Source organism: Ceratotherium simum, chromosome 25, assembly GCF_057802395.1.
Source record: "Ceratotherium simum simum isolate JZ-2026a chromosome 25, ASM5780239v1, whole genome shotgun sequence".
NCBI lineage: Eukaryota > Metazoa > Chordata > Mammalia > Perissodactyla > Rhinocerotidae > Ceratotherium > Ceratotherium simum.
Genome location: NC_141924.1, coordinates 44,226,216 through 44,298,304, shown reverse-complemented (window position 1 = coordinate 44,298,304; position 72,089 = coordinate 44,226,216). Strand labels below are relative to the sequence as shown.

Sequence of the window (72,089 nt, the reverse complement as noted above, 5' to 3'; positions counted from 1 at the left end):
AGTTATGGGATAACATAGCTTCCCAATACATTCTCCCTTCTTCCATAGCCTGTAGACCCTTCAAATCTTTGAAACAGGAGCCACAACTCTTTTCCAATTTTATACTTTAGTGTAGTTTTCATGTTTGCTCTGCTTGGAGTTTGTTAAGATTCTTGGGTCTGTAGGTTTATAGTTTTCCACAAACTTGGAAAATTGTCAGCTATTATTTCTTCAAATGTTTTTTTCTCTCATCCTCTCTCTCTCTTCTCTCCTTTTAATACCACAATTGCATGTATGTTAGACTGCCTGATATTATTGCATAGGTCACTGATGCTCTGTTTGTTTTTTCCATTTTTTTTTTGTGTCTCCACATAATTTTGTATAATTTCTATGGCTATGTGTTTAAGTTCATTGATCTTTTTTCTGCTGTGTCTAATTTAATGTGAATGTTATCTGTCTTAGTCTGTTCAGGCTGTTATAACAAAAATACCATAGACTGATTAACTTAGACAACAGATATATTTCTCAGTTCTGGAGGCCGGCAAGTCCAAGATTAAGACACGGGCAGATTTGATGTCTATTGAGGGCCCATTTCCTGGTTCATAGATGGCCATCTTCTCACCATGTCCTCACATAGTGGAAGGGGTGAGGGAGCTCTCAGGGGTCTCTTTTATAAAGGTACTAATTCCATTCATGAAGGCTCCACCCTCAGGACCTAATTACCTTCCAAAGACCCCACCTCCAAATACTATTATATTCGAGATCAAATTTACACATAGGAATTATCGGGGGGGGGGACACAGCCTATAGTATGATCTATTTTATTTTTCATCTCCGATATTATATTTTTAATCTCAAGAAGTTTGTCTTTTTATATTTTCCAATTCTCTCCTTTTCATGATCATGTTTTTCTCTACCTTCTTGTCAATATGCATTATAATTAAAATAGCTCTTGTAATGACTTTGTCTGCTAATTCCTTCATCTCTACAATTTCTGAGTTGGTTCTATTGATTGATTAAAATTCTCTTTACATTTAAAAAAATTCGATTCCAATATGTCCCCTAAAAATCTTTAACAAAAAATGATCAGAGCCAATTATTCATAGTAGACAAAAAGTGGAAAACAATCCAAATGGATAATCAAATTTTGGTATATTTATTCAATAAAATGCTATTTAGTAATAGAAGGGAACAAACCACTGATACATACAAAAACATGGAAGAGTTTCACAGACACCATGTTGAGTGAATGGAGTCAGACACCATTCGGAGTAGATACAGGCAGAGTAGATATAGTATGACTCTATTTATATGTATTTCTAGAACACAGAAAACTAACCAATGGTGATAGAAATCAGAACAATGGTGGTTGGCAGGAAACAGTGGAGAGGTGATCAACTGGAAGGGAGCAGAAAGGAACTTTCTCTGGTGACAGAACTGAACTGTACAATGATTGGGATATTGGTCACATGGATTTATATATTTGCCAATTCATCAAATAGTACTCTTAAGATCTGTGCATTTCACTGTAGGTAAATTTATAGCTCAATTTAAAATGTTATGGAAACTATCTGCACTAAAAAGAAATAGTTGAAAGCCAAAACACAAAGAAAATTGGAAAAAATTGCAGTCTATGATTCTTAACTAACAAAATTTTGGGAATCAATATAGAAAAGATGCTATCCTAGTAGAAAATTAAGGAAAAACAATAAAAACATGCATTTTTCCAAATAATAAAATGGCAACTGTTATGAGAGGTTCGGGGATTCGATCGGAGACGTAAAAGACACTTTCCACTCCAAACAAATGGACTGAAGGTATATTTTATTATATAGAGGATAGTAAAGGCGACAGTCTGCAAACAGATCAAATATTAAGAGGGAAAAAACATCAGCCTGACTGGAAAGGGAAAACACCCACATCGGCTGAAGAGAAATGACACAAATCAACCGGAAAGAGAAACACCAGGTTGACCGAAAAGAGAACACATCAAATCAATTACTTCATATCAAATCAATTACTTCACATCAAATCAGTTACTCACAACATCCACGCCCCACTGCCGGGAGAGCCCTGTCAATCGACGCGGCTGGGCAAGGATTACACGTCCTGGGCAAGGTGTCCCTTCCACAGGTGGAACTCTTACCGGGTCTCAGTTTCCAGCAGTTTTTATACCATCAGTAATTTTCAGAGTAAGCAATTACAGAGTTTGCAGAGCAAGCATTTAGTGTTTCCATGCACAAAATGGTTATCAGTGGCGTACGTGCACTGAGCCCCCTGGCTAACGTCCCAGCCCAGTAGTTGTGTACGTGCATTGTTCTCTTTGGTTATCGTCCCAGCCCGGCACAGATGGCCAGTCCATCCCGTGCTACGACGCTCCAAGAGCCTTGAAATGTTACAAGTTGCAACTCCCTCCGTGAGAGAAGGGCCAGTTCCCACCACGCAGAAAGCAGCTTTTATATTTCTTTTTGTGCTGGTGGCTGTAGGTCAACAGAGCGGCCAAACATGGCTGTACTCATGTCAAGACAGCAACCAAATACATAAAAAATAGTAAACTCCTTTAGTAATTAGAGAAATGCAATTTTAAGTCATGGTAATAAACATATAATTTTCACCTTCCCAGTACGTTCATTTATTATAAATGTCATATAATTTCATATTTCAACACTTTTCACATAGTAGACCCTCAAATAATCAATGAATGAATAAACTTATGCTTGTTTAATTTAAGCAGTCCACAATTTAAATTTAGAGATATTGAAATACCAAATTTTGCATTTATAATCTAAAGAAGAGGAATACATCTTAAAGATATTAACAATAAAACATATATCAAATTATATAGGAGGCAATCAAAGCTGTAACAGAAGTATAAATTTCATAGCTTTCATTACTTTAAAATACATAATAAAAATAAGTTAAAAATGTATTTCTCTCCTATTCAAAATCACTATAAATAAACCTTAACAAAGAATAATAAAAAGTAAACACAAAAATTATAAATAAGTTGATTAACTTAACATAAAATAAAGTGAAAAATAATAGAATCAATTAATATCAGGAGCTGACTTTGTGAGGCAATAACAGTAAAATAAAATGCAATAATAAACTTTATGAAAAAAAGAGAAACAAACATAAATAAAATAAGCAAGAAAATAAATAATACACTGAGGAGATTATAAATTATAAGAAATATACTGTATATATTTCATGTTAATAAATATGAAAAGGAAAAGGATTTTATTTTAATTATCAAATGTTTCTGAGGAAGAATCAGAAAATTTGAAAATACAAATAACCAACGATGATAACAAAAAACTGAAAAAAAAAAAAATGAGGAACAAAAATAAACTATGAAAGTTTACTGACAGATCTAAAAGAAAAGCTGGGAAAGGGACAGATGTATCATGAGCCTTAGAGGAACAATTAAATAAATCTATGTTTAAATGTCACCTCAATCAATGACAAAAGAAATTAACAAAAAACTAATTTTAAAGTTCATTCAAAGAGTAAACTAAAGATGCTGTGGAAAACACAGCTGTGATTTTTTTTAATAGAAGTAACGAAGAAAGACATGAATAACGGAAGTTAACATATATTGCAGAGAGCATCCATAAACAGCATGGCAAACAAAAATGAAAATATGCACTATTCAATTATTAGTATTTGAATAATTCGACTTACACACTGAAGAAAAATAGAATAGACCTGTATGTGTGTGTAAACTTCATGTTACTATTACAAAAGTTGTAGAAGAAAATATAAGTTTAGATCGGCAGGGATATTTTGTAAGTTAAACACAAAAGCCAAAGGAAAAGACTGACAGATTTTATTTTATACAAACTAAAGCCTCCCTAAAACAAAATAAATCATAAAGTTGAAATTTCAGCCAAGTTCTGGGAAAGATTTTGTGCCATATATTATGGACAAAGATTACTATCCAGAATATATATACAGTTCCTAAAGTCAATTAAAAAAAAATAGCAATAATGGGCAGGACATAAGCAGGCAAGTCACAAAGGAAAATCACAAATGTCTATATAAATATATATAAATAGATGTTCAACCTGACTAGTTATAAGAAAAATGCAAGTTAAAAGGAATTATTTATTGTAAGTTGACAAGAATTATAGTGATAATATCAAGCCTTGGCAAGTATACAAGGAATAGTACTTCTGTACACTCTTAGTGGGAGTATAAATTGGAGAAACCATTCTGGAAAACAAGTTGACAGTCTATCAATATAAAATTGTGCATCTCCATTGACTCAGCAGTTCTACTTCTAAGAAACAATTCGAAAGAAATATTCACAGATAAGCACCAAAATGTACATAGTAGAATGAATTCTTTGTTGTGGTAGTGGAAATTGGAAACCTAAATTTCCGTCAATGAATTATTTTTAATAATATTGTAGTATATTACATAGTTATTTAAATAAATGAGATAGAATTTATGTACTTGTACAAACCCTAACCCTAACGCCATAAAAATGTAAGTTACGAGATACAAAGACTAAAGGTCGAAGTATCAATTTCCATTTGATAGAAATTCCAGAAAGAGAAAAATAAATTAAAAAATGGAGAGGAAAGAACTGAAGATGTAGCAGTCAGGAATTTTTCGTAACTAAAGAAAGATATGTGCCCTTGGTTGAGAAGCCTCATAGAGTACAGAGTAGGGCAGAAAAGATAAAACAATATATATTTATACAGGGTACAGAAATATTTAAAAACATTGAACACAAAGAGAAATCCTCAGCATTTCTAGAGTGAAAATAGTAAGCTTAAATTTGAATCATTGACCTGAGGTTTCCAGATAGCAATATTTGATGTAAAAAGATAAAAGACTAGCATAGCATATAGTGGATAAAGTATGAATTCTTTTGTGAACCATGTTGAAATAATTGGTTCACTATATGGAAAACAGTGAAATTATGACCCTACGTCACAGAAATAAGCTCCATGGATTGAAGGCCTATTGTGAAAAGAAAAGAACAGAATTAGTAGCAAGTGTATTCTAATAGCTTTTATCTCTCTATAGAGAATGATTTTTAAAGAAGACCAAAAGGCATTAATGATATAAAGGCAAATCATGCATAGTGTTACATCAAAAGCAAAGATTTCCTCAAACAAGTTCTCCTCAGATGAAGTTAGCAGTAGGAAGGTATTTGCAACATCCAAAACCAACAAAAAATTAAGATCTGGAATATACAAGAAATCTTATTAATTATCAAGAAATAAGGAAACTAAAAAGAATTGGGAAAAGATACGAATAAGCAATTTATAGATGCAAACATCATAAATATATGAAGAGAAAACCAACCTCAGTAGTAATAACAGAAGTACAAGTACAAATAACAATGACATACACTGCATGGTCATCATATCGGCAAAAATTCAGGTAATATTGGTGCAGATGCAGGGAACAAAAAAACCCTGATGCACTACTGTTGGACATAATCGGTGGGATGCATTTTGGAAATAATTGGTTAGTTAAATAAGGGTGTGTACATATCCTACGACAACAACAAAATTCCAGGGAAAGCCTCGCTCAGGTGCACAAATAGACATGGATTAAAATGTTCATCGAAGTAGAATTTACAAATATTGGAAACATTCTAGATATCAGTCAATAGAAGACTAGATCACTTAGGTGGGAACTAAGAAAGGATAATTCCAATATATTTATCAAAAAAAATTCCAGTTCTATATGGGTTAAGTGAAAAAAGTAAGAGATATAATGCAACACGTAGTTACATATGAATCTGATATTTATATGACATACAATTCATATATACATATATAAGTATATATGCACTATATGAGACAATACTGTATATGTTACACTGACACATATAAGTAAAGAAATTATGGAAGGTATGGATTGGCAGGACATAAGCACAAAAGATAAGGAAAGCATAAGGGAATGGGATCATGCTGGGAGATGAAGGGCATGAAAACGTAAAATGAAAATTTGCCATACATTGACTGATAACGTACTGAGGAATGTACCTCAGTTTAGTCAGGTGCACTTGAGATCCTCCTTCTCAAACCATGGCACTGCGTGTGGGCAAGGCCATAGGGAGACACACACTCACACATGCCACACTGTTAGATGGTACTTTTCAGGACGGGAACTCCAATCCGTATTTTCTGGAATGTGTAATAAGCTAGTCAATTCCCAAGCCTACAGGAATGGATAGGAGCAGTTTTTACCACTCTTGACTAGCAAGGCCACTTTAACCACCTCAGTCTAAGCCTTTATCTAGTTTGTAAGATATGTCTCTCTTATTCACTCAACAGATGTTCACCAAACTCCAGTTACATACCGTACTCTCTTAGAACTTACCCCCATCCTTTACTGATTCCACTGCTCTGATTGCTCCATTATTTTATTCTTCAAAATTTTAATCTACCTCTAAATCTGAAAATCTCCAAAATTCAACCATTATATTTTTGCCTAAAGTACTCTTGAGATTAATCCTCTATTCTCATAGCTTCTCCATATTGTCAATCTCCAAATCCAAATCTGTTTTTTCATCTGGATATTTATGCTTTCACATCATTTTACTACCTCAAACTCAACATAAATCAGTTGATCTCATTATCGTCTTCCCAAAAACATTTCCCATTGCCAATTTCAGCTGTGGATGTATTGTTGTCTGAATTGACCACTTCAGCTAAAAAAAAAAATTGTTCATATATTTGTTTTGCTCTTCTCTTTTCTTTATCAATCACATCAATTCCCATAAATTCACATCTATATTAGTTTCCTATTGCTGTTGTTACTACAAACTTAGTGGCTTAAATAACAACATAAATTTATTATATCTTACAGTTCTGGAGGACAGAAATCTGAAATGGGTCTCACTGGGCTAAAATCAAGGTGTCAGTGAGGCTGCAGTTCTTACTGAGGGTTCTAGGGAAGACTTCATTTTTTTGCCTTTTTCATCTTCTAGAGACTGCCCACATTCCTTGGCTCATGGTTCCCTTCCATCTTCAAAGCCTGCAGTGACTGTTCGAGTCTTTTTTGTGCTGCCATTTCTCTGGTTCTCTGTTTTCTGTCTCCTTCTTCCTCGATGACCTTTGTGAGTACACTGAGCCGACCTGGATAATCCAGAATAATTTCCCAGATTAGCTGATTAGCAACCTTCATTCCATCCTCAACCTTAATTCCCTCTTTTGTTTTTATAGATTTTATTTATTTTTTTCCCCCCAAAGCCCCAGTAGATAGTTGTATGTCATAGCTGCACATCCTTCTAGTTGCTGTATGTGGGACGCGGCCCCAGCATGGCTGGAGAAGCAGTGCGTCGGTGTGCGCCTGGGATCCGAACCCGGGCTGCCAGCAGCGGAGCATGCGCACCCAACCGCTAAACCATGGGGCAGCCCTTTAATCCCCTCTTGCCAGGTAACATTCACAGGTTCTGGGGATTAGGATTTGGACATTTTTCCGCAGCTATTATTCTACCTACCACAATATCCAATCCAAATCACTTCAAGTATCACCATTTTTTTTTTTTGCTTTTTTCCTTATTTCATAATTTAGGACCAATCCTCTGCAAAATCCTTTTCCTCCCTAGCACTTCTGGGGTCCTCACCAGGTATCTTGCATGTACTCAAACCGAGTCATGTCTCTTAACATGCCTCCTGTGCCGTTACGCCTCCTCTCTTCCTCAGCCTTTTTCACTAAATACAAACATGTCCTCTGGTGAGTGTCGTAACCTCTGAGGATCGCTGTTCTCTGTCTTGCTGACCATTTCTGCTGATGCCACAGCAGTGGCTCTCAAATTCCAGAATCATCAAATCTCTGAATTAGAGGAGAATGCTTCTTTCCACTTTTTCTTTTTTCCACTAAAGGATGACAAAGCAGAGTTGTTTGTTCCCATCTTAGAGACTTTTAAGTAAAACTTAATCTTTACTTTAACATACAGGTCCATAGAGGAGACAAATCAAACTGGCAAAAATGACGTGTACTCAGCATCACTATTCCCCAAGAATGACAAATGCCTGGTTTTGGTTCTTGTATCTATGGATTGAGTCTATCGATTCCCTCTTCCCTTAGGTTGAGTTTTCATCCAGAAGTCTCCTCAGTTGGACTGGTAGACTCTGGTAGACCTAATCACCATCACATATACCAGAGCTATCTGAATCCCATGGTGGATACAGCTTGACTTAAGTGCACTTAACTGCAATCACAGCCTCTCATACCTATTCCTTCTTTACTTTTCCGTAATCACAAAACTTGCCCTGCAGGGGAGGTCACTTAATATTTGTATAATTGCAATAGCCAGCACTACCACCCCATTGTCCAACTAATCCAACATGACAGCATTAATTAAGATTCCTCAGTCAGTGCTACTCTTCTATTTGAGAATGTATAGTATTTTTCTGTGACCTTTCAGATAAAGTCCTAACAATCAATCTGTCATTCAAATATCTTCCTCATATTTATAATACGACTTCCATTGCTCTCTGTTTTTAGCTATTGCTTTTCTTCCTCCTAGTTCTTATGTCACAAATACTCTTCATTTTCAAACTCTCTAAGTCACATCATCTTGAACAATCCACCACAAATTCCTACCTCCTCTCAAAACAGTTGTGAAATTTTCTAGGACAGTTTTAGTTGTCTTTTTAAAATTTCAGTAAATCATTTGATGCTTAAATGATTGAATAAGTTCAGATTTTGTTTAATAGCAGTCAGCTGATGCTTTATTGTACCTAGATGAGAACAGTATCTGTTAAAAGTAAAATTAAGCGCTTCATCCCAGGGTTATCATTACCCCCTCAGGATAGCAAACCACCAGTAATGGCCTCAGGTATTACTCTGTCCTTTCTTGCTAGACTTAAACTCAATAATTCCAGGTTAAGCCTCATCCTGATATCCGCAAAAACCCAATTTGGCAACTCTATTATCTCCTGCCTGTACCTAGTACCTTTAGCAAGTCTCCTTTCCTAAGGCCACTGCCTCCCTTTTTAGAAACATTTCTCTTTGTCAATTGCTCCAAACTCCCAATCTTTTTCATCTGGCTTGCCTTCAGTTCCTTCTGGAAAAGACTGCAGCTCTTTCAGGCTAGATCAAAAATGTAATTCTTTAAATTGCAGAATTTTTCATGAAAACTTTGTGTTATTTCACCAGTCATAGCCATACCAGGTCAAATTACCACCATATGATCATTAATAAATCATGAAATTAGTTTATCTGAAGATAATGTGATCACTTTCACTGACAGGGAAAACAGGGACTATAATTCAATATCCAATAACATTTGAAGAAGGAAGTATTTCTTCACAAAGCTTTCTAGGTGAAAAGTGCTATATAATTTCAAAATAACAGAATCATTTTGGCAACAGAGGAAAAGAGCTTCAAGGGTTCTGAAGTAGGTCTTTGATGCATTTTTAGAAATCTCTCATGAGGAAGAAGCAGCCTGTATAGTGTGGGAAATAACCAATGTTGTGTAATTGTTGATAAAAGTAAGTGTTTCCAACAAAAAAACCCCAGAATTAAAGACACTGTGCATGGAAGACGAAAACATTTGATATTTGGGGCCTTAAAAGTTAGGTTCTCTGAGGAACTCAATGCTATTTAGCAGTTTGCATGTATTTACTGTCATAAAGAGGTTGAAGAGACAAGCATCATAGAGAAAAAATAAATAGAGGAAAAAGTAAAACCCTGTTTTGGGGTCTTCATTGGTTGTCTGCAGGAAAGAGTTACTGAACTAAAGTGAGTCATCTTGTCACCATTTGAATTAATTATAAGATACATGGAGGGTTATGATTGAGGGACTCAAATTAATGATTCCTCACAGCTTCTAACACCGTGAAAAAGCCCTAGATTTATCAGAACTCTTGATACTTGCTGAAAATCTCCTCACATATAGTCCTTACCGCCTCCCCGGGACAGGAAGAGTACAGTACTTTCTGCACAAAAATGATGTGTGCAAAATTTAGAATAGAAAATACCTGAGGGAAATCACCAGGGAACAATCTTCATTCCTGTTTTTCTTAATCACTGAAAAATTTAAACATCCCACACTTTCTCCTCTCTTCTTCTCTGGGGCCCCTACACCACTACTGCTTTCAGACTTCTTTTCCTGATCTTTCTGTTGAACACCCTAAACCCCTACCATATCCTTTGCCATGCAAGGTTCTTTTCTGTGGAAAATGAACTGCCCTGTGCTCTTAACCTTTCTTTCAAGACCTCTTCACCTCCCCTTACCTCCTAGATAATTTTAAAGTTTTTCCACACATTTGAGAGTGGAAAGACAGTCTTCCATAGGAGCCAGAGGACTAGCCCAAAGCAACCTTTCATAAGTGTAAATTTTCTTTGACATTTGCTGTTTTATCATTAACATATACATAAATTTTGCATCCTACTTCAAAATGTTAATCTAAGATGTATGAAATTGTTTACCAAGCATGGAAATTGATGATCCAGGAAGATAGGCTTTGATGAATTATGACTTTCAGCATCTGAAAAGCCTCTCTACAGAAGCTATTCTTTTCCCCATATGCACAAGAAAGTGTGGATGTTGAGAGGTAGTCGAGGTGACATTCCCCTGATCCCTAACCTGCTTCCTGAGCTTTACTCCTCCGTCTGCCTGTAAAAGTCCATCCTCATTTAAAGCTATTTATCTCATATCATCCTTGTTAAGCTCACTTTATTCAGTGTAGACTTTCAGACCTGGCTCACAGTCTCCTTCTTTTATACTTTTGCCACAATTCTAGAAGATTTCAGTGTTCATGTAGACAGATGATCACATCCTAATTTCAAATTCCCTATACGTCTTTCACCTTACCTTTTCCTCCTCTGCACTACAGCCCTCCTCCAAGAGACATACCTTTAACAGGTCACCCAGAAACCTCAAAGTTCCATATTCCATTCTTTGTAAACAAATTCTTGTTTTTTCACCTCTCTCATGCTATCCTTCCTACCAGATCTGCACGATATTGACAAACCCTCCAGTCCCTGGATTCCCCATTTTCTTTGAGTTTATCAGTTCCACCCCAGGCTACCTTCCTTCCTTACTGAGCTTGGACTCTGCAAGGTTGTTCGTCTGAAGTTCAACATCACCGGCGTTTGCAAATCCCAAACCCTTGAGGAGTAACAGTTAACATTTTTGTTTCTACGTTTTGGAAGTTGAGAATACTGGATAAAAAGCACCTAATTCTTTGATTTTGCACTACTATAAAGTCATGGTTTCCAACTTTGGCTAGGACCTCCGCATCGACCTCAGTGCTGTTCCTTGTCCTTGATTTTGTTCCCTCCAATATTCCCCTCAAAACCCATTCAGAACCCGCACCACTCTCCCCAAAACTCCTCTCCACTCAGACTCTACTCTCGTATTCTCAGCAGATTTCAAAGTCTCCTACTTCACACTTCATCAAGAAAGCAAAGTCTCTCTCCCTCAACTTCCTACATCCTTACCCACAAAATCTATTATCCATATGAACAAGTAGCTCAAGATTATTTTTATTCAAAGAGAAAAACAAAGTACCTATATTTAAATTATTTTCAATCATTTGAGAGGCCCTAACCAATTTGGTAGCTTAGAATATGAAAATAGACCAGCTCTGGTCTGAATAATTGTAGACAGCAGGTGTTCCAGTCTATGTATTCCTGCCTAGATGGGGGCTGGACAAAAACCTACCTACTCCCCATTTGTTGTTTCTAAACCATAGACCTACTTTAAATTCTGACACAGTACAATGAAATTTATAAAGTGGAAAGTACAGAGACTGTGCCACTTTCAAGTTGAAAAAGGCAGTGCATTTGTGTGTGTGCGTGTGTGTGTGTGTGAGGAAGATCAGCCCTGAGCTAACATCCATGCTAATCCTCCTCTTTTTGCTGAGGAAGACCGGCTCTGAGCTAACATCTATTGCCAATCCTCCTCCTTTCTTCCCCCAAAGCCCCAGTAGATAGTTGTATGTCATAGTTGCACATCTTTCTAGTTGCTGTATGTGGGACGCGGCCTCAGCATGGCCGGAGAAGTGGTGCATGGGTGTGCACCCAGGATCCGAACCCCAGCCGCCAGTAGTGGAGCGCGGCCACTTAACTGCTAAGCCTCGGGACCAGCCCCAAGGCAGCACATTTTTTATTACTGTGATGGAAAGAGAGCTGCTGCGACTTCATTCTCTAAAACTCACATCTTCAGAGTCCTCACTTTCATAGAGACAGCTCTCTGTGGTGTTGTTGACACTCAGGAACACCATAGTTACTGTCTTGGACGGTCTGAGCTCTGCACCTAGAAACAATCCAAACTAACTTCTTGCAACATTCAAGAGAAAATATTCAGCTATCATTCAGAAACTATGTCCCTCCAGTAAAAGAACTCAGTGTCATTAATCTTTGAATGCTTTATTACAAGCAGAAGAATTTGCAATAATTTAATGAATAATTTAATGAATGTTTCTACTTCCAGACTGAGGAGGCACAAAGCTAATACGGATGGCTTTGCTTTTGAAAAGACTAGTGGAAAATTGCAAGCTTTCAGCTGAGCTTCCAGTTTATCCAGGCTCAATATTTCTTTCCTTTTGAAATATGAAGCAGTGTAATAGTCTTACATGAGTGGAAAAAAGTTTAAGTCAAGAGTATGTTCCATTTCGTAGTTCTGAACTTTTTCCAAAATTATTTTTTTCCCTTCGTTTTCTGTGAGAAGCAGTGCATTTACATGGACTAAGCTGGATTACTTCATGAGTGGATGAAACACTGCATTCTTCTTCAACTATTCTGGCAGCCAGCAGAAACAACAGACTCCAATGCAAGACAAATTTTAGGTTTCACCTTTATAAAAGCCAAGGATCTGTCCAAAATATTGGCAGCCAGGATAAAAATTTATGTGCAAGATCCAAAAAAAGTTGGTTAAATCCTTTAGATCTTGACATTTCTCTGTCTTCAACACAAAATGTTACTGCATGTTCTCAAGGGTGGCCTTCATCAAGCTTGGCCCTTTTCTCTTGTGGTTGGAATTTCTGTTCCTATTGCAGGTAGAGTTTCAGCGGCTCAGATAGCTGGACCTATGCCCCCAGATCCTGCTCTAGGTGGGAGATGTAGCACTGACCTAGAGAGGGCTGAGCACAGAAGAACACAGTGGACTCTTTCCTGGGTCAGCAGTGCCCCCAAAAGGCCACTGCCACTGCCGTCTCCTCCTCAGCCTTACAGCCCCAGCTTCTTGCCACTGCCCAGGCCCCTCCCACTGGCAGCACCTCCTCCTGCAGACTGCTGGTCTCCCAACAGCTCCTGGGCCATGCCATGTCACGGCAGACACTGAAATGAACCTCTTTTTTTTGTGTGTGTGAGGAGGACTAGCCCTGAGCTAACATCTGATGCCAATCCTCCCCTTTTTTCCTGAGGAAGATTGGCCCTGGGCTAACATCAGTGGCCATCTTCCTCTACTTTATATGGGACGCTGCCACAGCATGGCTTAACAAGTGGTGCATTGGTGTGTGCCCGGGATCCGAACCTGCGAACCCCGGGCTGCTGCGTGCACTTAACTGCTTGCGCCACCAGGCTGGCCCCTGAAACGAACCTCTTCTTGTTCATCATATTTTTAATTTCCAGAGTTAAAAGTTGTTCTCTAATTTTTCTTTTTTCATAGGACCCTGTTTTTATTTCATAGGCAGATTATCTTTTCTTATATACTTGATATTAACCATGACTTTTCTTTTTTTCTTCTTTTCTATTGATAGTCTTGGGTTTTGTTCAATTTTTTTCCTGTTTGTTTCTGTCTCTGTCTCCTAAGTTGTCTTTCCTCAAATGTCTAATGATTGTTGGCTGTTCTTTCACATGTAATAACGAGAAGCTGACTAGAAGGAGTGCATTGGTGTGTTGGTGGGTGGAGGGTATAAACCTGCTCTAACGGGTAGGATTCTAGGCGCAAGGCAGGAGAAGCAGCCTGCTTTTCAATATGTAGATTTTTGCATAGTCCTACTATTCTTAGCTCCTACATGCACCCCTACCTTATCTTCTGCCTGTTTTCTCTGAACCCAGAGGTTCCTTGGCTCAGTTTCTCCAGATTAAGCCTGCTGCTACCTACATGGATGTCAGTGGGGTGGTTTCCTGACTACTCAGGGAAGTGCAGGGGACCAGGGAAGTTCAACCAATTGATATATAGATTTTCAACCAATTACGTCACCAATCACACCTCATCCCATGTTCTAGGCATTCTGCAAGGCAAATTAGATCAGTTCTTATAGGTACCCCACCTCCTGCAGTCATTTGGATTCCTATTCTAGTCTGCTAAGTCCCTTAAATTTCCTCCGTCGGTTTGTGTCTAAATATTTTTTGAAATCTTTCATCTACTGTTGTGTCTTATGTTCTGTTTGTCTTTGTGGTTAATAATTTTTTTTATTCTTCATTGATATTTTAACAAGGTTTTTGGAGAGAGAGCTGATGGACAAGGATGGTCAATCTGCCAAGTTTAACTGGAAGAGTGAAACTGGGGGTCAACTTGCTTTAACTATACCTAGTTAGCTGTCTGTTTGCAAAAGTAGTTAGATAATGCATTACCAAAGCCCACCCTATAGATAACATCTCTGATGCTTGGGTCACCATGGTAACAGGTGAGGTGCTTAAGTTTTTCAGGAACTGAGAGTTGACTTTTTGTCCAGTTCAGGCTGGTTAAGACCACCAGCTCATCAACTGGGCTTGCGTAGATGACCGGTAGGTGACACTTTGACATCAAGGAGCTGAAAATTCCACCCTCAGATTGTGGTAATGCCACCTTTTTGTGAACATGCATCCTATGAAGAGCCATGAAGCTTGACTACGCTTGCGCAGATCATCGATTACCTCACTTCTCCTTACCTCCAATCATCTATCCTCCCCACACTTCAGACCACCACACACCTTTATCCCATCAATATCCCTAATCCCCACTTTTCAGGGAGGCAGATTTAAGATTGGTTCTCCCATTTCCTTGCTTGACTGCCATGCAAATTAAATCCTTTCTCTGCTGCAAACTCGTTGTCTTGGTGATAGGCATGATGGTGCAGTGGGCAAAACAAACCTGGTTCAGTAACAAGAGCCCAATAGTTAGCTGACATTTAATAGTCAATATTTCTAAAACATTGGGTAACATCATAGATGAACATATGGTTTGGGGGTAATAAGTAATGCCATATATCAAATATAGCATTAGAATACCCTTTTGGCTCTACCTTCAAAGTATAATCAGAATTTGAAGCCCCTAGCAGCTATCATCCTAATCCAGCGATATCATCATAGACCAGGACACTACCATCTATCATGTGGATTGAAACAATGTAGCAAATGGCAGAAGCCAACCTGGATTTACCCTGATGCCTGAAATCTGCCCCATAGGTGATTTCAGCCCCACACTATGCTTGCTAGCATTTGGAGAAGATCTCCCATCTCATGCTTGTACTGTCCAATCAGTACATACGTAGGAGTCATTTTAAGTAATAGGCTTTCAGTTTCCCCCAGATGTAAATCTGACCTAACATTCATTTGCCACCTTAATATGTGCTCATCAGCCTCTTACCTCCCTTCCATGGCTGCCTTTTGTAGAGGGGGTCTAGACCCCTGACAACCCTTATGTGGCAAGAAGAAGGAGGTGTAGAATGAAGGAGAGGAAAGCCTCACGAACCTCCACTGGCAGGAACCATCTTGGCTCATGTTCTGTAGTTTTGTCAAAATAAGTGGAGTAAACTTTCGTCGAGTGATCAGCCTCCTCCTGCTTATTGTGTAGTGGCAGTTCCTATTTTTGCCTTCAGCAAACCCGTAAAGAAAAACGTGAACCACACGGTCCTGGAAGTAGGTCACTGATCCAGTCCTAAGATTAGAACCTCATCCCTGAACAGCTGACCACAAGCACAGTTAATGCAGCTGGTAGAATGGGTTTTGGGAGACTTTGAAATACCACTTTCATGACTCACAGAATAACTTGGGAAAGCTTCAAAGTGAGATTAATGCTTTTTGAAAAGGTCGGTGCTAACAGCCCCTGGACATAAGTGAAAATGCACCCCCCCCCCCCATTTCTCTAACCACAGATGGGAGAGGCCTGCCAACAATTAGGTTATATCCATTCTCAACCATCTCCACTCTTTCTCCAAAGAGTTCAAGTTCATCTATGTGTGTACTTGACCCCATCCTGTCCCAAACTACCTACCATTCCATCACTACCTCCATTTTTAAATTGCCTACCCTTTTACATTCGTATTCTTATTATGCTTAAGTAGTACCCTTGCTTTATCCTCATAAATGCTTTTTGCCTTACATTCGGTTTTGTCTGATATTAATTAGCTACATCAACTTTATTTTGGTCATATTTTGAATGGTGTATATTTCCTCATCCATTGCTGTATGGTTTTAATTTAGGTAATTAATTATTTAATTTGGGTGTCCCTTATATAAGTAACGTGTGGCTAAACTAGTTATTCTTTTTATCCAATATGACAAAATCTGCCTGGTGAAATTAGCCCAATTGTATTTATTATGGTTACTGATTTAATAGGATTTTACTACAGTCCTATTTTATGGTTTCTGTTTAACCGGTTTTACTTAGATTCGTTTCCTATCTTCCATTTGACGAAGATTTTTATGTTTCCTTTTTTGTAGGATGATTTCAAAACTGTAGATTGCATACTTATTCTTTTTGGTAGTTTCCACTAAAATTTTGACTTGAATACTTAACTATAATTTTTAACAAAATTTAACAATGTTTCTACCTCTACCCCCAACCAATCATACCATTCCTTCCCACACAATCCCTTCCCACACAAAGTCATTGTTGTTGTTTAGAGTTTTCATTTTATCCTTTATTTTAAACACACACACAAAATAACGTTTTATGGCCAATAGTTAATTTAATTTAATGTCTTGTCATTTGTTTGCGTTTGGGGCAAAGGATATGAACCATCTTGAGTGGAGGCCCTTTAATCTATGAACATGCTCAAGTCTCTCCCCATTGTTCTGGAGAAGTTCCAGTACTGTCAATAGATTCTCAAAGTGGAAAATTATCAAAAGATTAAGAGCCACTCACCTCCGGCATAAAATCCAAGTCCCTTTATGTGGCACACAAGGCCCTCCTGGACCCGCGCCTACCGATCCCTCTAGGAGTCTGCCACTCCTTATGCGACTAGTCAAATTCCAGCAGAAACTGAACTGTGCACAAGCATGCATGTGCATGCATTCACACACACACACAGCACATACTACATTGTGGTTCACTTCTGTGCATTCGCTTGCGCTGGGCCTGTCTAGAAGGCCTTTCTCCTCCTCTCTTCTCCCACCTCTATTCCTGATATTCACTAGCTAACTCTTCCTTGTCCTTTAAGAAGCATCTCTGGCTTCAACTTCAAGGCAGTTTTCTCTGATCAGCCACCACCATCACACTGCTGGGGCTTCCATAGTTCCTGATATTTGATAATTACCTTATATTTTTATAACATGACTGTTCCCTACATTAGACAAATAGTCACATGCATGTAGTGACTACGTGGTTCGTGTTTGCGTACTCTCAGTGCCTGGCATGATGCTTGACATCTAGTAAGTACTCAGTATATATTTGTGGAAGAAAAGAACAAACGAGAAAAATGATGGGCTTGCTTAAGGGTAAAAAGCCATTAGGGTAAATACTTTCAATTAAGATTAGTGTTTATCTAATGTAATAGCTTCAGAATTAGCCAACCATAAGGAACACCAGTGAGACTCTTAATGAAGAAACTAGAATTCAGTATTTTAATTGGAAAATTATACTGAAACAGAGACTGTACAAAATCAATGTTTCTATTGTGTGTGCATGTATATACACATACACATATTCTTTTGTTCCGTTTTTATAAAAAATAACATTACTGAGTTCTGAGGGAAAGCTGGCTCAGAAGACGCAACTGGTGGGTCCTCACTAGAGGATGGGAGAGGGCAGCTTGCAAGGTAACAGAGGAAAACAGGGAAACGCTAACCTGACTCCACTGAGAAAGAAAGGTCTTTAGTAAAGAAAACGATAGAATGACACATAAACATGCCCTTTATGAAACAGAAGATAGAGAGTCAAGAAGCAAAAATCTACTATAAGAGAATATACATATGGATATTACACCATTGAAATCTAACCTTAAAATACAAAGAAAACACCTGAATAATAGAGGAAAATTGATCAACATTATAAAAATTCTGAAATTAAAAATAATAAAGATGAGAAATGGAAAAATTAAAAAATACGTCTGGTATCAAATGAACAAGCTGAAGTCAATACTGTGATATGTCTTAATAAAAACCTTAAATTTCAAGACAAAAAATAGTGAATTCTCTAAACTTCAAAAGCATCAGGAAAGTGAACAGATCACTGTCAGGAAACCAAACTGAAGAGTGCTTCCGAGTAGCAGACAGTGGAGTGACACCTTCAGAAGTCTGAGAGAGCAAGCGTGTGGTCACAGACTGCCGGACTCATTCGTCCCTGCGGCATGGCGGCCACAGGAGCCATTGTACGCCAAGTCCAACACCTTGTCTACTCATGCGTCTTTCCTCAGAGAGCAGTAGAGTATGGTACTTAGAACACCAATAACTAAAGGATGACGGGAAACTAAATAAAATCTTCAGATATCTTGTAAACTCACTACTCACTTTAGTGAGACATAAACAATGAGGAGGCGAAGAAAAAGAATGGTCATTAAAAAGAGTAAAATACAAACAGAAGGAAAAGAAGTTGGTGTGGATTATAAATAGCTCCAATAATTTTTGGAACAAAATCATACTTTAAAAACTATCAGTTCTTCATATAGAAATCACAAAGAATGTGACAGGATAGAAGTAAAAAAGATAAAAAGCATAAAATATCTGATGTAAAATGATCCAAAAGTATTGGGCTTGTTGAGGCAGATGTAATTTTATGTATTACGTCAGTCAACAAATAATTATTGTGCATTTATGTGCTAGACACAAAGCCAGGAACTGCACTATAGAATGAGAACATAGTGATGAACAATAAAAAAATGCCCGCTGCCTCTCAAGGAAGACGATGATTGAGACAAACAAATGTGAGAGGTGGAGTGATACGGAGGACCGAGAGAATGCAATAGTGGGTAGAAGGAGCAGTCCTAGTGTTTCTGGCATTACAGATGAAACCTGAAAGTGCGTTTCAAATTGTTTACAAGAAATTTCAGAAATAGAATAATTACCTTCTCGATGATATTGAAATACAAAAGAAAAACATAAGTAGGAAATGCATCAAAATCTGCCCCTCCCTCTGCCTTCCACCCTTCATTGCCCCAGGGAACTCCATTAAAACTTACTAAAGCCTCATCTTCCCTGTCTCTTCTCTCATTTTTATGACACGTGTACAAATACACACACACACACACACACACACACACACACTCTGACCCGGAGTATGATTTCTATGTCTATTCATGTTGCCAATCACTTATCACATTTATTAGTCACTGACTTGATCTGCAGTCTCCAGAACCCATAAGGCTTCTTGACGACAGAAAGCGTGTTTTATCTACATTGTACCACCAGGGTCTAGCATAGGAAAACCCTTGCCGTCTCCTACTCAGTAGAAACTCTCAAAAGTTTCCTCTTCCACTTCAGGTGGGCCTATATCCATTATAAAGATTTTATTTATTTAATTTTTTCCCCCCAAAGCCCCAGCAGATAGTTGTATGTCACAGCTGCACATCCTTCCAGTTGCTGCACGTGGGACTCGGCCCCAGGATGGACGGAGAAGTGGTGCCTCGATGCGCACCCGGGATCCGAACCCGGGCCACCAGCATTGCAGCGCGCGCACTTAACCACCAAGCCACAGGGCCGGCCCCTTATATCCATTATAATCTACTTAAACAAACTACCTCAAACACACACACACACACACACCCCCCACCCAAAAGTAGGTGAGGGTCAGATCCTGAGTTGAGTTCTTGCCATTTCTGCTTCCAACCCTGGGACAATAAAAACAGAAGCCTGCCTGTCTTATTGGAATGGGACTATAGGGATCTCTTTTATTCTTTTCTGTATCTTATAGAAATAAGAATCAAATATAAATTATTATTTCTACAAATTATCTTGCCATATTTATTAGAGTCACTGGTGAAACTGTTAGAGGGAATGGACAAATTTTTTCAGTAAGAAAATTATACCATACTTAATTTAAGATCACAGTAAATAAACTCACTAAGTGCCAGAACTAATAAAATATAACGAGTAACTGCTGCAGTGGTAAAATATGTGTTCCACAAGGCTTTGACTTTTCATTAGATAAACCATTCAATTTGGTTTATCTATAATAAAGTATGACATTCTGGATTCTGTGTATCACACATTCCATCATATCACTTTCCTCCACACAGCTGAGATCATCGAGACTTATTGTTCCTATTTTCTTCTTTAATGTTTCAAAAGAATTTTATAAACTGTGGGCCATATTAATTAAATCCCCTGAATATTTGACAAAGTATTTCTAATATCCTTGCTTTATTCAAATTCTAATTAAGGATTTGTTCCACTTACTATTTTTGTATAAAAAAAAACCCCAAAACATAGCAGCTTAAAGCAGGTATTTTCTTTTGCTCACAAAGTTGTGGGCCAATTACATCTCAATAAATCTGAAAATTTTTTAAAATACAACATGGAATGGCTCAGCTGGGTGGTTCTCACAGGGGGTCTGTCACGTGACTATAGTGAGAGGTTGGCTGGGGCTGCAGTCAACACAGCTGCAACCACTCCCGTGGTAGACAACTGATGCTCGCTAACAGCTGGGAGCTCAGATCTGGCTGTTGACCCGGTCACCTGCATGTAGCCCCTCCAGCCCAGCAGTCCCACATAGTCTGACTTCTTCCTTCCTTCCTTCCTGTGCAACAAACAAGGAAGAAACAAGTGGCTTTTATTTGCCTTGTGTAAGAAGTAGCACAGCACACTTGGAGCCACAATGTATTGTTGCAAATAAGTAACAAGTCACCCAGATCCAAGCAGAGGGAAAATAGACTCCATCTCTTGATGTGAAGTCAAGGTCACGATGCAAGAACACTATATGAGATGAGAGATACTGCTGTAGCCATCTCTGTAAAACATAATCTCTTATAGGATTCCAGGCAATCAGCTGTATTATTGTACACACCAATGCTAATAGGAACGTTGTCTAAAGTCTCTACAGATATAAAATGAGGCTTCCACATGTATCATCTTCCAGTTAATTTCAATAACAATAAATTTTGTTACTAATCACTTTTTTAACCTGTCACTTTGCTACATGCTTTGAAGGAAAAGAGTTGATAGCCTTAATACAAGATATTGATTTTCCTTCACAGGCTCTGATGAAGGAAGAGAATTGATAATAATGAACAGTTTATTAGATGCAGGAGGAAATGGTGACATACAGATTATTTCTACTCATAAAAATATATCTCTTTAAAAGAATGGTTCTTATGATGGTCATTTGGGATTAATCAAGAAAAAAATAAGGAAAACCTCATTAATTTCTTTATTTCAAGCAAGAAAACAAAGGAAACAAATGTATACTGAGTTACATTTGTTTGCTGGACTGTGCTAAGCACTAAGTCTAGGTATATATCTACACATACATCTTGAAGTATATCCACATCTCCATTCAATCCTCCTATGAACCTTCAGAGGAAGAAGTAGAGACTCAGTGACATTAAGGAGCTTCCCAGAGTCACACAGCTAACTTGTGGCAGAACTCAAGTTTGAAGTCAGTACTCAGTGACTTCAAAGCTTCTGCTCTCCCACATCACCATGTATATTAAAATATCACTGTAAGGACATACTTCTTCTTGATGGAGTTGCCATCTGAATACTCCTCCCAAATCACTTTTCCTTGGCAACATACATTTTCAGAAAAGTTCTTCAATAAGAATCTCTTCAATTACTGGATAATTGTGCAACTTTCATAAGTGACACAAAGTGATTTCCTTGAAGTGCAGTCATTTGTTGCCTCTGAAACTCATCATCTGAAAATCCCAGGAAACTCAACACACAGTTGCAAAAGCGAGAATCTTTTCATTTATATCTAAACTCATTCAGCCATGGCGCAGAAATCAGAATTCTAACTTGATAAAAAGAATACTTAAATACAATATGGGCCTTGATTGCTTTCTCCTTGCATAAAATTTGTTACCAGAGAGGTAATTTTTTAATTAAGTCCTTCCAAATAACTTTATCTTGCTTGGATATCTAAAAACTATACAAATCAGCTTATACAGGTTATTAAAGAGAGAAATTTGAAAATGTGTATCCATGAATAATTTTCTACAATTGGTACAATTGAATCTCCAAACTCTTTGCTGTTTCAGTTTTCATACAAAACACTTTAATTGCCATCTCAATAATACCCTAATAGAGCGACTGTTTTCAGAGTGGTGAATTATTACCACTCCCCTGGGACAACACAAACCATCCTTCCGGGCTCCACTGTGCCTCGTTTATGCCCGTGTTCTATCAGTCATGGACAGGGGTGTTGAAGTTTTTAACTCGACTGCTTCGGGCTCTGTGCCCTGCCATTTTGTGGTCAGTGATGCCTACTGCAGTGTCTGACAGAAAACTGCAGCTGTGAACTGACAAATGAATCAGGAGTAATTTAGTTGTGCACAAGTAATAGGTTTTTACAGTGGTGAACTGTGACCCCAGTAAAATCTTTGCAGGAGGTAGGAATTAGCTGCTTATCCTAACCTCACTCCCCAGTTATAATAAAATAAATTTCAGACCAAATTCTGCCACATATACAGACATTTATTGAACAAGCATATCTTAGCAAGGAGGCACAAAGAGATTACACAACGTCTTCTGTCAGCTCAGTGAACTCCCAGCGGTTTGTCGTTCTGGGAGTTCCAGCACCACTGGGCACGAAAGGCTCACCAGAGGAAGCATGGGCATCATTCCAGCACAGGGATCTGGTTACCGTATTGTTATAGTTGGGCAACCAGAAGTCATTCTAATCCATAGGTGGACCCAAGACCATTTAGGACTCTAACAAGACATTGTCTTCATGAATGAAACTCATTGTGCTTAAGAGGCTAATTATCTAGGCATCAGATATTGACAGTTTCAGCTCACTGAAGGGAATATAGTAGCCCCTCAGCAGTGAGCCCCCAGTAATAAAGTGCTAACTGAACCGCCTTCAGTCTGTGCATTTTTTATTAGGGGAACTTACTGCCCCTATAATTGAAGCTCGCACTAACCTGCACATTCATACTATTTACATGGTCCATGCCAAAGTGTTTTAATGCAAAAGTGTTCAAATGTTAAGACCCAGAGCAATTGCTGCTCAATAAATCACACGTTCATCCAGTCAACAGATTTTGATTTAACACCTACCACATGTCAGACACTGCGCTAGACACCAGGGTCATAAAGTTAAATATGATTCTTATCTTCAAGGAGCTTACAATCGCGTGGGAGAAACATAAGCAAAGTAATCAATATAATATAAAGTGATAAGTGAATTAAGAGCATACTCAGGGTGCCAGTGGGATCCTGAAGAAGGGCAATTACATCAGACTCGAGAGTTTGTCTGATTTAGCTTTCTAGAAGAGATGGTTCTTAAGGTAGTATTAGAAAACCATCATGAATTAATTTAGATGCACTAAGTAGAGGAAATAATTTTAGACAAAAGTAGCAGAGCAGCTCTGAAGGCACAGAGGTTTGAAACCTCACAATCTATTTTATAAACGGTAAGTAGTTCAGAATGGCTGGAGGAACACGGAGAGTGAGTGGAAGGAGATGAGCTTAGGGAGACCAGACCATTGAGGTTTATGTGTTAAGGTAAGGAGTTTGAACTTTTCTGAGATATGGAATACCATGAAAGAATTTTAATCATGGAAGTAATGTACATTTTAGAAAGATCATTCCAACAGCTATGTGTAGGACGAGTTGAAGCAGGATTGGGGAGGAGGCAGAGTTGATAAGGGGGTAATACACATGACAATTGATAAGAGTTTGGGCAAAGGCATAAGCACAGTGAGAGCATACAGTGAGCATAGTGAGCACAAGAATAGTGAAAGGGACCGACTCGAAAGTAAGACACCAAAGGACTTGAGACAGAGTGGATAAACAGAGTGTGAGAAAAATCTAGAATGTCTCAGAGCCTTGGGCAATTGTATGGATAGTGCTACATAATAAGTATAAATGACTGACTGAATGAATGAAGTAACAATCAAATGAACAGTGGCTCCAATATGGGGCATTTATTCTTTCTTTTTTTTTTTTTAAAGATTTTATTTATTTATTTTCCCCCTCAAAGCCCCAGTAGACAGCTGTACGCCACAGCTGCACATCCTTCCAGTTGCTGTACGCGGGACGCGGCCTCAGCATGGCCTGAGAAGCAGCGCGTCAGTGCACGCCCGGGATGCGAACCCGGGCCGCCAGCAGCGGAGCGCGCGCACTCAACCGCCAAGCCACGGGGCCGGCCCATTTATTCTTTCTTATATGAAAACATTGATAGATAAGTTTTCATTAAAAGTTCCTATAACCATAAAATAAAAATGGAAGCCTATGACAGGAGCTTCTTCTCATTGTCAGATACTGACACATCCCCGTCAACCCACTGGATTCTCTTTGCTCTCCTCTTACTTGGCTTGTGTTCCATAGGCTCAGTTCCTTCCACCTCTTCAAGCACTTTCAATATACATGTTTGTCCTTGCTCATCAACCCAGGAGTGATTTCAGTTTATCACAGTACATACCTTATTTATGCAAGCACTATAAAACTATAACCTCACAAATGTATGTTAATAATCTGCAGTAAGCATAGCTTATTGTATATAATTCTCTCCTGAAGAAACTGAAAACAACTTAGACTGAATGGAAATCCAAAGTAATTAATAAAATGTGTTTTATAGCTGTATTGAATTATAAATTATTCTAAGTGACTCCTTATGTGCAGAGTCACTGGTCCATTAAGCACATATGTTCACCTACAACAACATTTAAAACAGGAACATACACTTTTGTCCATACAACACTCTAGTTGCTCCATCATACAAATGTGTATTCTTTCCTAATTAAAATATAGCTAAAAATTCCTAAATACTATCCCTTGTTTTCTAATAAAATCACAAAATCAATATATAGAATTCAATGAACAGTATAGTTATCTGGGAAAGCAATTCTATACAACAAAAGATTACCTTCCTTTCAAAGATCTGGAGAATAATGAAATACCCAACTATAAAATTCATGTAACATCATTACAACATATAATTTAATATTTTAGAGTTAATCAAGAGATATTTTAGAATCTCAAAGACCTAAGAATAGAATTTTCATTGGCAAAAAAAAAAAAACCCAAAAAAAGGGGGCCGGCCCCGTGGCTTAGTGGTTAAGTGTGCGCGCTCCGCTACTGGTGGCCCGGGTTCAGATCCCGGGCGCGCACCGACGCACCGCTTCTCCGGCCATGCTGAGGCTGCGTCCCACATACAGCAACTAGAAGGATGTGCAGCTATGACACACAACTATCTACTGGGGCTTTGGGGAGAATAAAGGGGAAAAAAAAAAAAAGGAGGAGGATTGGCAAAAAATAAATAAATAATAGAATTTTCAAAAGTCATTTATTATGTTGTGGATGTTTGAGAGTGTAACTTCTATTAAATTTAATACTAAGTAATAGATTTTACTATACCAAAGTCAAAGAAAAATACAGACAGTGAGGCAAGAGCAGAATGATTTATTGTGCCACCAATTATAATTTAACAAAATACACCAAATAACATATTGAATATGTGTTTTCTAACTCTACATGGAAATAATAGTGTAAAATGATAAGAAATTAACTACAAAAGAGTTACATCTCCTGAATAGAGAAACTTCTACAAATGACCACATATGAATATTTAGAGTAAGAGGGAGGAGGTTTTTTTAAGAGCATGCTGTTGTAGTAATATGTTAAATCCCAGAAGAACATCCCCTTTTTTACAATATGCCACCCTACACATTTTCTGATTATATTCACAGGAAAATATGACACAACAGTATTAAGAATAGGTTTGTTAAGGAGAACTAAATAAAAATTTATCAATGAAAAATAAAATAGTTCATGCATACTGAGCACCCACAGTATTAGTCACTTTAATGTGAGAACAATCTATAGGGTTTAAGATGACTATAGTTGGATAAATTTTTCCAAGAAAAAGAACGTGACTCAGAAATGGTGTTATAGACTTATTTCTGCCAAAATATTTTCCAGCATATTGTTTTAATTACAATAACCGAATTGAAAAAAAAAATCCTAAGGAATAAATTTAGCTAGTGAAGATAGCACTAAAATGTTTATACATATTTTCTTTTTAATATTTTAGTATTGAGTTTTAATACCTCCTCAGATCTTGAAAAAGTACTACTTTGAGTTCACATGCCTCACATTTCTGATAATGTTGCCAAGGGAATAGCCAAAAGTTGTATTCTACAAAGTATATATTTTCATTTTTGAACCACTTCTTATTTTGCTTGACACTATTTTTTTCTAATTTATGTTATCTTAATACATAAAATTTAAAATTACGAACTTGGAAACAACTCTATAAAGTTCTCTCTCCTCTCTGTATTTCCAAGGAGAAATGAGGAACATAGAACAATTTAGACAGAATGATTCCAACACATCTAACCATTAAATAATATCTATGTAGAAGAAAATGTTTCAGTTGTTCAGTATACCCAAAAGAGATTCAGAATAACATACATCCATTTTAGGACCAAAATATCTCTTTACATTTTGGTTAAGAATTGCTAAATTATCTCTTAGTCCATGTATGTGATAATGCACTTTTTGAGATCTTTATTTAATAATCTAAGAAAACATTCCCCCTCTCATTTTGTATTGTTTCTAGCTAAATAACAACTCTGTGCAGGTAATAAGGATTGCAGTTAAAAACTAGAAGAAAAGAACAAATAGAACTGGTCACTAGAATAATTACATTGTACTCTATTGAACAAACAGTAGTGCATAATTTAGAAGACAAGAATTCATAAGACAAGTCAGTGTTTAAATAAGCACTTTTAGGGGTAAGGCTCCATCATTCTAAATATTTGTTACAGAAAACATCTATAATCACACTGCATGGAAAATTTCTCTTGCATGTACTTTAATTCCTTTTACATTTCATATGTTTGAAACAAGGTGAACTATCTCAGTCTCATAGGCTTTGGGCCCAATTCCAATTCATCAAATTGAGAATGGTGGTAATTATATTTTGGGGAATGGGTAGCAAAAAACCCGCGGACAAGAAACGTGGTTACTATATAGATGCTGTCATACAGTTTGATACAGATGTAACTTTCCTATGAAAGCTAAAAAAAAAAAAATGACCTCTAAAATATATTCAAGATAAGTAATAAATCAAAAAGACAGAGATTTATAAACTTATAGACAGGCGAGCACTCGTACAGGTGCGTGAATGTACACACCCCAGCATCTATCTTTCTGAATATTTCTCTTTCCAGACTCAACTTTTTGAGGGAAAAAAAAAACGAATAAAGGGAGCCTTAGAAAAACATATTCCAGTGTTCGATCATACTTTACATTCAATTCATCTCTCCCTTAAAATGCTTAGTGTTGATGGTATATTCATTTTAAACAACTAAATCCCCCACGGAGTACGTAAGATAGTAACAAAATCTTCATCATTGACTATCCCTGCACTTAGACCTTCATAGTAATCTTCAAATTCACCATACGACACTTCATCAGACTTGCTGCAGGCATCTTTCAGGGTTTCTAGAAAAGATGATATGATTTCTTCCTCTGTAGAATGGCCTGTAAAATAGTACTGACTATGAAACAAGCTCCTTAAAAGTCCAGTAAAATGACTGAGGATGATCAAGAAACACTCAATCACCTTATGAAATCTTTCCAACAATCTGAAATCTTATGTCAAACTACCCTCTGATTTATTTGAATATTTTCTTGCATAAACTAGAATTTAATGGTGATGACTTTAATACACATTTGAGGCATCTTTTAAGCTTCTGATGGGGGGTATCCTATATGTATAAGCAAAAGAATAGTTACTATTGTAGATATTCTTGTCTTTCTTAATGTTGTAGAAGACTTAGTTTCATTCCCATTAGAAATGAGGAAAGAAAACAAGTAAATAGTTTCAAAAGTTTCTAGGCTGTTAACACTAATGCGATGTAAGGAAGGCATCGCTGCATTCAGGCTTAGTGATTTCACGAATCAGTTACTCATAACTGCAGCTAGAAAATATCACTGCAAACACAGGAGTCAGAGGGTCAGGAAGAGCTTTGCTAGAAGAACTTTCACTTGATTAAGTCATTCTATTTTAATCTCTGACTTTAAGTAGGCTATTTCCACTGGGTTATATTAAACATGATTAATTTTATCCTATAGAAAGATGCTATGGGGAACCACATATGTCAAAGAAAATTGTAATTCTTTAGTTTGTCACTTAACAAAAGAACATAAAATATTTGATTCATCCTTTTTTAAATTCATTTGATTTTTAATTCAGAAAGAGAACAATAAGCTATTTAAATAAGTCACTTTGCTTCTATTACGGCCAGTTGAAAGGAAGAGGTGATCTCACCCTAAATAGCATTTCCTCAGGACGCCATCGCCAGCCACCCCCAGCGCAGGCACTCTTCACAGAGCTCATCTCCCTCACTCGCTGCCCCACCCGCCCCGCCCTCCTCGCACTGATCTACTCCCGGGGTCCTAACACAGGACAGGAAGAAAGATATTCATTTTTTTAACAAGAAAAGAGGAATTAAAAGATGAAAAGAAGCTTAAAAAAATGGTCAGATAACACTCAAAGAAAAGAAACAGAGGCCCATATAGAAAGGCAGAAAAAGGGTCAGAAAAATCTGTGTGACTCTAAATCATTTTAAAGTCACGTTGCATTTTAAAATAACAAACGTGAATACCACCTTTAATTGTTCGTCTCACAGGGTGGGCAAAATTATGGTAAGAGTTGGACCTTTTTCAAAAACCAGAGGTTCTCTAATGGACTTGGATAATAAATCATTGTAAAGTGCCTTTCAAACTAAATGAATGAAATCTGCTTTGGATGGCAAGATGTTTGCTGTCTTTTAAAAACATACATGAGAAATAGAGAATAAGTGATTATTTTACTTAAAAAGAAAACAGGTTGAATGAACAAGGACTGATTAATTATGCTATGCAGAGATGGTAATATAAAACAATAAAGTGAATTTGTGATTGAAAGTCAAGGATAAAAATTAATCAAGATCTAATCTATATAAAAATATATGCCTGTTGGCAGAAGAGATTGCCCCTTTTACCATCCATACTTTTGAACAGATGACTTTTAACACTATTTTTTCTAAGAAAAATATTTTTTACCTAAATTTATGTTTCAAATACTCAAGAATTTTATGTCTCTTTTATGCCTCCTTTCCCCCACCCAGGAAATACCTACCTTCTATCATACTTAACTAACCTTCCTTTCACTCCTCTCAGAGACCAGAAAGTATTTTAATAAACAATGTTACATTTCTAATACCATTACACAGAAATACATTTGGGAAATCCCATTTCTATTAAAGCTGAAAATGCTTTTTTCTAATAAATTATTTAAGCAAAGTAAAAAGAAAATACTTTCTATAGTTAAATTACGTGTGATATAAAAGCCTTAATTTGAAATTAATTGTAAATTATAAACAATCTACATCCCAGAGATGAGCATGTGAATAGATTATAATTTCTAATGATAGACAACAATAAATGTTTTTTGTTTTTCTTTTTTTAAAAACAGTAACACGTTTTCCTTTTTGTAAGATTGTTCGACTTCTTAGCTTATCTTCCTTAATGCGAATGCAAAGACAAGGTATGGAATTTCTTCAACTAACAAAGGCTTATCCAACAACAAAAACAGAACCATCACCAACGATTCAATGACACATACTAAAACTAAAGCTACTTAAGCAACTTAATTAAGATTATTAGAGGAGAGAAAACAAAGAGAAAAAAAAATAGATGGTGTTGAAATCACCTAATTTTGAAATAAATAAAATTTCTTCTTCTTATATTTAGTATGACTAATTAAAGGAAAAAAGCAGAGAATGGCATGGGTTTAAAGGGAAAGATATATTAAATACAATTAAATAATACTAGAAATTCTCTTAAGGCAACTGTAGTTCATTTAAAGTCATTGATAAGCAAATTAAACTATATTGACCTGAAATAGATTATTAGAAATTGGGAAGCCAGTGATGATTAGCTTTAATCTTCATAACAAATTCTGTTGTTTTTTTCGCCTCACAATTAAAAGTTATAAATAAGCCATTTACAAGGGTTAATGATAATAAACCAAAGTGCATCTTCTTTTAATATTACAAAAGGAAAATTCTAGAATAATAGCATTCTATAGTATTTACCAGTATATAATCAAAATTATAAATTAGAAAGAAACTATTCATAAAATATAAATTAAAAATGGTCAATAAATATACAAAAATATGTTAAATCTCCCCAGTAACCTGAGAAATGCAAATAAAATTTTTTTTTAGCCTATCAGATTGGCAAAAATCTAAGGCAAGGTGGTGGCGGAAATGAATTCTCCAACTAATGGCAGGGCAATGTGGTGTAGCCATCTTACAATGCAAGTTGGAAGGATCAATTACAATTTGAAATGTAGATGTTCTAGGTCTTGATATTACCCTAAGAAAACAATAGAAAATGGGCCTAAGGAGTCACAAATAAGCATATTCATTGCTTCATTAATTACACATCAATAATTAGAAATTAGAGTCTACCAATAGGAGACTATCTAGGTAAATCGTAGCATATTGATTTTTTTTTTTTGTGAGGAAGATTGGCCCTGAGCTAACATCTGCCAATCCTCCTCTTTTTGCTGAGGAAGACTGGCCCTCGGCTAACATCCATGCCCATCTTCCTCCACTTTATATGGGACGCCACCACAGCATGGCTTGACAAGCGGTATGTCAGTGCGCGCCCAGGATCCGAACCGGCGAACCCTGGGCCGCTGCAGCAGAGCGTGTGCACTTAACTGCTTGTACCACCGGGCCGGCCCCTGTAGTATACTAATTTTAAAAAAGAATAATATGCAGCAGGTAAAAATAAGGTGGTTCAAATCTTCACCTCTATGGTGCAATCAGCACGTCTGGGTGTTACCTGCAAGACTGGTGGTTCAAGCCCACCTAGGGATGGCTTCTTTGTTGTGTAAAAAGCAAACGACATAGCAATATGTTTAGTGTACCTTTCATGTAAAAAAAAAAAATCTTCAAAAAAATTAGATATTTATCGTACATATACAGTTATGAAAATTCAAAGAGTAAGGACCAAAATATATATATATAAAATGACAATAACTGTTACCTCTATAGAGGGACATGCAATGAAAAGAGGAGAGTTACTGAGGCCAAATGCTTTCTTTATAGTAAGAATTCATTTATAAATCAATTATGTAAAAATAAAAGTCAGAAGAAATACAGTAGGTAATGAATCTCTAGAATTACTTTGAGATATTTTTATATTCTCAAATTTTGATAGACACATGTATGTTCCTTATATGTATAGATCCATCCCTAGAGAAAGATAGTCCCTCCTTCTGCCTTAAATCTTCACGTATAAGCAGATACAGTCAAACTAACTCAGAGAACTTGGAAATGTAATTATCTGTTCTCTCAATCTGTTCTGTTCTTTTTAACTCATATTCCTCTCTCTCTCCTCAACAAGAAATAAAAGTTCAATCTCAATTATAAACACAAAAGAAAAAAATAAATACAGATAATAGACCTAAGAATTTTAAATGAAGAAGGTCAAATAGCTCTCACATTTCTGGTTTAAAAAATAATTGTTTATTTCTTCCCTTACTGGCCTCAAGTCCACACTATAATATGATTTGAAGATATTTTTATTAACTAACATTTTAGAAATCTAATGCATTCTGATTCAGAATAATTACCTGAAACTACTTGAGGATGCTTCTTTGCACAATAACATTTTCTTATGTTTATAATAGACACACTGCCAGTTTTATTGAAATCCAGTTTCATAAAGGCCTAAATAAAAAGAGAAATGTTATTTTTTTGTATGAAATCATTAGACATGAGAACTTAATTTTCTATTCTGCAGCAGGCTATTTTTGAGCTCTAAACAAGACGGTTTAAAAGTACTAAACTGTTGTATGAAGGAAGCATCATGAATGCAAGGAGAAAGATAATGGAGCGAGACATTAGGTGACCTGCATTCAAGCGTTAGTTCTGCCACCTTCCAGCCCGACCTTGAGAAAGTGACCTAACCTCAGCCACCCTGGCTTTCCTCCTCTGCACACTGAAGAGTTGGGTAAAAGATATCTCAGATAGTTTCCAGCTCTAGGATTCACATGAAACTGATAAATGGCCAAGACAAATTGCCAGGACTATTTTGATTTGAAAAGTGAACTTTGCAAATATTCCATCACTAAAATCAATGAGAAAGTGAAATACCTTTTAAATGAGTTGATTACTCTATCTCCTGAAATTTAACACTACCTTTTGAAATCCTAGCTGTTTTATTGCTCCTCTAATTCGATGTAATTCTGAGTATCATGAAATACAGAATATTTTATTGAGAAGAGGAGTGGGTACATAGAAACACACAACCAAGCCAAAGCAACATCCCACATTCACAGAAGAATCAAAACTAGAATCAAGTTTGTTTATTCACAATAATGTGTTCACAGAAATATGGTACCTGTTACGGGCTGAACTGTATCCCCCAAAGTTCATATGTTGAAGCCCTAGCCCCAATATCTCAGAATGTGACTGTATTTGGAGTTAGAGCCTTTAAGGAGGTAATTAAGTTACAATGGAATCATTGGGGTGGGCCCTAATCCAATATGACCGGTGTCCTTATAAGAGGAGATTAGGATACCGACAACAGAGACTCAGGGATGACCACATGAACACACAGGGAGAAAGCCATCTATAAGCCAAGGAGAGAGGTCTCAGGAGAAACCAAACCTGCTGAGGCCTTGACCTTGTACTTCTAGCCCCCAGACTTGTGAGAAAATAAATTTCTGTTGTGTAACACCTAGTCTGTGGAAGTTGTTATGGTGGCCCTAGGAAACTAACACAGCACTTTCTAACTCTACTTGTGTCCTCTACTCCCAGCACCAAGATTTATGAAAGAGACAACTCCCCAGTTTCTATTGCTGATACCCAAACCTATTACTAGGACACATAAAGTTCAAATAAACGCAAATTTACAAATATTATGTGGTGAATTTGTTTCACATAAGGTTTTTATTGTCTTTTGGCCAGTAAAGACTTTGATATTTTCTATTTGTGATTTACATCTGATGTAATTGTTTATACTACTCCATAAACAATAGCTTTGTTTCAATATTAGATACATGTACATTTTACATCAGGTATATACACAAAAGAAAAGGAAAACTACCTTTCTCAAAAGTACGCTCTAAAAGCGTCTACCAGAACCCAAGTAATACGTACTTTCCTACGAAAATCAGGGCTCCTGTTTTGTTTTTTTTGTTTTTTTTTGTGAGGAAGATCAGCCCTGAGCTAACATCCTTGCTAATCCTCCTCTTTTTGCTGAGGAAGACTGGCTCTGAGCTAACATCCATTGCCAATCCTCCTCCTTTTTTTTTTTTTTTCCTCCCAAAGCCCCCCAGTAGATAGTTGTACGTCACAGTTGCACATCCTTCTAGTTGCTGTATGTGGGACGCGGCCTCAGCATGGCCGGAGAAGTGGTGCGTCGGTGTGTGCCGGGGATCCGAACCCGGGCCGCCAGTAGCGGAGCGCGCGCACTTAACCGCCAAGCCACAGGGCCGGCCCTGGGGCTCCTGTTTTTAATTCCAATTTAACATAGTCATTTTCATCTTCATTTTAACATTCAGCATGCATATTATAAAGGCCAGAGAAACACCTAGTAGTCACCATCCTAAGATAACATGTATTCAGCCTTGACACTGAGACAGCCACCAGGCTAAGAATTTTACATGTATCATCTTAGTCAATCCTTATACCACCTCTACGAGATAAGAAACTGAGGCTCAGAGATATTTAATAACAGATATAGTCATATAGCTAGTCATTTATGGGGCCAGCAATTTATAGTACTAGTAATTTGTAAACCAAAATTTGATTTCAGATTCTATTTTCCTTTTATAATATTTTCCTAAAACATATGCATAAGTTATTTTGCTTTACCCTGGGCAGAGTTGTATGTGTGTGTTTTACTAAACCCAAATACACTACAGGTAAAGGGATTCAAAACCTTTTCAATGGTAATTCATTAAAGTTTTAAAATAATAAACCTAATGATCTATTAAAAGTAACTATTTGAAAGATTACTTAACAAAGTTACCTTTCGAACAAATGATTTCCTGTATTCATTCATTTCACCAATAATGGCACGTTTGAATTCTCCGTAATCAACCTTGCCATTGCCATTGCCATTGCCATTCAGAATTAGCCATGAAGACTCAAAATCCTAGAAATAATCACAAAGAGACCACTGTTACACCTTTAAGTTATATATGGCCACAACAATCATCATCATAATAGTATTTTGTTACACCCTTTGTAGCCCTAGACAAGGTAGCAGACTTTAATAAGAAAATTCCAAAAAGTTAAATATAAATCCAAGCAAAGGCACTAAGAAAGCTATTTAAATGAACTCTATAGTGGACGGTTCTGTAAAGTCAAGAACCATTTAGGAGCGGCAGTAAGTCACAAATTTATCTTTTTAAGTTTAATTTCTTTCTATAGCCACATAAAAAATGCTTACCATTTACTTGAACCAGAACACTTAATTATTTTTAATGTTTTATATCTGTGGTAATTAAAAAGTCACTTAGGTTCTGGAATACTCCCAATAGCATTGGGACCACGGACTGTAGTTCTGCTAGTCCTCATGCTTGTAAGTACTGAAGATTTGAATGACTTAATATGATTCCATAATTTACACTAAAAGGTGTTATTCTGAGTAATTCTCTTATGCCAATTTGTTCATTTTACCATTGACACTGACTTCTCTGGCAAATGCACTATTTAATAGAATGTTTTATTCACAGAGTTCGCAACAAAGAAATTATAGCATGAGATTTTCTTAAACTCAGGTGAATATCTTTTCAATGTTTCAATCAAGTTGTTAGCTTTAACTGAGAATGTAAATAAAACATCTAGCAAGCAAGGTGACTGACAAATAATGGGTACTCAAAAATATTCTCTCCCACTTCCTCCTTATTTTTTCAATTAAGACTTTAATGAGGGCCGGCCCCGTGGCTTAGCGGTTGAGTGCGTGTGCTCCGCTGCCGGCGACCTGGGTTCGGATCCCGGGTGCGCACCGAGGCACCACTCCTCCAGCCATGCTGAGGCCGCGTCCCACATACAGCAACTAGAAGGATGTGCAGCTATGACAGACAACTATGTACTGGGGCTTTGGGGGAAAAATAAATAAATAAAATCTTTAAAAAAAAAAAAAAGACTTTAATGAGAAAAACTAAATCTTAGGGTGCCCTGCCTCCCCCCAGTTCTCAAAAACCCATACTTTTTTTGTCTATCATAATGCCCTGTACATGATATAGCCTGTAAGTGTCTGTAAAGCGAGCTTTAAGTATGAAAATGAGATTGCCCTCTAAAATCATAAGTAATATGGATAGAAGAAGATGAATTTGCTCACCTGACTCATGGAATACTAGAATGAAAAGATACTGCTTGAAGCTTATAAGAAATAGTTTTCAATAACTGAATACCAAAAGTGGCAACAAATTTATATAACTCTTCCTTTTGAAGATATGGTACAGAATAGAAAATAATAATTCAGTTAGGAAAAAAAACTGAGGTAAATTTATTGACAGTGTCTCTATATAAATTAGACTATTTAGGGAGCATATCAATTTTTTTTATTTCACATTCAGAAGAATGACGATGCCTTCCACAAACTAGCTCCACAATTCGCCCAGGGTGGGGAGTTTTACACTCTTGTGTTTGCTTATCTCTGCACGGGCAGTCTCCAGTGACATTACAGGGAAAATAACAGGGGATATTATTTTTAAAATGAGAAAAAGGGGAAGCTTACTCATATTTTCATAATATATGTTCTCCCTGTGTTAGAAGTCTTATATAATTATTTTAGTTTTTATTCCTGAATCCAATCATAAAAATTTAGCAAGTCAACAAAAAGAGAAGTATTGTGGTGATGCACAAAGTACTAGACTGGCCCAGATTATCTGAGTTCTCATTTTATCTCCATTATTAATTACCTATGTGATTGTGGATAAAGACAGCAAGGCTTTCTAATTTTCTATTGCTGCTTTTTTTTTCATTATTATTTATGAAAGGAAGAGACGAAGTGTGTGTCACTAGATGGGCCACAAGGTTAAACTCTGCAAAAAACACAGACGACAGGTATGTCACAACAATGATAGACAACATCATATTGGCACAGATTTTATACTCGATAAGGCATATTCCCACGTATTTTCCTCATTTGAGCTTCAAAGCAACTCTGACTATAGGTATTATCTCTGGATCGCCTAGGCAGAGCCTGTCAATCAGAAGAGTTAAAAGACCTATTCAGGATCACACAGTTCAAGTAGTAAGGATAGAACCTGAATCTAATCTCATAAATTCAATTTCCAGTGTTTCCTCTACAAAATACACTATATCTTGTGACGAGACCATTTGAAGTAAAAGAGAACAATGCAAGAGAATCCCTTATCTGAAACCTTTGAGGTAAATGTGTTTCAAATTCATATACTTTTAGAATAAAATCCAAACTTCTCAGCATGGCATGCAAGGCTTTATTGTAATGGATACTGCTGAGTTTATTTCTCTCCATTCTTCTCTTTGCCTTCCTCTCATCTATATATCCATGTAAACTAATGCATAGTCTATTTATTCAGTACTTGCCATATGCCAGGTTCCATTTAAGTGATAGAAATAGAGCAGGAAACCAGAAGCTCCTGGTCCCTGCCCCCATGGGACTCACATTCTACTAGCAAGCAGAGCCAGATGATACTTACAAAGTGGCATGCACAATATAAAATGGGTAAATGGTACACAGAGGACCAGGGATCAGACGGGGCGCTCCTTTAGACAGAGGTGTCAGGGTAGTGCTCTCAGTAGAGAAAGCTGTGGCCTGAAGGATGAGAAAATCCAGCCATGCAAACGTCTAGTGCAGATCACTCACAGCAGAGGGAACACAACGTGTGAAGGCTCGGGGCGGGGGGGGGGGGGGGGGGGACGGACACACACATTTGCAATTCCTGGAACAGGCCACATTCCCTTTCTCTCCCCTCCACAGCTTCACATGTGCTTCTCCTCGTGAAGTGTCCCCTGTCTGATCCACGCTCTTTCTCTCCTCTTGTCTGCTTAATTCTTCCTCATCCTTCAACACTCAGCTCAGAGGATTCTCCCCCAGGAATCCTATGATCTTCCTTCCTTCCCCATAACCTGGCTTGGAATTTATCCCATGTGTTCTGAAAGCATTCTCCGTTTAACACATATCATATTGTTTTGTAATCATTTATATATTTCTTCCCTTTCATTATGAAGACCTTAAGAGTACAGAGTATGCCTTCTCAGAGCTTAGAACAACGCCTGGTTATAAGGCTCTTAATAACTAAATGAGGGAGGAATAAACGTTGAAATTTTAAAAATCAACAGGAATTGTTGCCTGATAGCTTGACACTGATAACGAGGCATAAAGAAGAAGGAGACAAATGAACTACTATAATTTCAGTAGCAAAATGAATAATACCACTTCAGAATAATATGTCATTCACGGTAGGGAATTATCTATGGTACATACATTTTCTGATACTTGTAAGTGAAATACTTTTAGAGCTTGCTTAAAATCTGCCTTATCTAAAAGTCCATTTCCTTCCTTGTCCAATCGTTGAAGGTATTTTCCCAATCCAGTCAATACACGCACACCTCTGTTACGTAGCTGTTCTTGGAGCACAGCTGTTTAGGAAGAAGAGAGATGGAAATTAATTGTTCCTGTGCACAAAAGTATCAAATTGCAATTGTCTCTCTTGTAAGAAAATTAAAGTTGATGTAACTGATATAAGAGATGTGAATATCGGGCCAGCCCCGTGGCTTGGTGGTTAAGTGCGTGCGCTCCGATGCTGGCGGTCCGGGTTCGGATCCCGGGCGCGCACCGAGGCACCACTTCTCCGTCCATCCTGAGGCTGAGTCCCACATACAGCAACTAGAAGGATGTGCAGCTATGACATACGACTATCTACTGGGGCTTTGGGGGAAAAAATAAATAAATAAAATCTTTAAAAAAAAAAAAAAAGAGATGTGAATATGCAACCAGATCATACAAATGATTGACAAAAGACTTTGGAAAATAGAATGCTTTTAGTAAAGGGGGTTACATATAAAATCACACGTCAACATACCGGAACTATAGCACCACCATGTGGTGAAAGTGTTATATCTTACATTTAGGAAAAGAATGGTTCACTTGATCAGCATGAAAATAATCTAGATGTTACAAATAAAATCTTAGTTTCTATTTTCCAGGCTTCCTCTTTATCCCACATCTTTAATCTCTTTCCTCTTTCTTTGCTGCTAACAACTGAATTACAAAATTTATGCCAGGCAAGTAACTCAAAAATTATCAGTTCAAAATTTCTAAAATAGTTAGAAATCTTCAAATTGTAACTTATATATTAAATAGCATCAAGGGTTTGGAGTGCTGTCCTATACTTTTGCATTAAAGTAACCTTTTCTTCTAGGAATTTATAAGAAATCATCTTCTCAAGCCCCTAGCATTCTCTTTGTGGGTCAGTGATTTCCTCCAATGCAGTTGTGCCCTCTTTACTTAATACAGGTAACTCTACTAAAGCAGTTATTAAACATAATACATCAGAAGAAAGAACAAATATCACCAGATACAATAGTGACAATATTGTGTGGACCATGACAGAAGAGAGAAAACAATTTACTAACAGTGGCATCAAGAATATCTGGGAGTTCAAACGCCAATTCCAGACAACTTCTAAATGTGTTTCTAGCCTTCTTACTCCCATATCATCTTTAAATGATAAATCAGGATTTATCAAAACTTATAAATTATTCACTGACTTCTGTGATTACTTGTTTAATACCTTCCTCCCTTCCTGACTATAACATTCAAAAAAGAAATTGTCGGGCCGGCCTGGTGGCACAGCAGTTAGGTTCGAGCGTTCCGCTTAGGCGGCCCAGGGTTCACCAGTTTGGATCCTGGGCGCAGACCTACTCACTGCTCATCAAGCCATGCTGAGGTGGCATCCCACATAGAAGAACTAGAAGGACCTACAACTAGGATATACAACTGTGTACTGGGGCTTTGGGGAGAAAAAAGAAAAAAAAAGGAGGAAGACTGGCAATAGATGTTAGCTCGGGGCCCATCTTCCTCAAAAAACAAAACAAAACAAACAAACAAAAAAGAACGCGATGTTAGAGGTTAAAAAAGAAATTGTCCATTTGAGCCTAGTATACTGTAGTGGTTACAAGACTGGACTCTAGAAACAAAATTTATAAAATGTGTTAGTGTCCAAAACCTACATATATTTCATTTATTACCTGCAACAACTCTGGAAAGTTAATAAAATAGGCTATTATCCCCATTTTAGAGATGAAGAAAGAGATGCAAGAGATTTACACAAAGTCACATGTCTACTGAATGGCAGCGCCCACATATGGATCTGCCTCCCAGTGTGGCATTGTTTCTTTTACGCTAGGCCACCACAAATCTCTTTAGGATATCATCTAACGCATAACACAAGTATTATATTACAAAAATCACTCACATTGTATTCATATCATGAATAAAACCCATACTATCTAGTACTTTTTAAAATTCTTAAATTCATAATTCATATAATATTGGTTATTCAGTTAGGATCATTAAAGTAGGATAAATCCTAAAAATATTTTAAAATATGTATATATATATACACAAACATAAAAAGATAAGCAAATAGGAAATATAAATCAAGTGCCATAAAACGAAGAAATATCTGGAAAATACTGCTTTACTGCTTACAAAGCAAGCGGTTGAAAATTCAAACGACTTGAGAGTGCAGTAAATTACACACCTTGAATGGCCTCGAGGACCAGCTTATCCTTGGCTTCTTGATGGGTTAGATCATCCTCACGTTCCACAGAATCGCTTCTGCAATTGCCATGTTCACAGTGGTAAAAAGATACTCCATTTGGCCATCTTGAGGACAGAAACTCTAAGCTCTTCCCTGCTCTAGACTCAAAGAAGTTCTCAAACGAAGAAGGAAGAGGGCTTAGAGATTAACCAAGTCCCACCTTCGCCTCAGATTTAAAGCCCAGGAGGGTGAAATACGCTAAATCAAGGGCTCAAGTCCTTAACATCTTCCAAGAACTACCGTTAAACTCTCTTTATATGCTTTTTTGTAATTATTTCATGTTCTTTTAAAATACTTAATTATAATTATTAAATTTAAAAGCAGTTTTACCTTGTAAAGTATAAAATGTAAAAATCTTATTTTAAAAAACCAAAAAATTGCATTCATTTTGAGCAATATAGTAAATGATAAAGAAACACACCTCCTTACAGCCAATATGAGGACTATGGCCTCTAAGTCACATATAATATACCAATTATTGTCATTATTTGAATTATTTTTAGCACCAAGAACCACTCACCGGAATAACATATATATACATTCTGTGATTAAAAAACTCAAATTCATTTAAAAGCATTTTTTGATTCATAGCATTATTTTTTTATCATGCATATTATCAATCAAGGAATACTATAAGCAAGTGGGATCCAGGATTTTTTTTAATGCTTAAAAAAAAGGATCACACTAAAAGTGTGGGAAAAGTTTTTATAATATTGTACTGTATCCTATCTTTTAAAATTTATTACTTTGGTAGCATTTGGTAAAATAAAACTGTTATAGCATAAGCAAATTAATAAAGTACCTTTAGCTAACATAATGGCACATTTTTGATCTTTATTTGATTTTAACTGTTCCCATACATGGAGTGTATTTGAGTACAAGATAGCATATAAAATAGACACATATAGCTATGCTTTGGTTTTAAAAAATGTAAACCTTAACTAAAGTCAAAAATCTTTGAGATAGAATCTCACTTTAAGATAATAGTGTTTTCACTTACTTTCAAAATGACAAATGCATGTCTGACTTACTTGAGAGAGTCCAAAGCTATCTGATCAACATTTGTGATTCGAAGCATAAGTAATGTGTTTTCTTTTATGCTCTCTGGAAGTCTCGGATGATCAGAACTCAAAAATGTCAAGTTTCCACCCTAAAGAAATTAACAGATAAATTATTTAAAGCTAGAAAGTATATAAGAAGTACAATAAACTAATACTAATTTTGAATACTCAATTTTCATTGTATGTGACATGGTATACTTTTTATACTGATAAAAAAGTATATTTAGAGAATATTTAGAAACCACACAGGCTTCAGCTAATAACATAGGAAAAAAAGGAACTAATTTTCCAATCAGAACAATCTTAGATTTAATAATTCACGTGAAAAAAATAAGAACTCCAATTTTTATAAGAATCAGAGGAGAAAGTACAAGTTATTTTAATTGAAATTATGACATCCCTGAACACAGAAATAGAGCCATTGATCCACAGAAAGATGTACCGCAAACTAATGAACTGTGATAGAGTCAGCACCCTCTTTCACCTGGTCTTTTGATGACAAACATCACATAAATGATGACAAAAATCACCTTAAAAAAAACCCAAAAAACTAATTTTAACCTAATTAGAGCATCAAGGCTTTAGTGAAAAAATTCCTTTCAAAAATCTCTAATCCAAACTTAGAAAATTGTTATTATTTTAATTTCTGAGTTGCTCAAATAAATATGGTCAAATACAAATTTAAAATAAGAGGCTTAATGATCTTGCTTGAAAATAAGGGAAGAGATTTCTCTCCTCTCCTTTTTCCTGGAGCATTTATTTTAGAAAACTTGTAACTCTAAGTACTTTCTCCATTCTTTGAAATGTATATAAATTCTCTTGAAATTATTTTATTCAGCAATTGAAGAGACCATGTGATGTGTGTGGCAGGGTATGCATATAAGCATGTGTGTAAACGTACATGTGTGCATAAGGGTACATCTGTGTGGTCTGCGTCAGTGCATTGAAACAATACATATACGCACGTGTGAGTGAACATATATGGGTACACTTCTATGCATGTGTGTCTATGGGCATGTGTGCATGTTTATATGAGTATTAACAGCTGGCACTAAAATTTCTTTTAGGGAGCATGTAGGAAAAGACCTTGATGGGGCATATAGAAATGAAAAGATACGTTCTAGAGTAACATCTGGAAGGCAGAAGAGACCTGCCCCCCGCACCCAAAAAAAGAAGAAGAAAGTCAAATATTTCCGCATAAGGAAATGGAAGAACGTGGAGAGGAGCAAGAGATGGAAGGAGTTAGAAAATGGGGAGGAAGGCTTTTACCATGGGAAATATTCAAGGCACATATTTTTAAGACTAAGAATGTCTGATAATGGATCGTAAGTTGCTTACACTGCTGCAATAAAACTCCCTCCATATCCCCTTCAAAATGTCTGCCACACACCCAAAGCATCATATACATGGTTTGTGTGTGGTTTCCTCCCTCCCTCCCCCGCTTTTTCTTTCTTTCTTAGAAATCCACGTCTGGCTCAAGTAATATGGAACAGAAATAGTGAGAATAAATCATCAACTATAGATACTAAACTAACTGGAGACAACAGCTCAGAGCTAGAGGTAACTTTTAATCTTGGGATAGGCATTAAACATTAAACACCTCTCTGCAGGTTATGAAATGGGAGTTGGAGCTGATTTTGTCTAGATCTTAATATGAGTGACATATTACACGTGTAGTATATTTAATCCAAGTTTAAGATGTGAAGTTTTTCCTCACCCCCAACTCCTCACCTAACCCATCACTACATCTTATTGATTCTACTTCCTGAAGATTTTTTTAATTTTTCTAATTAGCCTCATAGCCATTGTCACTTGCCTAATTCAGGTTGCCATAACCTCCTTCCTTGATTAATATAATTCACTCCAATTCAGTCCTTTGTACTAGTCTTCAATCCATTCCCCACACTGTAACCAGAGAGATCTTTCTAAATCACAAGGCTGATAATGTCATCTCCCCTCATTCCATCTACCTCTCCTCTTTCAATGAGTCCCCGGTATGTTTTAGTTAACTCTTTAACATAAGGCTGCTCTTAATCAGCTCTGACTCTTCTCTTGCCAACCCCCACCTTGAACTAGAGTTCAGCTATACTGAGCTATTACTTTCAGTTCTCCAAATAAGCCATGTTCTTTCACACTTTTGTTCTTTGCTGTGTCCTCCACCTGGAAGCCTGGCCTCAGTCTCCTCTCTACCTACCCCAGCCTAGTTAACTCCTGTTCTAGGTCAAGGTTAGATGGCACTTTCTCCAGGAAGCATCCTTGGACCCCACAAAACTGGATCATTGGCCCTCTTATCTGGCCCCTGACTGTAAGCTCCAAAAAAGCAGAGAATGGATATGATTTATTCACTGTTCTATCTCCAGTGCTTAGCCTACGAGTATGTATTTGTTACCTGAATGATCACCATGGGTAGTGCTGCATTTTAATCATGAGATAACGTGATGTAATAATTTAAAATATAAGAACACTAATTGTAACATTACCTATGATCGACCCATTCTAGGGAATCGTTGTGATACACCATATGTTTTTTAGGGCCTTTAAAAGTACCAAGAGACAAAGTCTCCTGGGCTTATATTGCAGATTTGGGCAGGGGAGTGTTACAGGGAATAAACGCTACGCTTAGATGCAGACCATTGGGATCTGGACCTGAGAGGCAGAACCTCCTGGGGAAACATCAACTACTAGCCATTCACACAAATGCCCCTGCGCAGCAAGGAGGAAAGAAAATAAACTGAAGACTGGACACTCTGCTCCTCCAGCCCCACCGCATCCCACAACATCCAACACTGGGCACTAAAACGCTTGCTTGCAGACACACAACTTACAATGTAAAAATCACCACGTTGGTATTGTTTTCCTGTTCTTCGTCCACGCTGGTGACTATAAACATTTTTTTGAATAAAAGGAAGCACACTTGTTCTAGAAATTAAATGACAAAAATGTGAAATTATTCAGCTTCTCTCAGAAGTAATCATCTTGAGAGCTGTAACAATGTTTTATGGCATACCTATTTTTCCCAAATTGCCGATATTCATAAATTGTAAGCGATTGGTCATGAGTAAAAAAGAACCCAATCAGCTCTCTGCAAGCATCACGTCCATTTCTAGAAAAACAGAATGATATCAAAGATTTTCAAATAGGATAACTTGCAAATTAAGTAATAAACCAAAATTGTGTATGTCACAGATGGATAGCATAACTCCTTCGAATGTGTGGCAATGCACAAGGGTTATGGGAAGCCACAGGGAAAACATGACACAGTAGCTGAAGTGTCAATTCAAGTAAGATTTGGATGGAGAAAAAAGCTTTATCTCACACTGATATGAATATAGATGTATTACAATGTGGATTACTAACTCGACATAGACTTTTAAGATAAAGTGAAAGAACTTCAAAAAATGTTGAGCTTGCAAGAAGCCACTCAAGGATATACATTTATTATCTTTTGTCACAGAAAGTTTAAAATCACTGAACAAATATGATAATTTTAAAAAACACGCTTTACCTTTAAAATATATAAAGAAAATCAGCATTAGTATTACTGGAAGTTTATAAGACTGAGATAACAGATTTAAGAATCATCTTGCTTGGCATTTTACTGTATCTATCAATAATCTACTTTTAATTTAGCCATTAAAATGAAATTAAATAAGGGGCCGGCCTGGTGGCACAGCGGTTAAGTTCGCATGCTCTGCTTTGGCGGCCCAGCGTTTGCCGCTTCGGATCCTGGGCGTGGACCTACGCACCACTCATCAAGCTATGCTGAGGCAGTGTCCCACAGAGAGCGACTAGAAGGATGTACAAACATGACATACAACTATTTAGTGGGGCTTTGGGGAGAAAAAAGGAAAAAAGGAGGAAGATTGGCAACAGATGTTAGCTCAGGGCCAATCTTGCTCAAAAAAAAAAAAAAAAAGAGGGCCGGCCCCGTGGCTTAGCGGTTAAGTGCGCGCGCTCTGCTGCTGGCGGCCCGGGTTCGGATCCCGGGCGTGCACCGAGGAACTGCTTCTCCGGCCATGCTGAGGCCACGCCCCACATGCAGCAACTAGAAGGATGTGCAGCTATGACATACAACTATCTGCTGGGGCTTTGGGGGAAAAAATAAATAAATATAAATGAAATGTGGAAATTCCATTAAATTTAAAAAAAAAAAAGAAAGAAATTAAAGCAGCTTACATAAAGGCTAATTTTTTTAAATGGTGTAGAACCTTCTAGTATTAATATAAATCTTTAAAAAATTCACTTCTAAGTTTCTTTTTGAAAGACATTTTAAAAACCTTCTAATTAAAATGTTTTTCTTGCAGGTTCGTACTTTCTATAATTTTTGTAACAGATTGATTAATATGTATTACCTAAAAATTTTTGTTCTAAATTCACATTTTCACTTAAACGTGACAAATTTAACTAATCTCATTATTGTTATTTCTATTTGAAAAGAGAATACCTTTTCATAATTATAAAATTAAAAAGTTTAATAAAATCATAATTACCTTGATATGATCCTACTATCAAATTGTACTTTATGAGAAAGTATATTTTCAGTTAATGTAGAATGGGTTCTTATCCTGTTAAGAGAAACAATTGTCAATAATTGTTTTCAAGTTACCCACATTTGATACAAATGATAAAAGTACAAAAAAAGGTTAATATTTTAAAATGCACAAATGAAGACATAAACCTCTTTTTCTTTTCCAGTTGCTAACTGTAGCAGATACAGAGGAAATAATCCTGAGATGTAGTGTATAACACATGAACAACCTATGTGAGGACGTGTAGGGTCAAAGTGCTGGTGCAGTACTTACTGCAGAGAGCGAGCACATCTGTGACAGGCTCCGTGCATGGCTACTCGATAGCCATTCCCAATCTCTTCTCCTTCGCCTCTCTCCCACCATAGAATTTACTTTCTTAGCCTCTTGCAACTAGAGGTGACTAGGGACCCAGTTCTGACAATAAACTTCCAGGAAAGTCTTTCTTTTGTCCCAGTAAGACTGGAATGGGAAGAGTTCCTGCCTGTGAGTGGCAGGGATGTGATGCTAGGAGCCTCTGCAGCCATCAGGCAACCAGATCAGGCCAATAGGACCTCAATGACGCCAGCCCAGAGCTGGGCCATCACTGAGCCACTGAACTGAAACCAACAACTGCCTAACTTCAGGCAGCTGGTTATATATGAAAAACAAATCGACTTGTTTCAGTCACTATCAGTCAGGTTTTCAGTTACAGGTAGCTGAAAATATTCCTTACTAAAATAGAATCGAGGAGAAGAATGCTGGATGAGGTTCCAGTCTTGGCAGAGTTCCAGTGGAGAGACCTCAGATCAGTTATCCAATCTTTATGGCCTTCAGATAGCACTCAGCGAGCTCACAGATGGCCAGTCCTAAAATTCGGTGTAATAATATGAAGCAAAACTCAAATGCACAATCTTTGGCACCCTACTGCTAATAATCTCCTTTATATTGAGAGATCAGAAGACTCAGTGATGTATCCTTACTCCCCCTCTTAAACAATTTTATGACATTCCCATAAAACTGCAGGTATAATGAAATTTCAAGAACATAAATAATAAGTAAGTGTATGGGTCACTGGGTTCTTGAAAAGGTACACTTCTATAAAGGCTGAGACTCTGTGAAAGACCAGCAGGATACGGCAAACAAGAGCCTGCAGACCAAATGAGAGCTTGTGAACACAGACAGGAGACACGAAAGTTTGGTCATCGCAATTCAATTTAATCCATTACTACTAATGTGTTTACTGAATGCCCACTATGTGCCTAAAACAATTCTAAATGCTGAGAAAATAACAGCAATAATAACAGCTACTATTTATTGAGAACTTCCTAGACACTAGTCAGTATTAAAATCATTTTAATGTGCATTGGTTCATTTAATGCTTGCAATAACTCTATAAAGTAAGTACTATTGTCCTCATTTCACAAATAAACTTTACAAAGTCATACAGTTAGTACATGGCAGGGCCAGAAAAAACCTTGTTCATAACCATTACATTACATTGATTCTCAAAGGTGAGCAGAACTCAGTTTAACAGCAATAGCTTCAAGCAGTCTAGAGTGTTCTTGAAAAGATAAAAGAAGTCAATAGGCATTTATATTATAAATGAGAAGTTCTATGTTGGGGTTTTAGGTATCCAATAAGTAGCACCAATACTTCTCTCTACCCAAGTTCTTAACTAATACAGAAATAAGAATCAGGCAGATGAAGATCAAAATACGAATTTTATTAGTGATAAAACTGTTGGAACCATGGCTTAGGAATGCAGCCACAACAAGCTAAGTCCTTAACACTAGACTTCAACAGACTAACCCACTCATTCCCTCTGGGGAGGGACCCTGTAAAGCAACGCGTGGGGCAGAATGTGTGCGTCTTCAGGCAGCTGGCTCCCACGGAAAAGAGGAGAGGAAGGGCGGCACTACACTGGCCAACTCCTGCTTCCCACTCTGTGAAGCAGAGCTCTCTCCTCCTCCTCTGGGAAGAGTGAGAGGGGGTGAAATCGACAAATTCAATAATTCTAATCAATACCCCATAGGATTTTTCATGGAACTAGACTAGTTCAATCTAAAATTTATATTGAAGAGGAAAGGACCTTGGAGACCACGACAATATTGAAGGTAAACATGCAGCAGGCATTTACTCTAAGATGAAGTAAGACTACTGAGGACAGGACGATTCTGGAGCAGGGACACATGCCAGGTAGCTGAGACTGAAGGAAAAGCCTGAAACCAACCACGCATTTAGAACAACTGGATATATGACTAAGTGGCACTACAAGTCGGAGGGACAATGAGTTTGTGGTAGGCAGAGATTTCTTAAAGAAGGTACAAAAGACACTAACAATAAATGGAAAGATTGGTACAACGGTCTACAGTAAAATTAGAAACTCCCTATTCATCAAAAGACATGATCAAGGGAATGCAAAGGTGACCACAGAGTAGGAAAAGACATGTCCAACAAATATGACTGAAAAAGGACTTGTAACTAGAATATACAAATAAGTTCCACAAATCAATATGGAATAGAGAACTCAACAGACTTGAAGGGAAATTTCATATAAGAGGAAATCTAGAAGACCAATATGGATATGCAAAAGTGTTCAACTTCACTAGACTCCAGTGAAATATAAATTAAAAATCACCAACACATACCCACAAGAAGAACTGAAATGAAAAATTAAGACCATACCAAGCACTGGCAGACATGTTGCAACCAGCACACTCTTACTGCTGCGGCTGGTGGGAGTGTTAACTTCAGCAACCACTTTGGAAAACTATTTGGCAGTATTTTTTAAAGCTGAGCATATGCATACGAAATGGTACAGCAATCCCACTTCTAAGTATGTGCTGAACAGAAATGAGCACATATGTTCACCAAAAGGCATGCACAAAAGTTCATGAAAGCACTATTCATAAATAGCCAAATGTCCACCATGGAGTCCATCATCTGTGAGTAAATAAATTGTGGCATATTTATACAATGAAATACTGTACAGCAGTGAGAATCAATGACAACTACAAATAACAATATGGATAAAACTCACACACATTATGTTGAGCGAAAGAGGCCCGATAGAGAGTCCAAATTTTGTAATTTCATGTAAGTTTATAACCAGTTATAATCTATGATACCAGGATAGAGAGGTTAACCTGGTAGGGCAGAGGAAGTGGACAGTAACTGGGAGGCAGCACGGGAGGGTTCCTGTGGCACTGGTAATGTCCTATTTCTTGATCTAGGAACTTGGTACATGAGTATTGTTCAGTTTGTGAAAATTCCTAGCTGTACACTTAAAATGCGTATACTTTGTGAACGTATATTTTATTTCAATAAAGGTTTACTTTATAAAAGAGAAGTTTAGATACGTGGTAGCTGAATCATGGCCCCCCAAAGATGTTCAAATCCTAATCCTCAGAACACGAAAATATGTTAGTTTACATGATACGATAATAGGGACTTGCTTATGTGAGTAAGTTACGGGTCCTCAGACGAAGAGATTACCCAGGATTATCCACATAGGTTCAAGGCAATCACAGTGTCATTCTAAGAGGAAAGCAGAGGGATATGTGACAACAGAAGAGGAGTGTCAGAGTGACATAACACAAGAAAGACTCAAGGAGCCATTGCTGGCTTTGAAGACGGAGGAGGGGGCCATGAGCCAAGGAATGAAGGCAGCTTCTAGAAGCTGAAAAAGGCAAGGACACCAGTTCTCCCCTGAAGCCTCCAGAAGGAAAGCAGCCCTGTCAACACCTTGATTTTAGGCTTCTGACCTCCAGAACTGTAAGAGAATAAATCTGTGTTGTTTTAAAATACTGTTTGTGGTAATTTGTTACAGCAGCAATAGGAAATTAATACACGATAGCTTCAAATATTTAAAGGCCTGGAAACAAAGGCTTTCAGAAAATAAGAATGAGACAAAAAGATAAAAGTTATAAGAAAGTACTATCTAACGATTACTGCAGTCTGAAAATATGAAAAACTGCTGCAGGCACGGGTGGATTTTCTGTCTATTAAAGCTGAGGCTAGATGTCAACTGGCAGTGAGGCTACTGAGAAATTCAAGTGGACTGCACCAGAGGACTGCCACAGTCCGTACCAACCCAAGGGTTCATAAACCACAAAGTAAAACGCAAAAAATATAGTAAATTTTAAATAATACTAATGTGTAATATATTATATCAATGAGATTCAGTCAATATACATTGTGCACATACAAATGTCTCAGTTACTGTATTATATGTTTTCACGTATATTATCGCCTAAGGTAGTGGCTGTTATTCCTAAATGACAAACAGAAAATCTGGAGGGGAAAGTTCACCCCAATATCATAAAGTGGCAGAACTGGGATCTGTACTCCAAGAAATCCACTTCCCTTTATAAAAAGAAAAAAAAAAAAAGCAAAAACAAGTAGAAAAACTTTTCATTTAGACAAAAAAGAGAATTAAAAAAAAATACATTTATAACACACTACATCCTCATTTTATGCAAGTACAACCTTCTTACTTTGTTTCATGCAACGTTCTTTTCCTAAATCGAAGAGGTGCTATTGTTGGATCTGGAAGGACACGAGCCCTTTCCTGTTTCTCAGTGGTCACATCTTGTTCTGGATCACTGATCACAGCCCTAACAGGAAAACACAAAGGCCAACAGAGGTGATAATACATTGCTCTGGCATTTACTTATTTATAAGCAGTTGGAAAAGCTCAGATACTAATGCAAATTTACACTACTGTCAGAATTATATATTTGTCAGAAATTGAATCAATAAATTTAATAATTAAAAAATACCAGCCACAAAAAAGTGATTATTCCTGTCCATCTCTTTTTCCATAAGTGTTATCTAAAAATAAACTGAAATTTGTGAGAGAACTCAGAGCTTCATGTCTTTCTCCTTATTCTTCAAATACACAGACACTGTGCTGGTGGCTTCTGAATAACGATACGAAGCAACGTAAGCAAGCAGCCATACGCATTTCTGGGGGAAAAGCATCCCAAGCAGGGGAAAATAAATGCCAAGTACCTCAGACAGGAGTGAACCCAGCGTGTTTCAGCATAGGGAGGAGCCGAATGAGCTAGTAGAGTAGACAACACAGAGAGAAATAGGAAAAGGGGTCCAAGTGCTAAAGGTGGGTGGGTCACGTAGGGCCTGGGTAGACTGTATCATTGACCCTAAGTTTTCAGCACGCCTGATCCACATCCTCGCCATGGCCTCACTAGAGGTGTAGTGTACCTTCTCACCCTTTGGCTTTGAGCTTAGCCATTTGACTGGCTTTGGCCAATTATATATAGCTGGATGGCTCTGCTGATCTCAACTGAACTAACTCAGGCAAGTGTGGGTTGGCTGGGGATCTGCTCTTCTAGGATAATCTTGGCTTAGTGGCCCAGCTGCATTTGTAGAGGCATCTTCTTCCTGAGACCAGTGGGTTGGCCAAGCTGTGTTCTTCTCACAAAGATGTAGGAGCACAAAACGGCAAACGGAAACACACGAAGATTCTTAACGCCTAAGCTCCGAACTGAGACCATTGCTTTTGCTCATATATAACTGGCCAAAGGAAATAAAAAGTAGAGCCACTTTGCCAAGCCTAGCCTGGACAGGTGACCTGAAGATACATGAGCTATAACTAACGATTGTTGTTTTACGCTACTAAGTTTTGTGGTGATACCTAAGCAATACCTAGGTCTTTTAGGTTTTACTTTGATTGAGATGAGGAATTACTGGAGGTTTTGATCTTGCTTGCCTTTTAATAGACTCACTCTGTCTGGTGGGTTGAGAATAGAGCAATGAGGGGCAAATGCAGACACAATAAGTCCAGTTAGAAAGTGACTGAAATAATCCGGGAGACAGAAGATGACAGTGTGAACAGCAATGGTGGCAGCAGAGGGAGTAAATTTACGTTGATAGTAGAACTAAGAGTGTTTGCTGACAAACTAGATACAGGATTTTAGAGAAAGAGAGGGATCAGAGGCATCACCAAGAAGTTAGGCCTAAATAACTTGAAGAATGGGGTTGCCATCAAGGAAAATTAAAGAGGATTTGGTTATGGAGAGAGGGAATGGAAACAACTTTCAAGAACCTAGATTGGAAAATGCAACGTTGGAATCTTAGATTAGGAAAGCATGAGCACATGGATAGATCTAAGAGGCATGATACTGGATGGGATCAACTAGGAAGTAAATGTGGAAGTCGGCGAAGCAAGCCCTTGTATACGCTCGGGTACAAAGACTGGGGAGAAGGGGAACTAGGAGAAGAGACTGAGAGGAGTAGAAGGCAGAAGGAAAACCAGCCAAGTGTGCTGTGCAGGAAGCCAAGTGGGAAAGAGGAAAGTGTTTCAAGAAGAAAGTTTTCAACTGAGACAGATGCTGATGATGGGTCAAGTAAATGAGAACTGAGAAATCACAGTCTAGCAATATGGATGTCACTAGTTTCCTCATGAATAGACACTGTGGTGGCATGGTGGGGGTGGAAACATAAACGAAGTGAGTTCATGAGATACGGAAGGAGATACATTGACGACCATAAGTATAATTAATTATTTCAAAGAATTTACTGAAAAACATGCACGTAGAATGTCATTCTTTCTGACTGTCACCTAACTAAACAGTAATTTTTTTCAAAGCTAAATTTAAGTCTCACTTCTTCCTTGAAGAATTCCTAGACTAGTACAGCCTCTTTTGAAATCCTACAATATTTACAGGTTGCCAAGCAATTTAGCACAGCAGGTATCAAAACTTTATATAGTTTTCTAAGGGTTATGAAATGCTAGATTAGGTTTTAAAATTCTTGACAGTTAGTCCCACAGTTCCCAGACTGTGAATCAAGTCACTCGGGGGCCACAGGAACTCACAGGGACACTGCCGGGTATTTTTCATTTTTTTGTGTGTGTGTGAGGAAGATCAGCCCTATGCTAACATCTGCCAATCCTCCTCTTTTTGCTGAGGAAGACTGGCCCTGGGTTAACATCCGTGCCCACCTTCCTCTACTTTATATGGGATGCCGACATAGCATAGCTTGCCAAGAGGTGCGTTGGTGCGCGCCCGGGATCCGAACCGGCGAACCTCGGGCTGCCACAGCGGAGCGCTCGCACTTAATCGCTTGTGCTGCCAGGCCAGCCCCGCTTAATTTTTGAGGGAAACAGTGATACCCAATATTTGTAGGATACCACGCACACTACTAGCTCAGGGTAATTCAGTTTCAATAAGATATCACACTACATTCCTTCAATGACGTCACATCTTTGCAAAGCTGGGTTTTCCACAGTTGCTGTGATAAAAAGCAAGTGTCATGTGGAACAGAAAGTGAAGGTGGCAGCGTCCTAAAGGATTATAAGGTTGGAGAGATTGTGCAGTGCCCCAGAGGCGCACACATCCCATTAGTAAGTAATTGTGGCTATTTAAGAACGAAATGAAAATATTTTTCTTTCGATTTATGTGTATTATTTTTTTCAAATTGCCCTTAAGTTGTTAGGAAGTAAATACTCATTAAGTTGTCTAGACAAAAAATACTTAATGAATATAACTATTAGGCATTTCTATTGGCCTAGGAGTGCCATGAAAAAATTACTAAACCCCTATGAGTTCAGTGAACAGAGAAAGTTTGGGCGCCTCTGAGTTAGCTACTTGTTGATCGACTAAGGATATGTGTGTACTGTGTAAAAAAGAAATTTCATGAAAACTTTCTGAATGGATTTCTGTTCCCAGGTACTAACTCTCACCTGGATAAGTGGTCTGTCATCACTTGCTCGGCAACAGTCTGTTTCTTCTTCTCTGCAGCCACGGCTTCCTGAGAACAGAAAATAAAGAAAATGTCATTGTCCATAAAGCAGAACAATACAATAGATAACACAAGAGCCCTAAAACATAAATTAAACATTTCTTATTTCCTTCTTAAATATAGATTACTATATCCGTCATTAATAAATTCAAATTCCAATTATTTAATCTAAAAGCACCATTTATTTTCTAAAAAGTAATGCACTTAAGTTTCAGTAGAAATCATCAGAGATTTCCACAAACTGCCCTTTCATTTTATAGAACCAGAATAAAAGGGTGGAGACTGACATCTCAGCCTGCTCCAAGAACACCAGCACTCTCACAAATAATTTGGTCTAAAATTATGCATATTAGGTGCTGAAACTGAATTTGAATCATTCAAACATATGTCACAAACCTAAACATCAAACAAAAAAGCCTCCTGTCATTAAAAGGATAATAATCTTTTCTGTGTATGTAACCCATTAACAATACTTGATCAACTTTTCTCAATTGCTGGTTTGATTAAACTGTCTTCATACTATTTTTTGCTTTTCCAATTCATCCAAAAGTATTTTTACTACATTTTAGGTCATATCAAATTGGAGGATGTGCAATCATTCAATTCCAATTAGATTATCATACAACTATAATCACTAAAATGTTTCTTTAGAAGGGTAATAAAAGAGGTTAAAAATTAAGAAATCAAAATAAAGCTTGTTCTATTTTTAGAATGTAAATTACTGTTATCCCCATTGATCAGAAATCAAGTACGATAACGTTGCTTAATATAGGCTTTGTAACCTTAGGAAGAGTGCTCTGAAACTGAGACAAAATTCAAATAAGAATGACTAAAACAATAGAAACACAAGGTAGAAACTCCTAAGAAACCTGGAAACGGGCACAATTATTTAAATGTTAGTCTATGATTGAATGTAGTATTTTTGTTTAGTAGAAATTTAAGATGTATAGTTTACAGATCCAAATATGCCCCATATGAGCTCATATCATTTAATACATAACTGTGTTAACCTGCAGCTTGTGTTCTCTAAGCTGGCGACAGTTTATAATGATTTGTGGTTAGTAATAAATTAAAACAGCAATTAAAAAGTTAAAAAACTGTATAACACAGGTAAAGTAAGTATGTTTGAGATCTAGAGGTGATTCAGAAAGTGGACACTGACTAAAACATGAAATTATAAAGGAAAACATCTGTATCAGCCAGAACATAGGCGTAAAACCCAGAAGCTAGCAAAAGAGGTGAGACGAAGGACTCTCCTGGAGCCCGTGCAGACAGCCCCCCGTGTGCTGACAGTGGCAGTGGCTTACACTTGGGAGGGAAGGGCAGCACCACCCTCAGGCCCCCTGACTTAGAGGTCTGTGCAAACACAAGGCAGAATAGACGCAGAAGTCACACTGACGCAAAGGATCTGAAACACTGAAAAATGACAAGAAACTAGAAAAGACAGACAGAAAAACCATAGGTTCACTGCTTCTGTTGTTCAGTTAAGCAGTGAAAAATTAAGTTACGGGCCGGCCTGGTGGCAGAGTGGTTAAGTTCGGGCACTCTGCTTCACGGCCTGGGGTTTGCCAGTTCGGACCCGGCTCGGACCTATGTGCCACTTATCAAGCCATGCTGAGGCAGGTGTCCCACCTATAAAGTAGAGGAAGATGGGCATGGATGTTAGCCCAGGGCCAGTCTTTCTCAGCATAAAGAGGAGGATTGGCAACAGATGTTAGCTCAGGGCTAATCTTCCTCACCAAAAAAAAAAACAAAAAACTTAAGTTAAAAAGCTTCCACTTATATTTAAAAAATAAATCAGTACTAATTTCAGATGCATTCAAAGTTTAATCACATAAACATTTCCTTGAAAAAAACAGATAAATGAGTGCTACAATAAACTAAAATGTACTTGATGGTGAATTTAGATATACTGCCATAATATACTAATTGTAAGGAAAAGAAATTCACTAACACCCAGATGGCTTTGGATTATACCAAGAACAATACCCAAAGGGACTTAAGTATTAGTAATATCCATTTCAAGTATAACTTCAGGAATACATCAAAATAAGCCTTATTTGGGACACAATTTTACTCTATAAAGTAGCCTTTTTATTTTTAGAACAATCCTGGTAATACCCCTTATTCTATTAAGCATAAATATCTAAATAATAATCGTCATAGAAAATAATGTGTATGTGGTTTTAGTAAAAGAATGATAGTACCTTGAGACATCCACAGAAAATGGTCCACCTGATCCAGACATTAATTACACATTGATGTCAACTCAGAATGTATTGGTTCTGGATGACTGTTATCCAAATAAAATATATATTAAATTTCCCCTCAATAATAGCGATAATGTAACTAGCTAAATCCACACTGCTTTATTATTATTTAGGCCATCTAAACCAGAGTTTTCCCACCTTTTGAGCCACTACATACTGGTATGCCATCAATCCATTACAGGTGTGCCTAAGATATGAATCACCTGAGGGTGTCCAGGTGGCCCCTGGACTCCAAGTGCAAGCAACTGGGTCTGCTTACCCCAGGACACCATAGAAATTATAATTATATTATAATTGTATTATAATTATCTATTTGTACCAGAACTGATCTAACTGACACTCATCAAACAATCTGATTTTGTAAAAGAGATAATTTAAAGTTAATACTGAGAGTCTAGAGCTTTGCTTCCCATTTCCTAAAGAAAAATTACTTTATTCCTGCCCTTTTCCTTAATTGGCCTGAATTTCTCTAGTTTTATTAGCTTATGACTTTCAAAAAAATAAACAGGCTACCTCTTTTGGGGGGGAGGGGCGATGCCAAATAAGCCCACTGATGTAAATAGCGGCCAATTAACATTTTGAACAATGTAAACTACATTTTTACAAACTCCTAAAGATTCAAGACAGTTTTCCACAGTAAATACACCAAACGTCAATGGGTTGTAAGAGTGAGGACTCAATTTGCACATTAATGAATAGTCACCTTAGTCCAAATTCAATTGTTGCAATTATTTATTCAATTGTTAGTCCGTAAAATCTTGGGCGGCAAATTATCTCAGTGGCTTATCAAATAAGTAAAACCACCAACAACTTACGGCATCAGACTTTCTTGTGCTCCCCTGTGCGCTGTAAGTGTGGTCTGCATAACCCTGCTGTAGGAGGGCTTTCCTATCCAGCACTGTGAGGTCATCCGCGAAGGCTTCTTCACCTCGTACACACTACACGTGAAAGCAATTAGTGAATCCTCACACACATATTTAGAATATTTGTTTTTTAACAAAATAAAGGATTAAATAACCGCTGACCAGTGGTTATCTGCATGGGGATTAAGAGCACAGGCTCTGACAAGCAGGTTGCCTGTTTGAATCCAGCTCCTCCACTTTCTAGCTGGATGCCCTCACTAGGCCTCAGTTTACTCATAGATAAAATGGAAATTAATAATAGTTACTACTTCATACACAAGAAACGATTAAAGAGATGACACATGTCCAACACTTATAAAAGTACGTGACATACAGTAAACATTAAATAAAAGGTAGCGACTATTCTATTACTGTCCTTTTGAGTCTTTGTAAAGTTGACAGATGTGGGCATGTCACTCCTAAAGTTGCAAGTAAAGTACTAACAGATGGGACGTATCCTTTGAGGTTGTTAAAATCAAACACAGAGACACTGACATTCCCTGAGCAGACAAAACCCGTTTAGTCATACAAGCGAAGCCTAACTCAGCTTGTTTTGCAAGACAAGCGAGACTAACTTGACCTGGGTCACTTCTTGCTTATGCCTCTGGAAATCATAAGCAAAACTTAAGCTGTTCCCCAAAATTGATATGAGGTAACCACTAACCAATTCCTTATGATTTAGGAAAATTCTAATAGTATAATCAGTCCCTGGGAAGAATGAACAGTCACAGCGTCCTCACTAGATAAGCTGCTCTTATCTAGTACCCCCTCAGCCTCCTTCCACACTTGGTTGGAGTGCTCCCGGTTCAAGAACTGTCTTTTTGGTGTCTGTACAATAAACTTTTACTAATTACTATTTTGGTGATTCATTGGTTTTACTTCTGCTATTTCTGAACTTTTGACAAGGTAAAGGATCCTTTGGGATCCTAAAGAAACAAACACTAAATTCTTCTCTGAATATAAGATGTGCTCATATCAACTTAACAAAAAATAATGCCCCAATAGGATAGCAACTTGTCAAAAATTTAATAGATTTCAAGATTTTTTTTCCCCAGGGTTTGTTCTTACATTAGATCTTCCTTGAAAGGTCACATTCCATCTTCATACTCTGCTCTGTCTTCCCAACATTTGATTGCTACATGAATTTCATTATAGATATGTTTAAGATGTGTTGCCTGGCTTTCCTGCTATAAGTTCCATGATGTATCAGCCTGATTAATTAGCAGCTATGGACTTTAGTTATTGTCCTGGATCCTAAATATATTTAAGGTTACCTTTTTTTTTTTTTAATCAGTAAAGAGAATCAATTTACATGTTGCTCCCTGCTTTAAAGAGGAGCTAACACTTCTGATATCAGGGACCTCTTCTATTTCCAGAGGTTACTATTCCAGTGTTAATTCATGTAATTGTAGTAGGATTTACTAACCAGCACATTTACACAGAAGTTTTGATTCTCATAATGGTATACATCTAAAAAGACAGCAAATAAGTTGCTCAAACCCCTTAAGTACAAGATTATTATAATAAAGACTGCATAGAAACCAGAGCTTTTTTGAAAGACTATCGAGAACATATTAAACTTTTAATATATAGGTTAAATGTAGGTTAGAAAAATCAAAGAAGCAAAACAGGATCTTTTCCAGAAGAAAATAGGCACATATTGGCTTTTATTTATAAAATCCTTTATTCATATTATGTAAATATTTACCAATCATATGGCAAGATTTGCAAACAATATTTGTCCCTTTCTTAACCCCAAAGTAAACAAATGTCCTCATCTGAACTTCTGTTAAAGGAAATCAAAGTTTTACTTTAAAAACATTTTGAACCATTTTGCTGTGACAAATAAAGCATGTGCTTATAGAAACCTTCATTCTATTTTCCTGACATTATTACAATGATCTAAATATCTAAATATCACATGGTAGGTCCTGCAAATAATACATGGCCAGAAGCTAAAGGGTTGTGAAATTATCCTGCTAGTATTACAGACGCTAGAATATTATATTTGTGTGTATCTGTTTGGATCTGGGAAATTTGTTTTAAGATAAAACAGACCAAATAATCCCATAATTTCTGTTACTCTTTCAGCTAAACACTATGTGATTTGGTTAGTTCTAGCTAGTTCCTATATATTATTTAGAAAAAATAGCTGATATGCTACATCTACTTATAAATTTATCATTTTTTTTTACCTACAGGAAAATGCTAAGCAAATACAACCATCAAACTTCCCTGAAAATATATTATTTATTTTAATTTTTTTGCTGAGGAAGATTAGCTCTGAGCTAACATCTGTGCCAATCTTCCTCTACTTTATATGTGGGTCACCGCCACAGCATGTCTGACAAAAATGGTGTAGGTCCACACCTGGGATCCGAACCCATGAACCCTGGGTTGCCAAAGCAGAGAGCGTCGGACTTTAACCACTATGCCATGGGACCGGCCTGAAAACACGTTATTCTTATTAAAAGTTAACTGATTTAAGTATTGATCCAAGAGGTCTCTTTATGGCCAGCAGGATCATAAACTGTTTTCAAACTTTTCTTTTCAAAATTTAGGATTGATCTTTCCTGTACACTTATGGCAAGCCATTAAATTTATTATGTTTACTTTGCTCTTATATTCATGAATGGTGAATTTACACCTAATTAATATTAAATAAAAGCATAACAATTTCTGCAATTCATGATGTTAAACAACATCTCCTAAAATGAAGCAGAAGACAATCATGGAGTAATGACAGTTTTAGAATAAAAGAGTCACTATAAAGTCTGAAATCACTTTTAAACTTTAAAATGTAGACCATGAGACCAAGAGAGTTCAAGACAGCCACATCAAAAACAGATACATAATATTGTCTTATTCCCAATCCCAAGGCAAGTGCAAAACTACTAACAGAGAAAAGATGACTAGGTCATATGGCTAGAGTTTTCACATCTGAAAATGGTGATAATAACCCTTTATGGTTGTTGTGAAGAATAAACTAGTTACTATAAGTAAAATACTTAAAATAGTTCCTGGCACACAGAAACGAATGTTAGCTGTTATACTTATTACGACTAACAGCAAGACATATCAGACAAAAAGCTGTTTCTATAAGACAAGTGCCGTTTTCTTTAAACATCATTAAACTTCATAAAGCGTCTTATATTACCTTGTCATCGGTCCCATTCCTTGGAGACTGCTGATGTGTGATGTTAGATTTTGCCTTTTCTGCTTTTTTCTGACTATATTGTTTATATCCCTCTTTCATTTCAGTTTTGTATTGCTGATATTTTAGTTTATATTTGTCTGTTGGGGCTGGCAAATTTTCAGGTATTATGTCCTGCTCCTAGAGGTAAAAAGAAAAAGCATGCTATTCATCAGAAAAAACCCAAAATTATTATTAATTTTCCTTATTAACATTAACAGGTTTATCATTTACCTTAGCATTTTTATTGTCTAAGAAACAGACCATTATAATCTATGTTCTAAACAGAGGTGATATTTAAAACATTTAGCTGGTAGAGTATCACTGAGCAATCAGAGCACACAGAACTGCTCAGAATGGGCGCTGGCCTTAAATACCAGTGAGCCTGTACCTTATTTCCCAGCTGAAGATCAATCCTGGTTCTAAAATAAGTTGAGAGGAGAAAAAATGACTTTTCTTTCTTCTTAGGAGTTTTAGATAGGCATTTTTCCTGCCCCAGAAAAACTCCATTGTCAATCATTTCCTCCAGAATAGTCATAGGACCTGGAGAGACTAATCCTGAGAAGCACTGGCTGCCGTTTCTAGAACACTGAGATATTCTACCTTCTGGTTTTATTTGGTTCCCTGCCACATTTCCACGGGACGAGAGACAACAGAACCAGTGGATAAGAGAAACTTAACAGGGGCACTAAGCAAACACATATCACCCATGGAGAGATAGCCACTCCAAAAGGAGGATAAAGCAGTACAACCCTCGAAAAGTGCTGAATCCATGTCCATATCCAGAGAAGGATGAGGCAAAGCTTCAGGGTGAAACCTGCAGCGTGATACAGACTAGGGTCCTATTCATGCAAGCTATCAAAAATGAGACTGAGGAGAATGTGAACAGAGCCAGCTACAGGAGAAAGACTAATAAAGACAGAAAAGCAAGCCCTGCTCACAAAGTACTGGTTAGAACTTGTGCTTTATTCCATGCTATGGAATTGATGGAATTTATGGATAGCATGGAATAAGCATTAAGTATTGTTTGAAGTATAAATATGTCCCAAGGAGACACCTTGGAATGAGTATAGTTCTTACTCTGTAGTATCCTAGTTATGAGTCAGTTTCCAAGAAGCCAATTTTATACTGTTAAACTAGCAAGATCTGATCTAACATTCTGCTGTAATTTTTAAATCCCTGGCCTCTCTGTTAGTATAAACCTGTACTTTACCAATTTTATAAGACATTTTAAAAATGCCATTCTATGTGAGGCAAAAATGTAAAACAAAGTAAAATTATTGTTTGGGACGTTAATACATAAAACATTTAAACTGGACAAAACATAGACTGAACATAATGACATTTCTGGATTTAAAAAAGTGCTAAAATGCACACTATAATTCTGAAAGTTGGTAATGAGGAATAAATACTAACCAGTTCATTTAGGTGACGCTGAGTACATGGAATTTGACATGGTGTGACACAACCAAAAGCAGAAGATGAATTTGGTGGGTTAAAATAAATATGTGCTGTACTAAGTGGAACATACGAAAAATCATCCTAAAATAAAATTAAACGACACTTATTAAATGCTATCTGTAATATTATGTTCAAATGTTTATTATATCAAACACCAAGTAAAAATTACCTCATCATCAGAGTCAACAAGGCTTCCCAAATCCAGTGGTGGGACCCTGAAAGAAATAATCTATGCATCCCATGACTTTTAAAAATGAGACTTTAATAGTTGCAAACCATATACACTACATCTTATATAAACAGGTAGACTGAGCCCAGCGGTGCTGGCTCCTACCAGCTGTGATAGGCTTCTAATGTTCAGTAACTTTCTGAGCTGATTGTTAACACGGAATTAGTAAAAATAAAATTATATCAACTTATAATTAAGTAAATTATATTAAAAACAAAGATAATAAATACTCAAAAGTCATCACTTCATGATGGTTCTACTACACTTCACTATTACCTGTGTCCCAGCAGTTATTTACATCTATCGTATTGTGTGGTAACATAATGGTGTGCGTCTCTTTCCAACTCCATGTTCAGTGACATCACACAGACAGCTTGAAATCAGCCACAGTGGGGTGATTTACACAGAAATGGGCAAATGCTACGAATCAGGACTTGATATACTATTTTGTTGATTTCTGAGACTTAAAAAAGTGGTGGAGAAAATGTTAATAGTACATATTAAACTTAAAAGTGTATCATGTCTGTAACTGTCATGTTTTGTGAGTGACAAAAAACTGAGGAAACATTGTTCCGGTATTCAAAACTGTTACTTGATTCAGCAAAGAACTCACACACGTCACTCTACAAGAACAACATTCACGTTGGCTGATATTTTCATGTAAAACTTATATTCAACATAAAATATACTTAATTTTATTTATAATTAACAAGTAAAATTTGTAATGAACTTGTAGTACACTTTCAGAAAACCAGCTGTTAAACACCCCTCAGCACACCACTGACTGTCACCACAGCCTCAGTATCTTGTACCCAGCACTCACACCTCTCTCGATGCTTTGTCTAGATGACCACATAGGCCTCTATTATGTGGAACCACATGAAATTGCTGATATTTGCCCATGTGCAATCTGTAAACATGTCAATTTTATATAGCTCAGCCTAATAAATTATTGTTTTTAATTTCTATTTTCCAAGAAGTCCTGTAGTCTAATATATTTAAAAATATATAAAAATCATATCCTTCCAAATTTTAAAAGGCAAAAATGTAAAATATAAAACATAAATTAATATATTCTAGTCCCAAAATAAAATCATTTTAATAAGATTGATAAAATTGTCATATTCCTCAAGATAAGATCAAAGCACAGATATACTCCCATTAAATTCATTTTGACTATCCCAATTATAAACTGAAAAATTTCATATATTTCTTTAATAAATGCATTTAGCTGAACTTTCTAAATAAAACTACATTTTAACTTTTTCAGGATAATATAAAAATAATATTAAAGAAAGTAAAAAACAAGAGACATATTACCCTTAATCCAACCATCCTATCACAAGAGCTACTTTAATTTTAGCAGAGTCATTTTCAGGCCATCCACATGCATATAAATTTTTCCGTGGTTCACGATCACAGCTACATATACAATTATGCTTTCTTTTTGTACTTGTCAATGTATTATAAATATTTGCCCATTAAACAGCTCAAATGTGAAGAAATGTGACTTACACAGGTAGGCAAGGATTCCGGATTGCCCATGATCTCGAAGTCCATCCTTGCTTTAATTAAAAAAAAATTAGAATCAGTGTGCATATATCCCTTATTCATACTTTAAAAGACAGTAATGTGTCAATGCAAGAAGGCTAATTATAATTTTTCTCAGTAAACTTTATATAAGAAATATTTATCAAGCCCCTCCCTACTGTGCTTGAGACACAGAGGCAGGATGATCAGCAACACAGATAGTTCCTCCCCGTGGAGCACGCTGTCTGCTGGGGAAGACCTTCGTTCACACGCTAATGTGGAAAATACGTCCTGTGACAGAGGCTATACATAGCCTGTGCACCCAACCACGTCTAGGAAACTGAGGAGATTTTTTCACAACAAAAAAGAAACGTTTAAATGAAGCTCTGAAGGATGAGTAGGAGTTAGCCAGAGGAAGAGAGAAGGGAGAAAACTGCTTCAGCCAGGAGGAACAATTTGTGCTGCACAGTCCCACGGGCAAGAGTCAACAGCCAGAAAGGGCTGGAACCCTGAGTGTGAGGAGGTAGTGGCCAGACTTGCTATATTATAATACAGATTAAGGAACTTGGACCTTGTCCTAAAGGTAATGGGAAGGCGGTGCAGGATTTAAGCAAGGAAGTGCAAACATATACATGTATATGTTTGTAAATGTTCAATCTTATTGTCAAAAAATTGTGCAAAGATCTGCAAATTTCAGTGAGCTTAGTCAACATGGAATAAGAAATATGTATGAGTCTTAGGGAAAGTTCAAGTAAATAAAAGCAGGAAACAATTCACTCACTAGCACTTAGAGCTTACTTCTGACATGTTATCTAACCGGTGATTTTTGTGATACTGATAGCAAGCATAGAAATTATATTCATGACTGAGCTCCATCACTCTGACCATAAGAGTAAGAGAAAACAAACTTAGCTCAGTATCAATTTTAATATGGCATTGTTTTAAGTACTATCCTAATAAATAATTAAAATGTAGAAATGTAAAATTAGATGATCATTTAAATTAAAAAAAATGTACTATATATAATGTATCAATTATATTTAATATAATAAAATAAAAATATAATTATATATGTGTATGTGTGTGTGCGCGCGCATATATATATACATATATATAAAATGTAGCCTAATACAGCAGCACACTTCCATTATCCATCAAACATTTTCTTAATGGTATTTGGGGAATATTATGACATCTAACTTTAGGGAGAAAATCTAAATAGAATATAGCTATAGCTGCCATAGTCATCATGATAATCTTCATTATTATTCCCCAGAAAGTGTTTTAATAGACTTATAGACAGTCTTCTGAAGTCACAGGCATAAAGATTTTAGAATGGCAGTTACTTTTCCTTTCTAATTCCAACAAAATTGTGCTAGCCAATCCAGAATAAAGATAAATTATAGCTTATAAAACCCTAGGCTAGGGGTCAGAAAACTATGGCCCAGCTCTGTTTTTGTAAATAAAGTTTTATTGGAACACAGCTATCTTAATTTATTTAAAAACTGTCTATATGTTCTCACTATAACAGCAGAGTTAAGTGGTTGCGACAGAGACTGCATGGCCCATGAAGCCAAAAATATTTACTACCTGGCCATTTATTTAAAAAGCTGGATATTTTTGTATCCTCTCTTTTTTCAAAATAGACTGTAGGGGCCTGCCCCGGGGCCTAGAGGTTAAGTTTGGCATGCTGTGCTTCAGCGGCCCAGGTTCAGTTCCCGGGTTCAGACCTGCACCTCTCATCAGCAGCTGTGCTGTGGTGGCAACCCACATACAAAATAGAGGAATACTGGCACAGATGTTAGCTCAGGGCAAAACTTCCTCAAAAAAAAAAAAGACTTTATTTAAACTATACTTTTTAAAAATAGACTTTATGTTTTAGAACAGTTTTAGGTTCACAGAAAAATTGAGTGGAAGGTCCAAAGATTTCCCATACAGCCCCCAACCCCACACATGCATAGCCTCCCCCATTATCCACACCCCCACAAGAGTGATACATTTGTTACAACTGATGAACCTAAATGAACACATCATTATCCCCCAAACTCCATAGATTACATTACGGTTCACTCTTAGTGTTGTACATTTTATAAGTTTAGACAAATTTATAATGACATGTATAGCGTCTTTTTCACCTTTTATTATAAGCTATTTCTATGCTACTCCTTAAAATCATCGTTTTTATGTCTATACAATATTCCATCTAAAGGTTGTACATTAATTTATCTAATATTTCTCAATTGCTACATATTTTTCAATATATTTTTCACTATTGAAAAACACACTTCAAAAAATACCTTTTTTCTCATTTGGCATTTTCTATATTTTGGATTGTTTCCTTAGAACATATTACTCGGTATAAAATTATTTGCATCAAATAATTTGAAAACTTTTGTAGCTCAATACACACTGCCAATCTCCTTTCCAAAAATGTGGTACCAATTTACAATGCACCAACTCTAGTTCTGAGTACTCTCAGTATTACATTTTTCCTCTAATATAATAGACACATAAAAGAATATAATTATGTTCATTTTAATCCCCTTATCAGTGGGGCTGAACAACTTTTTTTTTTAATTGATGTTTTAATAGTTATTAATAATTGTGAAATTTTGGGTTGTACATTTTTGTTTGTCCATCACCATATACATGACTCCCTTCACCCCTTGTGCCCACACCCCACCCCCCTTGCCCCTGGTAACCACAATACAGTTTTCTCTGTCCATGTGTTGGTTTATATTCCATATATGAGTGAAATCATACAGTGTCTGTCTTGCTCTTTCTGGCTTATTTCACTTAACATAATACACTCCAGGCCCATCCATGTTGTTGCAAATGGGACGATTTTATCTTTTTTTATGGCTGAGTAGTATTCCATTGTATATATATACCACATTTTCTTAATCCAATCATCAGTCGAGGAACTTAGGTTGCTTCCACTTCTTGGCTATGGTGAATAATGCTGCAATGAACATAGGGGTGCATAAGCCTCTTTGGATTGTTGATTTCAGGTTTGTTGGATAGATTCCCAGTAGTGGGATGGCTGGGTCATAGGGCATCTCTATTTTTAATTCTTTGAGGAATCTCCATACTGTTTTCCATAGAGGCTGCACCAGTTAGCATTCCCACCAGTTGTGTATGAGGGTTCCTGTTTCTCCACGTCCTCTCCAACATTTGTTGTTTTTTGTCTTGGTGATTATAGCCATTCTAACGGGCGTGAGGTGATATCTTAGTGTTGTCTTGATTTACATTTCCCTGATGATTAGTGATGTTGAACATCTTTTCACGTGCCTATTGGCCATCTGTATATCTTCTTTGGAGAAGTGTCTGTTCATTTCCTCTGCCCATTTTTTGATCGGGTTGTTTGTTTTTTTGTTGTTCAGTTGTGTGAGTTCTTTATATATTATGGAGATCAACCCCTTGTCAGATGTATGTTTTGCAAATACTCTCTCCTAGCTGGTGGGTTGTCTGTTCATCTTGATTCTGGTTTCGTTTGTCTTATAGAAGCTCTTTAATCTGATAAAGTCCCATTTGTTTATTATATTCTTATCTCCCACATGTATTTATCAGTTGTTGGTGTTTGTAATGATATTTGAAGCATTAAGTATCATTTTTTAAAAAAAATTTTATGTATTCTCACTTTTAATTCTAGCTTTTAGAACACTCCAGAAATGGCAGCTGATAACTATGATATTGATACTTTGCTGATCAACTCTAAGAGACAATAACCTGGATATCTGGAAATACTTTTTTCTTAAGAAACAAGAGCTCTAAGATAAACATAAACTTGTTCCCTAACTCCACCACTAGCTGGACCGTCCTAATACAGAGATAAAGGCATTAAGACTTAAAGATATTATTTGGGCAGAAAAAGGTAATTTTAGAAATCATTTTTTTAAGAACTTAAAGCTTGAGCTTTTCCTAACAACCAGGAAAAAAGCTGAAACCTCTATAATATGATAACCAAACAATCAGTGGGAAAGGCTGTAATATTGTACTTGATATTTTGACTAACAAGGGCTGCTTTGATTCAAATCATCCAATAATTCAGATTTAACCCATAATACTGTGCAGAAGAACCCCAAGGCACCGACTCATCCATATAAAGGGAGACTGCTGACACAGAGTGAGGAGTACAGATCTTGAGGTCAGAACTAGAGTTCAAATAATGGCAAGTCACTGAACCTCTAGTTCTTCCATATCTGAAAGCAAGTTAATAATACTACTTACCTCAAAGGTTGGTTGTAAGAATTATGTGATATAAATTATTGAAACATTTATCATGGTCGCTGATAAGCAGTAGGCATTCAATATTTGAAATAATAAGAACAGCAAGGAAATATACATCACTTTTCTGTATTTCTAAACTAAATTTTATATTTACCCAATTCTGTGGTGGATACAGCGACAAAGTAGCTTTAAACTTGCACTTAATTAATCAAGGATATACACAACAGTGATATTATAAAGGCTGAGAAGAATAAAAGTCTTAATAATAGAAGCCCAGATTCTCTCCCCACATAGCTATACAAAATGTATATTGATATTTTCTTCTTCTTTCCACTATTTTTCCTTTTTTTATTTTCTGCAGACATACACAGTTTTTTAATAAGAAGAAACAAAAATAAGCTTAATTTAAAAAAATAAAACTAATTCAAATAGTGACCAATTTTCAAGTAATAATTATTTTCAATTTTGGTGGTTCAATTATTCAAATCTAGGAAATATTGATCTTAAATATTTGGAAGTATAAATAGTCATAAAAACACAAAGAAAGGAGTCAGAAAATTCTTTAATGAATTATCCTACGAGAGGAAAATTTATAGCATACATACTTGTAGTGGCTTCTTTCTTCCAGAGAATGGCCGAGTTTGACTTGTAGGAGAAGCAGCAACTCCTTTAACCTCTAAATCCATTCAAGTTCACGTATTTACCATGCAGTATCCTTCGAAAAAGGTAAAATAAACATAAAATGAAAATTCTTACTCTAATTTTAAATAAGCCATGCAAATTATATAATAATACTACAGGAAAGAAATCATGTGGTTAATCATTTTTACTTCTTTCAACCAAGTCAACTTTTTGTGAGGCAATTACATTATGCCAGGCAACATCCGTGGAGCAAATACTAGTCTGCATAACGGCCTCCCAGAGACGTCCATGTCGTAATCACCAGGCCTGTGTATACGTTGCCTTACATGCCAAAAAGGACTTTTCAGACATGATTAAGTTCAGGATTTTAAAATGAGGAGATTATCCTGGATTATCTGCTGGGCCCAGTTAATCAGCAGGGTTCTTACAAAAGGGAGGCAGGACGACCCGAGTGAGACAGAGAAGACACGAGGACGGAAGCACAGGCAGAGAGGAGTGAAGACGCTACGTAGCTGGCTTTCAAAACGCAGGGAGAGGCCCCACAGTCGCCAGAAGCTAGAAGAGGCAAGGAATGGAATCTTCCCTGGAGCCTCCAGAAGAAACCAGCCCTGCTGACGTCTTGATTGTAGCCCTGTAGGCCTCATTTTGTACTTCTGGCCTCCACAACTATAAAATAGTGAATTTATGTTGTTTTAAACCACTAAGTTAGCAGTAATTTTTTACAGCAGCAATAGGCAACTAACGCATGGACTTCTTCTCTACCACAAAGTGACACAAATATATTTTCTTGACTCTTTTCCTAAACCTTTTATGAGTTTTGATTTTTGCCCGAGTTGGCTGATGAAAATATTTTTTAGCAAACAGAATCTTTATCTAAAACAAAGAATAAAATGGAGTGAATGGTCCAATTAGTAATTATGAAGTGACAGGTAAAACTGCTTGCAAGAGAATGTTGAAAATAATCAACTTGCAAATATGTACAAAACAAAATTCAGATGAATATCAGTTATCCAAATTTTGTATATTTTATTTTATACTTTGACTTTATATTACCTAGGATATATTTTTGTTCAATGATTCATTCATACTTTCTTTTTCTAATATTAGACTTGGATTTATTTTAATAGTAAAATTTTTTGTTTGTGTTGTTTTTAAGGAAAGATAGCACAACACAGCGTCAGCTTGGAGTCAGACAGACATTAAAATGCTCATTTTTAACACTTTCCCATAATGTAAACTTGGATAAGAACTTAATCTTTCTGAGCCAATATTTCTACAACGAGTTTAATGTTAGCACCTTTCTTATCCTCCTGTATCTTGTGGAACAGGGTTAACATTCAATACAGCGTAGCCATCGTCTTTATTATGAAAATGTAGTTTTATTTTATACCCAATGAAATCCTCTTACCTGAAAGATATCCCATTTCCATAGCCCCCTCCCCTAAAAACTCCTTGCCCTAAGCCTGGAATCCTACTATAAGAGTACAGTCAGGAAGACTTAGCAGCCAACAGTAGACATGTTCTGAAAACATCACAAATCACTAGATGGGAAAATGCTGCTACAGCACTAGCTGGCACATGGCTTTCTTTCCAGAGAGATCTTTCACAAAGAAGCAACTTTTTAAAGTTGTCTTTGGTTTGGTTGGGGGTACGGGGGTAGTTGTTTGCTTTTAATCACATCACAAGAGCTGTTGCATTTGTCATGATGGTTAGTGGCCAATGAACCCAAGTTGAGACATGGATGCTAAGCAATCAGCTAAGTGATTTTCTCCACACATCAGGGTCATAATTATTTATACCTTAGTAACAGTAAAGCCATTTCAAATCACTAGAGGTCACTTTAAATCACTATAACTCATTTGCAAATAATAAAAACAACAAAATTTAAACCCTCAGATGTCCAGGTCCTTCTAGTCCCTGTACTTCCTCAGGTGTGACAGGCATCACCCTTCACTGTAATTAGCTCTTTTCATCTCCCTAATGAACTGTGAAGACCAAGAAGGTTGGCATCTCATGCCCTCAATATAGCAGATGCTCAATAAATATTTAGTCAATAAATAAATTAACGCATAGTCCAATACCTGTACATATTTTAAACATATTCTTATATTAGTTTCACTTCTCTGCACTTACAACTATGACATGATCACAATGCCCACATATAAATTGTCTTCAAACAATTAGATAATGTATTTAAAGCATGAGTGGTAACTATTATTCTTCATCACTATACTGCCAGCCTCACAAAGGCAAGGACTACTAGTTTTGCTCACCCTATATCTCAGCACTTAGCAGAAAGCCTAGAAAATAGTAGGAACTTAAATATTTGTTAAATAAGTAAATTCAGTCAATTCAGATATGAGTTATTTCAAAACTACAATTCCTAGCATAATGATTCATTTAGGTATGGGGGTATTCAAAGGGCAATATCATCATATATGGAACACTCCAGGATCTACAGCATTAGAGCAGACAGGTCACTGACACCCTATTTCAGAGGAACTTCAGAGATAAAACAGCTCAACCTTCTGATTTTCAAACTGAGGAATCTGAGACCCAGAAAAGTGAATTTTACTTTGCCAAATTATTTGCCAGTTATTGCAGAGCCTGAATTCATACAGGTTTCAGACCTCTTTCCAGTTCTGCACCCTTGCTGGTACAGGTGATAGAAGAAGGGGAGAGGAATTAGCTTCAAGACTAAAGAACACCAGAAACCTAAACTTGGTGGCAAAAGAATCAGCATTTCAAACAAATGGACTGTGAGCCAATCTTTGGAAAGCACGCCAAGGGTTGTCTTTGTTCTAAAACGCTGAATATCCAGTTGAGATGTGTTGAGGATGGGGCTGGGAGTGGGGGAGGAGTGCAGGAGGGAAGAATGGCTTGTCTCCATCCAAACTGCTGCCAAGTCCTGAGATGTTATTTCTAACATGTAACGAATATTGTTGACTAACAGACCCAAGACTTACCATATCATCTTTAGAGCTACCAAAAAGAATTGAACTCACCTCCCACTTCTCTCATTTTTTAAGGATGATTATTTCCAATTCTAATTATCATAACTTCTCTCTTGGCTAATGACATTAGTGGCCATAACGTTGCTTATACCAAATCAGAACTTAGTAGAAAGCAACGAAAAAACTGATCAAAGCCAGTCCATAATCAAGGAGAGAGGAAAGAGACTTGTAAATACAATGTAGTATGTAAGCTCCACGCAGGGGTAGACCCAGTCTATCTTGGAGTCAGGTGATAACAGACCAGGTATCTGAACTGAACCTGGGGTCGTTCCTAATTTCAAACGAAGCAGAGTAACTGCCCCCACATGACTTCCCCAAAAGTTGAGATTGTACTTGAGTACCTGCAACGTACCGAAAGGAATGCTCCACCCTCTTCCCACCTGGGATCATGGACTGGGATGGGACACAAGGGGCAACCAACCTGACTTGACCCAACAATCTGGGTAAAGACCCAGTCCAGAGCGGGAGGGCTGGAAAGGATACAAACTAGGGCGATCCACTGAGAACCCTCTTCAGACAGTTTCAGACAGGACAAGCTGGAAAGGGACAGTTCCCGGAAAGGCTGGGCCGGCGCAGGCCCGCGTCTGCGGTTGCCTGGCAACAGGCGCCTCCACGCGGGGCCTCGAACCCCTCGCTTCCAGGGAAAAGAAGGTCGTGGGCCCAAGTCCCTCGTCCGCCACGCCACCTCCCGCCCCGCGCTGTCGCCGCCCCCCGCCTGCCCCGGGCGGAGGCGCTCACCGCAAGGCCCCGGCGAGGAAAGCCCGGCCCGGCCCGCAGCCTCGGAGCGGACGGCTGGGCGGCGCCTGCACGCCCGCGGCGGCTGGGGCGGGCTCCGCGTCCGCGCTCCCCCCGCGCGGGGACGGCGCCAAAGCCCGGCGCGGACCGCGGCGGGCCGCGGGGAGTGCTGCCTGCGGGTGAGCTCTGTTCACGAAATTACAGAGCATCTAGGCTGTTCAGCTCCCAGATTGATGTTTTGAGGGGGTAAAAATTGTAAGCATATACTGTAATGTCCGCTCTCAAGGAGCTTGCGATTGTTTAAGAAGACAACACTGCAGTATAGTATTACAGAGAGAGATAGACACAGATATAGATATTACTTTAAATACGTGTGCGCATATACATACACGATCACATATATAACTATATATATAATTACAAATTAAAATACTCGCGTAATGGAAAAGGAACAGGCCTACGAACGAGGAAACTTCCATTTTATTCTTTGCTCTGCACAAAATGTCTTTGG

The 72,089-nt window shown here is 37.1% G+C and overlaps 1 protein-coding gene and 1 pseudogene across 2 annotated transcripts; both read right to left on the bottom strand.

The window, feature by feature from the left end:
• Positions 1-12,138: 12,138 nt before the first annotated feature.
• On the bottom strand, positions 12,139-12,825 carry LOC101405109 (cyclin-G2 pseudogene; annotated as a pseudogene).
• A 12,762-nt stretch (positions 12,826-25,587) lies between these two features.
• Positions 25,588-71,479, bottom strand: CAPS2 (calcyphosine 2). Of its 2 annotated transcripts, XM_087449170.1 has the most exons (18): positions 71,265-71,479; positions 67,793-67,902; positions 62,943-62,992; positions 61,368-61,413; positions 61,154-61,279; positions 59,702-59,878; positions 56,458-56,580; positions 53,314-53,381; positions 50,105-50,224; positions 45,591-45,665; positions 44,108-44,203; positions 43,926-44,019; positions 41,071-41,189; positions 39,980-40,056; positions 37,699-37,853; positions 34,249-34,374; positions 31,844-31,940; positions 25,588-27,693 (listed from the first exon to the last, which is right to left on the bottom strand). In XM_087449170.1, exons 2-18 carry the CDS (start codon positions 67,871-67,873, stop codon positions 27,518-27,520), a joined length of 1,806 nt encoding a protein of 601 aa, XP_087305296.1. In that variant the 5' UTR covers positions 67,874-67,902; positions 71,265-71,479; the 3' UTR covers positions 25,588-27,517. The 2 variants fall into 2 exon arrangements, with proteins under 2 accessions (XP_087305296.1, XP_014649919.2); XM_014794433.2 differs by lacking the exons at positions 61,154-61,279; positions 71,265-71,479 and having other exon boundaries at positions 67,793-67,894.
• Positions 71,480-72,089: the final 610 nt, after the last annotated feature.

What these genes read in the sequence shown, in the direction of transcription:
- CAPS2 (XM_087449170.1), bottom strand. Translation starts at nt 67,873, where the DNA reads ATGGATTTAGAGGTTAAAGGAGTTGCTGCTTCTCCTACAAGTCAAACT. An exon ending in AGCGTCACCTAAATGAACTG is followed by an intron (nt 59,879 to 61,153) that starts GTTAGTATTTAT and finishes TTTTACCTCTAG; the next exon opens with GAGCAGGACATAATACCTGA. An exon ending in GGTCCTCGAGGCCATTCAAG is followed by an intron (nt 37,854 to 39,979) that starts GTGTGTAATTTA and finishes CTTCCTAAACAG; the next exon opens with CTGTGCTCCAAGAACAGCTA.